The sequence below is a fragment of the Thalia democratica genome, chromosome 8, assembly GCF_965202585.1.
Source record: "Thalia democratica chromosome 8, ktThaDemo2.hap1.1, whole genome shotgun sequence".
In the NCBI taxonomy this organism is placed as follows: domain Eukaryota; kingdom Metazoa; phylum Chordata; class Thaliacea; order Salpida; family Salpidae; genus Thalia; species Thalia democratica.
Genome location: NC_139172.1, coordinates 38,495,019 through 38,567,107, shown reverse-complemented (window position 1 = coordinate 38,567,107; position 72,089 = coordinate 38,495,019). Strand labels below are relative to the sequence as shown.

At 25.4% G+C, this 72,089-nt stretch overlaps 1 protein-coding gene across 1 annotated transcript; it reads right to left on the bottom strand.

The window, feature by feature from the left end:
• Positions 1–30,315: 30,315 nt before the first annotated feature.
• Positions 30,316–39,612, bottom strand: LOC145843218 (protein FAM200A-like). Its single transcript, XM_082950678.1, has 2 exons — positions 39,017–39,612; positions 30,316–30,397 (listed from the first exon to the last, which is right to left on the bottom strand). Exons 1-2 carry the CDS (start codon positions 39,610–39,612, stop codon positions 30,316–30,318), a joined length of 678 nt encoding a protein of 225 aa, XP_082806804.1.
• Between the last annotated feature and the right edge of the window lie 32,477 nt (positions 39,613–72,089).

The following is a 72,089-nucleotide window of genomic DNA, read 5'->3' as shown; positions in this document are numbered from 1 at the left end:
AACATAAAATAAACATAAATAAGAAGAGTTGATGTTTTCTAATAAGAATGGCATAACCAGAAAAATTTATATAAAAGAAATATATATATTAAAGAAAAAATAAATGTATAAATTTATTAATTTTAATTAACTAAGTTTAAATAAATTAACCTGTAAGTAAACAATGAAAACAGAAAAGATTAATTTTTAAAATCCCTAAAAAGTTTTCAATTATTTTCATTTATTAAAAACGTTTAATATTGAAGAATAATGTACCTTACGTACATTTTTTGCATATTAAATCAATTTAAATCTAATTCAATTAACTTCAAAAATTTCTAAACATGATAAACAGTTTAATCAGTGAATACACAATTATTTCTAGTAAACTTTTAAGTTTGATAAAATGTATTTTGTGTTTGTATCAAAGTTGTTTTTTTATACTTTTTGTTTAACTTTTTAAATGAAGTATTTGTACAAAAGGATCAATTTTTAATGTTTTATACTTAAATAAATTTTATAGCTTTTTTCTTTTAATGATATTTTTTGTTAAGTATTAAATGTGTGTGTTCTTGTTCAACTTAATCTATTTTAAAAACATTTTTGAATTAACAGGAATTCATATCAACTAAAGCGTTGATTTCAGTTAAGCCAGCCGCAAAAAGTTAGTTAAGATTTCAGGATAATGTTCCAATTTGATAGTGCCTGTCAAAGTTGCAAAACAAATAGGATTTTATTGTCCCAGGAGCACTCATCTCTTCTAGTTAGTTTTTGTTTTAATATTTCAGTTATTCTAAGTTGTTCAGCAATTTTTGTAAGTTATCTATTTAATTATTTTTAGACCATCTTTCCTAAATGAATAGATACTTTGGATTTTAAGTAAGTTAAAAAAAAAATACTAATTTATACCAGATGAAGGCATTGGAAATAAAACTAAATATTTTTGTAAATTTCTAGGAAAATTTTGGAACTTTTTTTCTGACTTGAAAGGACATTTAGTTTATTTTTTACCATTTGAAGGCTTTGGAAAACTAGGAGTTTTGTAAATTTAAACTGACAAAATCTGACTTTTTTTTAATTATATCAAATTTCCTGACTTTTCCTGACTTTTTTTCAAAACCCCCCATTTTTTCTTGACTTTTGCTGACTTTTGTTTTTTTGAAATTTTTTCTGACTTTTCCTGATTTCCTGACCGAGTGGCAACCCTGAATCAGGCTTGCCTCTTACTTTTATAAATTTCTTCAAGGTTTTCTAAATTTTATTCAGGTCTTATAAAATTAAAGATTCTAAGATAAATAACTGTGTTAAGTAGTATATAAAAATTTAGACGATTATGTAAAGCTACTTTAAATGTGTTTTTTCTTTAAAAAAATTTAATGATGCAAAAAAGTTTTCGTTATGTTTTTTTTTAATTATTATATTATAATTTTTATGTCAAACTAAGGTTTAACTACTTTAAATGTAAAAATATTTTAAAGTTCCAGGTTTTATAGTGATTTTTGTTCAAAATACAAAGTTTTGACAGTTTTAAAAAAATATTTAAATTCAAAGTTTTTTATCCATAATTTTTAAATTTCAGTTTTTTTTAGTTTGATATTATCAAATAATACAAATATTATCTTTAATTGAATAAATCTACAAGTAACCCTGAGTTTTAACAAAAGTTAAAATAGTTTAAGTAAACTATAAAAGTGTAATGTAATCTAATACTCACACTTTAGTTGCAACTATTTTTCTTTCAAGATTTAAAATTTTTAGTCAAACAATTTACCTGAAAGAAAAAAATCAAACTAACAATTTTGGTGTAATTTTTTTATCCTTACCTTTGACAAGTTTTATTTATTTTGAAAATGGCGAAAATTAACAAATGTTATTTACAAGCAAATAAGCTGCAGTAAAATAAAAGATACTAATTAGTTGTTTAGTGAAATTCAATATACTTAACAATTCTTATAGTTAAAAATTCTACTATTATTCTATAATATACTTTTAATAACAACTTTAGTATTGATGATATTATGAACTTTAACTTTAACTTCTTTATTATACTTAATTATACTCTAATTAATAAAATATATACTAAACTAACTACCTAAAAAAAATTGTCTTATGATTAAACTAGTATGACTAACCCTTTTTTACAATAATTTTTGCTGTATACTTTCATATAAGAGGCAACGTTATGATTTGATTAACTTCTTTACCTTCTATGTCCTTAACAATTTTAGCTACATAATATTATGATTAGGGTTAGCACCAGGGTTGATAAAAAGCAGGGGTGGCATGACGTTTAGCCAACAGATCCTTCGCTCTACTGAGCACAAAAGATAGTTTTTTTTCAAGAGACTGTTCTACGTTTAAAAAAGCTTACTGTTATCTAATATGAAGGCTCATTATCGTAAATAGTTTAATTTGGAATTTGTTAAGCGGTTAGCGATGCGCCCTTCCCATGAAATAAGTTGGTAGAGGTCGTTATCTAGACATGACATTAACCAATGCAAATGGGTTTTTTGTAAGCGGTTAGTCAGATTGTGATTGTACGTAACGTTTAAATATCTTTAGGGTACAGGTTCGGGTGGGTCAGACAAGGGACACTCTGATATTAATGTATTATATTTTTTATTTTTTTAATTTTCCCAGTCCCTATAAAGTTGGCAGCTATTAGGCCTAAAATAAAGTATATCCATGATAATAGTAGAATGTGTTTAAAGTCTTAATAAAGTTTTAAAATAGTTTTGGGTCACCACTACGAAACGTAGAAAATAAAAAGAAGAAGTTACGGACTTAATAAGGTGCGTGTTAAACAACTAGGGTCACCATTTAACTAATCCGATTTACTTTTATTGTTACTTGTTTACGCGCGATTTCGGTTATTATCTGACTCCATCCGTTGTAACTATATCGGTAATGTTATTTAATTGTTTAGATATGACTTAGCTAAGTTATTTAGCTAAGTCGACTTAATGAATCTGCGAACTATACTTAGACTATAATTGAAGCTTAGCCTAATTAAATAGTTAGATTGTTAGAATGCTTTAACTAAATATATATAAAGAAATCGAGTTCTAGAAATAAAAAGCTGTATTTTAATGAATAGAAAATGCGATTACAAATAATAAGAAAATATTCAAATAAACTACTTCAATTCACAAGTTCATAAAAAAACAGTCGCCTTCGTACAAGAAGTACGGGGCGAACACATCCTTTTTAACACGATATGTTATCATTACGAGCTAAAATTTAGACTGGTCAACTAGCGCTTTACTAAATTTAAGCATTTTTAACTTTGAGAAAAGAACAGTGCTAACTGTACACCCTTACATAAATTATATATTTTGAAACAATTCACTAATTCACTAAGTTTCAGTATTAAAAAAACAAAACTAGAATAAAATAATTTAACTATATCTATATTATAATATACTTCAACAACTTTTTTTTCTTTTTAAACTTTTAAAACATTTGTAAACGATAACTTTAAAGTAATGCCTGAGTTTTGGTATAAATAACAAAAAATCAAAAACTAAAACTATAAGCACAAATATCTTAATTAAATATCAAAACAAAGTAGTGTCCGATTTTTTTTTAAGAATCAAAAAAATAAAACAAAAGGAGAATTATTTTGCAATGATTTATTAGAACAAACATTTGAATGTGCAAAAATAAAATTGTGAACGATTTAAAACTGTAGGAAATAACACTTTTGTACAAATATTATCTCTAGGTTTTTTTAGGGGTTTCACTAAGTTAATAAGTCAATAATCCTTTTTTTTTTTGGATGTCAAGGTTGTAATAAATATCAATGAGGTAAAAATCTAAAAATGCATTAAAATGTTAATAAAGAGTAAAAAGTAATAAGAGTAAAAAGTAATAAGAGTAAGTAATCAAGAGCAAAAAAGTATAACAATGCTAAAACACGACAAAAAATATTGAACCCCAAATTTCTAAAAACTAAAATCCTATTGTGTCTAATTAAAAACCAAATTTAAAATGCTTGTTTTCAGTTTGTAAAAGATAATTTTTCCGTTTTAAAGTCTTTTAAAGAAATTTTTACTCCCTCGAAAATGATCCATTTGATTTTTTGAATGTCGAGGCATTTTTAAAATTTTGGGCAACTACAAAAAATAAGAATGTTATTTCATAAGGTACCTTACAAAATTATATTTAAAAAGTCAACAAAACACACATTAATCATTACACGTCATACTGGTAATTTGAAATTAATGACCTTTATTTGTCTCTACATGTTTACTAGATTCAGTTTGTTTTAGACTCCATCATTTTTTGATACTGTTCAATTGAGATTGTAGGTTTTTTAGCTTGAGGTTTAACATCAGCTGAACTGTACAAGTTAAAAAAAAAGTTAAGTTTGCGTCATTTTATTTGATTATAATAAAAAAATAAAACTTACCATAACCATTTTATGTGTTTTTTTATAACGGATGGAGTTGATGACATTTTATTTTTCTTAGCTTCTGGTTTGTTATTGGTAGAGCTGCACAAAATAAAGCTGTAAAATATTTGAAAATGTAATCAACTACTATAAAAAGTTAAACCAACCATAAAATTCTTTTTTGTGCTTTTGTTAGCGGTTTTAAATCTGGTAGTTTTATATCCGATGGTTTTGACTCCTGTGAAATATATTATTTTTAATCAGTACAGTTTAAACTGTAAGAAAAAAGGTTATACTGTTATAATATCGTTTAATAATATGTAGTTGAATAATATTTAGAACTTTAATTACTCATAAAAAACATATATTAGCTTAAAAATAATTAAGATATTTAATTTTAGTTTATTTTTACATCAATATAGAAGAGTTAAGTTTGATTAACATAAACAAAATTTACTAAGAATTATCATATAAAGAACTAATATTTAAAACAAAACCATTGGTTAACTAAAAGTAATTTTAACGTTATTAAAGATATATATAAAACAATAACACTACGAAGATATTAATTTACTTCTATATCTTTGTAGTTTAAGATGTAATCCTTGACTTCTGGGTGCTCGGCTAAAACTTGTTCAAAATCTTTTCTAATTTCAAATAAACTATCATCAATAATTTCTCCCCAGTCATTACTCATGTATTTCCAAAAGTACTTATTGTCAGTTGAAGTAGGAATCTAAAAAGTTACAAGCTTCTTTACTTTACAACAGAACTACAGCATACCAGTGTATTGTCATTTAAGACAATAAGCATATTAGCTTATATTTAGCCATCGTTACACCAAAAAATTGTAGCAAAGTTAGCTTGATACTACTAATGTATCAGTATTTAGCTTATCACTAAAAAATAAAGAATAATTTTTGAAAAAAAAAACAAAACTAACAAATTCATACACAATAAAAACAAACCCCCAGATTTCTCCAGTCGAACGCAATACACATACAAGCAGCTGCAATTAGAACAGGACTGTACTGCAGACAGAAGGTAGTCAGGTGCAAGCTGTTTAAATTATTTATTTCATATTATTCAGGGCATTTTGCGTACACTTGGCAAAGTACGTATTTAACATATGATATACTACTTTGTGAGGTGTCAACTTAATAGTTAACTTTAAATAAAGAACTATGAACTATTTATTTTTTGATCAAGTTGAACGTTAAACTTAAGGACTAGTCTAGAAAAAGAAATACTGAATGTTTATATTCAAAAAAACATACATATATTAAAAACTTTGACCTAAAAAAATAATCAAAACTAATTACATTTTAATTAAAAGTCTATAAGGAATGTTTATAAAGTTTTTAACTGATGTTAAAAAAGTTAATTAAATTGTTTTTTATTTTTATTCTTCAAAGATTTCACAAAATTAACAATCTTACCAACAAAAAACCAATATTGCGACACAAATTGTTAGAGTAAAAAAAAAACCATAATTTACAGTAGACTCAAGTATTAGTTATGATATAACACAAAAAAACTTTCTGCTTATACTGCTACAAATATGAATATCAATTTTTTAAAATTACAGTTTACAAAAATTTACTACAAACCTCGCAGATGCCAAAAGGTCAGCTGTTTCGAAAATTTCCTCTTTACCTGTTTTAAAATTACATTTAAGTGTATATTTAAACAAGACAAAGTTTATGTTTTAATTTATAAATCATTTTGATAGAGATATTTTGAAGGGTATTATTAGTATTTTTGGAATAGAAACTTAGAGCTAGAAGAATATTTAAGTACTTTCTAAGCATAGATTATAAGTTTTAAGAACATATATATTTTTTTTAATTTTTACCTTCAAACATTCCAAACACCTCTTTCACTTCTTCCTCTTTACCTTGATAAATTTCTCCTTCTATTATTTTCTTAAGTTTTTCGCGTTCTAATAAGTATATAAAAAAGTAATATAAGTTTATTCTTGTTTGAATCATTTAAAAAAAGACCAACCTCCAATGTCACGTTTTCTCATTGCTCTATCTTTGTAATCCTTAATATTATTTACCGAAAAAGTATATCCACTTCAATTTTTTTCTCTAATATCTGTTATGAAAATCCGATTTAAAATTAGTGTTTAAAAAACGAAATCAATTTATATTTACAAGATACTTCTGTAGTTATTATTTTTACTTAAAAAGCTTATCTGCGTACTTTTTAGAGTATTCCAAAATCTTTTGCATATAAAGCTGAGGATGGACCACCCAAGTATGGAATTCTGCAGTTCAAACATGTGGTTTAGTCAGATTTTACGATCGAATTAATTTAATTTGAAGATTATTATAATTAAAAAAAGTAGTTACAAATTAATACAAATGTTAAGTTGCAATGACAGTGCAAAATTCCTTGCTTTGTCATTGTTGAGAGAGTTGTTTAAATATTTATGCTAGGTTTATATTTTAATAGTTTATTAAACTTTTTACATTTTATTGTTTACTAAAAATTTTATTTAATATTTAGATTATTGTTTTAATTCTTCGGATAAAGATTTGAATAGCTTCCAGTTTTTAAAGTATAATAGTAATTTATAATTTTTTATATGCTTGTATTTCTTGCTTTGTTTTATATAAAAGATTCATCACTCAAAAATGTCTGTCTGATTTATATAAAGTAGCCAGAGTACCATTAAGTAGTTTAAAGTTATTATGTTCAAATTTAATAATATAAATGAGAAGTATGAACAAAAACGTCAGGTTGACTATTTGCCCACAGTAAGTCAACCTGACCCAACTGAGGCTTTAAATGTTGGCCCACCAACATCCGAAGCCCGCAATGGCATCATTTTTAGTAGTGAGAACTACCAATCTTTTAACCAACAGTAAAACAGATCAAAATTTGATAAAAATATTAAACATTCTTATATGGGTAATTACAGTCAGCACACTATCAGGGTGGCCACTCATTATTTCAAATTTTTTTCCAGGTTTTCCAAATTTCTTCCAGGTTTTTAAAAGTACACATTTTCGGGTCTATATTTAGTTTATTTCTATTAAAAAACTGTGTTAAATAGAATAAAAGTATTAAAAAGATACTGTAAAATTACCTTAACTGTGTTTTTTAATAAAAAAAATTTGATGATGACAAAAATCTTAATTATATGATAGACTATTTGTGTCAAATCAAAATTTTACAACTGAAAAAGTTAAAGTTGATAAAAATTCCAGGTTTTTACAGGTTTTTTGATCAAATTTCCTGGTTTTACCAGTTTTTTTTTTCAAAATTTCATAAATTCCAGCTTTTATCAAGTTTTTCCAAAGTTCCAGGTAAAGTGGCACCCTGAAACTATACATAAAAATGTGCAGGCCAACAAACAGAAGCAGTCTTTAGATTATGCTAGTTCACTAGAGTTGAAAAACTTGGATATAGAGCCCAAGCTAGTAGCTTAAGCTAGAATTTTAGAAAAGAAGGTCATTTTAAAAAGGAATTGAATTCAATTTATAATTGTTTATATAAAGGTCAAAATAAATCCCAAAGTAAGATAAGTTACAGTGGCAGTAATCTTGTATATAATTCTTCCCACACTGTAGGGGCTACATATAACAGCAGTTTGAAACAAAGGACTCTAGATAATTGCAAACTTTTTTTCCACATTGAGGCCATAGGGACCCTGTAATTTTAATTAGATATTTTAAGGATAGGTGTAGTACTTATGGCATTACTGATGATACTCAAAAGTTTGAAATACTTCAAAGAATCTGGCCACGTCCTGATATAATAGATTTTTTTGAAGCTTATGATGAAAATAGGTCATATATTAATATTTTTAAATTTTTAGAAGGCAAAGGCAGTAAATTGCCAAAAATCTTAGGAGCCCATCCAACATGAAAGGGGTCACTAAAATTCCAAAATTTGTATTTGTCAGCAAAAAAGTGGGCAAAATCAAATGAGCAAGACAGAATTAAATACTTTATGTATGTGCACGCCCCTGATAAATTAAAAAAGAAAATTAAGAAACATTTTGGGTTAAGATATGGGGAAATTTTAAGGCACACAGAGTCAATATGTGAGATAGAAGAACAGAGAGTTATAGCAATCTAAAAATATTTAATATGAACCTCAAAACCGTACTATGGTAGGTACAGAAGTAAGAGACACAATAATGTAGGTTGTCAGCAAAATCAAAATTTGTTTTATAATAACCACAGTGGTAACCAGCCTAATCAAGAGTACTATAGGCTGGGAGACAGCCAATATACAAAATAAGGCAGAGACCACTATAACAACAAACAAATTGAAGGCTGTCAAAACCAAAAATTTTCCTAAATACATGGAAAAATTGATAGAACAGTAAATCACTGTAATTTTGCAACCACAAAAACTCCAGTTCAATTAACCAAAAAATTACAAAATTTTAAACCTAGAGCTCCACGAAAAATTATAACATATGGATTAACAGGCCGAGTTGTGTGGTAAATGTTAAAAAGGGATATGGATTCATTCATTGTGCTAATAAGGACAGAGATGTTTTTGTTCATCACACTGAAATTGCTAAAAACAACCTTAACAAGTTTATAAGGTCTCTTGCACAAGGTGAGGCTGTTCAATTTAATGTTGTAATGAGTGAAAGAAATTTACCACAGGCTGTGAACGTAACAGGTCCTAAAAATAAACCAGTTAAAGGTTGTAAATATGCCCAAGACAGGTGACCAAGCTATAACCAGAGGTTTAACAGGCAACAGAGGCCTCAACAAAAATGTTATTTTGTCAGTGATTGTAAGTAAGAGTCAAACAGCAGAGAGAAAAACAAAACAGTTATAACATAAAACACAACCATTAATTAACCCATCAGGTTGAAGCAGTTTAGTTTATTGTTTAAAGTCTTTGGATAGAGATTTAATTAGCTTTCAGTTTTTAAAGTGATATAATAGTAATTTATAATTTTTTATATGCCTGTATTTCTTGTTGTGTTTTATAATATAAATGAGAAGTATGAACAAAAGGTCAGGTTGACTTTCTGCCCACAGTAAGTCAACCTGACCCAACTGAGGCTTTAGATGTTGGCCCACCAACGTCCCAAGCCCACAAAGTTTCAATTAGTTAAAATTAAATGATAAATTATTGAAGTAGTGGAAATTTTACTAACCTAGGACGTCAAAAAGCAATTTGTTTTCATTAGCAGCTAGCTCCCTTCTGTAAGTAGTCCAAATTCTTTCGAGATTGACGTTTTCGTTATGAATACACTTACGGGCAACCTTGATTTTTTTTGTTAGATTAAACTTATTTGATATATTATATAGATTGTAAATAAAATTAATAAGAAGCTTTAGCACGTGATTTGATAGTTTGTTTTTATACAATTAAATTAATATAACAATAATGTTGTTTGAAAAAAACATTTATACCTGCAACAATTTAAGTACATCAGGCCTTCCGGAGCTAATTTTGAGTTTATTGTTGTTTTCAGTTGATTCATTGACGTCAGTAAGTTCTTCCGATGCCACAAACAAACAAGCAATTACTATTTTCTCCTGCAAAAAAATAAGTCGCTTTTGTGTAAAGTAGAATTAGTTCTGCTAGTGAAAATTTAAAATACATAGCAAAAAAAATTAGCTGAACATTTATATGCTATAAAAAAATTGTTTTTTTTATACTGTTTTCTCCTGCAGAGTTTTCATCATTATTCGTAGAGCTAGTATTAAAAATTCTTGCTCGGAATTACGCAGATTGTTAAAACTAAAACTAAGTTCAACAAAAAGTTTGTGTATTTAAGTAACTAAATATGTTAGTGTTTTAACAAATTAATTATTATTTTATGCTGCAGAAACGAGTGTTTTTTATTAGTGCCTGCGTGAAGTTAGTGTAAAAATTGTCATTTTGTAGTAATAATCAGTTTTTCTCACGAAAAAAACGTCTTCAGTTTTTTATTAATTTTAAACTTAAATATAAAAAAATGCAATTCGAGCTTACCAATTTTTCATCATCAAAAAAGTACATCAAGTAAAATTTGAGCATGAAAGTGATGGCACTGTTGATGCACTTCTGTCCCCTGAAATATAATTTTAATATTATTTAATGATATCTTCGAAACATAACATAACTTATAAGTTTGATATTTAAAACTTTGTTTCATGTACAAGGAAATAATCACAATAAAAAACTCTATAAAAATTAAAAGTATACTTGTAATTCAGCCATTAGATACTCAAATAATAGTAAGTAACTAATGTTAATTTTGTTATTAAGTTATATAAAAGTTAATATCACTTTTCATAAAAAACGTTGTTATATTATATGGCTAAGATTAGTCTCTAGTTGGTATTATTTGAATTAACTTAAAAACCTACAAAAGAAACAAAACATATTTTAAACACAACTCACATACTTAATCCGTTTCCGATCTGTAGGCAGTACTTGGCAGCTGTTTGGCGGAACATTTCCACTTTCTTCAAACTTCTTCTTGCGTGGGTGGGCGAATTGTTCACATCAGACTCGCTTTTCAGCTTCTTACTCATCAACTTCACCTCATTTGAAACTTCGTCATCCTGGCTCAGGTTCAGAGTTTTGCACTGGTCGAGCTCAAAAGGCTTCATTCCTTCGATGTTGACTGATGAATTGTGAGACATTTTGATGTTGTTACGTAGGATGTTTAGTATTATATCTGTGTATTGAAAATAGATTAATATACATACATAAATTACACTAAATGTTGTTTTACTTCAGTTGAATTTTATGTTTAAATGTATTTTTACGTAGATTTAATTGAGCTTTCGCAAAGTTTAAGTTATTCTTAAATGCTCACGTGCAAAAAGCAGTGAAATTTAGCTGTGTTAAAACTAATTATGAAAAAATTAACTGCTGGGTAGATCTTAAGGTGCAAATAATTATACAATGAACTAACAAAATATTTATAGATAGATTTCCAATTGTTAGTAATTAGGTATGATAAACAGTTTCAAATATTTTTAAGCATAAGGAAAAATGCAATTGAGTTAATTAATTACAAAAAACTCAATCAAAAACAAAATTTAAAAAGAGAATAATTAGTAACTAGATGGAAAAACAAATGGATGACTACAAAAAAGAGGTAAAATCTTAGGATTTCGTAACATACCAAACTGCATTTGATAATTATTTGATTTACTTATAAATTTTGTTAAAACTATTGTTCATCTAAGCGTTTAATAGAGAGCTCGCAAACTTCTCTAAGGCAAAAAAAACAAAACAATTTTTTTTTCATATAACTTAAAAAAAAACTGTACTTTGTATGCTAATCAGTACCTATAAACTTTTTTCTATCTTCACAAGACTGTACAATAATTCTCTCCAGCTGAACAACATAAACAGTCAAATAATTCATCTATTCTTGCAAAAAACAAAAAAAGCTGCCTATTTTTTACTAGTTCCTTCACTTACCTTAGTCTGATCTGAAACATTATGATCTATTGTAGATTTTTTTTTTGGTTTATATAAAATTAGGGATGCTCTAAAATGGCTTAAGACATTTTGTCGTATTACCAGGGCTTAAACTGTTTAACAATTTATTAATTTTGTTCTGAACAAAACAGTTAATTTAAAGGAGAGTTATAAGAAACAAAGAACTTTGGATACTGAAACATAACCTTGCTTCTATTCCAATTAAAACTGTCATGCTCAAGTGAGTTCGTCTAACAAAATGCAGCTTATGCATTATTACTACAATAATAATGAATTAATACTTAAGCTGTCAAAAATAAATTTTTAGAGTAAACTTATTTTTATTTATGTAAATTCTTATAAAACTTTTATAAGTAAAAAAAAAATTAATTTAAGTAAATTTTTAATTAAAACAACATTAGCTAAATATGACTCAAGTATTTGTGATAAACTGTTCTGAAACTATTAATACAAATTCTAAGCCAAATAAAAATTATTTTGAATTTTACTACCATCCTGCTCCTACCTTTATCATAAATAAATGTCATTTAATGATCAAATACTTTTAATTTCCTAAATATAATAGTAAATTGTTTTGTAATACTTTTTAGTTTTTAATAAAGACTCATGAACTAAAAATCTTAAAGAAGATTAAAACAAAACTTTATTTTTAAAAGTACTATATTCTAAAGATAAAAACATAAAGTTTGCTAAAACTGAAAAATCAGCTATTTCCGTAATTAAACCAAAGAATCATAATCTACTGTTTTTAGAAATTCAAAAGTCTTTTCTGGTGAAATTATCTGATAAAAGATAAATAATTTAAATAGTAATTTTGTGCATTTAAGGCCATAATGTTTAATTTACGATTTACAAGATGATCATTTGGTAAAATTAAACTTAGCTGTCAGAAACTTCTAACCGCTTAAAAAATTCATAATAGAATTAAAGATAAAAGCTATAAAAATGAGTAAACTGAAAAAATTCTATAAAAAATAACAATTTTCAGAGTAAAAAAGAATACTTTATTTAAAAGATAGAGTTATAGTTTGCTAAATCTACAATAAGTTACACAAGACAAGACCATAGAAGCCAAATGTAGCTGACACGCGGAAAATTTTCTTAAAAATGAGCTATTTTCCACAATAGCTGTTAGCTTAGCATAAACCTCTTTAAATTTAAATTTTGACTTTTGTAGCAGAACGGCCTTAAGGGGCGTCACGTAAACGTTAAGGGGAATCCCGTTGTACAAAAATTTTGGAAATTAATTTATCAAAGTTTATACACTGTAGTAACAATACTTGTAACTACAAGTTGTAAGGTTTAAAATAATGAATTTAAACTGTGACAAGTTAAAACATTATAAAAAGTTTTAAAGGAACACTGCTCTTCAAATAAATTAAATTTGGAAATATTTAAAAAATGCTCATAACTTTTATAAAAAAAATCATCAGTATTAAAAAGCCAATTTTTAGTATGTTTTAAAATTTCAATTAGTTATATATATTTTTCATTTTTTTCAGGTAGAAAATTAAATAATGTATTTAAATGTTAATTTAAACTTATTCAAACCTTTTTATATTGTTTAACGAAAATAAGACTAAATACTTTTAGCAAAATATTAAGCTTAGTAAGTTGATTATGAAACATTGCCAAATCCTTAATTACACTGAAAATACAAATTTTTTAATTTACAAAGTGTTCAATTTAATGTTAAGAAGCAAAATAGAGGGTAAAGTAAATCTGATGGTTGTCTACCATAAAAAATTAAAATATCCTAGAAATAAAATAATAAATTGTGATTAAAGTCTTAAAATAATTAAGTATTTTTATCAAAAAGTTTTATTTTTAGTTAAATTTTTGTATTCTATTTTATATATCTGAATATTATAATTAATTTTTAAATGACTTGATTAAATTTCAAATTACTATTTATTAAAACATAAGTTTATCATTTTTTCAAAAACAAAAATAAGGTTTAAACTTTTTTTTAATTTTTAGAAATGTCTCTTTGACTTAATTTTTGCACACTTTTGCTGGTCACTATTTACTCAAAAAAAAAAAAAACAGATTGAGTCTTAATGAAATGGGTAAATAAGATTTCTTGAAGCAACCTATCTGCAAAATTTAATTTAATATTGCCACGCATTTTTAAAGTCTAGGACTGTTTTTATAGTAGCCATATACTAAGTAGCCTACAAATGTGCATAACTGTGTTAACCATTAAAATAATAAAATTAGTTAACCTGTGTTATTAAGTTAGTCCAGTTTTATAAGCTAACTCTTATTAAAAATATCTTTTAAGACTCTCCTTTTGTAACAACTCAATATTTTAGCTGTATACTTATTAATTATTCAAGAATTAGCTAAATGACTTTAGACTAGTAAAAAAAAATTTACGTAAAATTTTAGAACTTAACAGTTATATAATGTTTTCTTTTTAATATTTAACACTTTATTTACTCTATTTAGCTCTTCTTTGATTTCTTAAATAAGTTATTCTGTTATTTGATAAATATTTTTGTTTCATTTTTGGTTTTGATAAATAATGTTTTTCAAGAATTCTAGAAGTTATGATTTTATAGCTTAAGTTTAGAAGTGTACAAATTTTTCTAAAAACAGCTGTTTTTAATTCAAAATCTAAACAATGTCTTTTATTCACTAAAAAAAATTAAAAAGTACTACGTATGTAACGCCTCTGGCTATAAATTAAATTCAGCAAAAGAGTTTTCTCTAATTAGGGTTTTTTTGTATTAATTTGTTAACTTTCTAAATTGCCGCCTTAGATTTGAATTATTAGATTTGTGGCAGCTCAAGCTGAACTTCCTTTGTGCTAAATTGTGAGTATTGTTATTAATCTCTTATTTTTTAGTTCTGTCTCTTAAATTGAAATTTCTAATAAAGCTAAATTGAAGTTAATTTTACTGTGGTTTGCATAAATTTGAATAAATAAACTCTGCTGTTGATAAAATTAAATTGAAGTTAATTGTACTTTTGGTTTGCATAAATTTGAATAAATAAACTCTGCTGTTGATAAAATTAAATTGAAGTTAATTGTACTTTTGGTTTTGCATAAATTTAAATAAATAAACTTTGGTGTTAATAGTTAATTATATTGAAATTATCTGTAATTTGATTTTACATAAATTTAAATAAATAAACTTTGGTGTTAATAGTTAATTATATTGAAATTATCTGTAATTTGGTTACATAAAATTGAATAAATAAGCTTTGTTGTGGATAATTAATTAAGAAGCAGGCTGCTTTTGGTGCTCTTAATAATCTCTGAAATTTACAATTCAACTTTAATCAATTTAAAATAAACTAGTGGGCCACACCTAACTCTTGGTATAGCATAATGAGTAATAGATCCAAGCCCCCCAAAAAGGATAGTATGTTCTCTAAAGAGAACATACATCATACTTTAGACAAGGTCAACAACCCCGAAACTCGCTGTAGCCAACGTAACATTGACAGAGGGATCAACAAAAGGGGTGTTGACCCACACTCTTCGCGCCGTAGCCAACCTGGTCCATCAGACCAACCACAAGCAACGTGCGAAAGATATGTAAAATAATCCTAAAATATTTAAAAATAAGGTTTGTGTAATAAGTATATTAAAATGGAAGTTAAATAATTGATCTTAATCATCTAATTGTTACAGAAAGGAATCATTAAGAACAGTTTTAATAAAATATTCATTAAAAAAATTTGATGGACTTGCTTCATTAAAAAAGTTTTCAGCTCACATTTCCCATATCCTACAATATATGAGCAAAAAATAAAATTATGTCTTTTAAAGCATTCAAATAGTCAATGAAAATGTACATAAATATTTGTGGTGGACTTTAGTTAAATGATCGTGCTAAAAATTAATGTTTCAGTTTTAAAATTTGTTTGTATCATGTAGAAATTTCACATCAGTAGATTAGTTTTTTTATAGTATCATCCATAAAGTCTATAGTAAGATTTTTTATACAACCAAAAACAGTTTCAATTAACTTTCAAGATATATTCAGTTTAAAAAAGTTTCAGATACATACTGTGTGTGGCACTCTTAGGCTAGTATGAACTTTTTTTGAAATCTCATGTTAGTGTTGATATCCTTTAAGTATCTCATACCAGTTTTTATGCCTTAATTATTTCTTATTTCTTACAAATATTGATTTTTAAAGTTGTTCTATAATTATTTAGGTATCTTTTAGTATTTAAACTTAATTAGTATAATTTTTATTCAAAAATTTGCTCACAAAAACGTTTTGTTTCTATTTTATTATAAACTCTAACTAGTTTGAGGTAACACAGGCTGACTATTTTGCCTCAAAGAGTGGCAATTCTGATTATTATTAACTCGGCTAAATTATAATTACTTCAACTTAGTAGTTAAAATAGTTAAAAGCAAAGTATACATTTGTAAGTTGTTTTAAAAGTAGGAAAAACATCTATCTAACTAACTAATGAATTTTTATCAAGTATTAATTAAAAAAAAATATTTAATATTTTTTTTAATACCTTATTACTAACAAAACAATGTTTTACTCCTATATTTGCATATAGGAGATCCTCAATTGTTGTTAACAAATCTGAAAAAAAATTTGAACAAATAAATGGAAGTAAAATATAATTAAAAACAAAATATTGAAATAGTCATTTAATTCAAGAACTTTAAATTGATTAATTTAAAAAAGTAACAATATTAGTAAAAAATATCATATTATGATTCCCAAGATTTACTTAATCAACAATACTAAAAAAAAATTATTTGTTATTTTATGATAGCTAACTTTATAACAGCCTATTTAAAATAAAGCACTAAAACATTTACTGTCACTGCTAGTTAAAAATGATAACTGTCGAAATAGAAGCACCTACTAGGAAGAATAAACAAAAATACACTTCTAGATGGAAATTTGTTCCTGAGTTTAAAGGTAAAGCAGTTGATTATTGCTTTACATAAATAAGACTTATCTATTAAATACAGAATATGATTTTACTAATAGACTGGATTATGCCTGATGTTTCCAGTTCATACCACGTAAGATGTAGATATTGTAAGAAGAGATTACAAGCGAATTGCTCAAGTCTTAAATACCATACTAATACTAGCCAATATTTAAAAAAAGTTAGTTTTAACTAATCATCCTACCGAAAATTTTGAATAACAATGAAAAACATGTTAAGGGCATAGGGATGTAGATCACCATTTTTACAATTTAGTCTTATAATATTGAATTTTAAGTAAGCTACAAGTTGCTTTTTATAAATTTAAAAAAAATAAATTATTTTTTGAGATATAGCAGGTCAAATTGGACGACAACAATAGGTTCCTTTTAAGAGGGGCAAACTAAAACAGCAAAAAAAGACTACTTCACTAAAAATCTATCTTCTTCTACATTTTTCTGATAAATGCCACAAACTTTCAGAATATGCTCCTTGCAATTTTTTAAAAACTATGTCGGATGAGAATTTAAACAAATAAAAATAAATAATTTGTGACAAAAAAAACAAAAAAAAAACTGTTTGTTTATTGTTTATTTCTTTTTAATTTTATTTTTTTAATTTTAAAAACATCCTTTCTGACAAATTTTAAAAGTACTTTAAACAACATACCCTGAAAGTTTGAGGTATTTATCTCAAAAAACGTAAGAGAATATAGATTTTTAGTGAAGTAGTATTTTTTTGCTGTTTTAGTTTGTCCCTCCCAAAAGGAACCTATTGTTGCCTCCCACTTTGGCCTGATATATCTCTAAATTGTTTTTTATTATTAAAATCAGTAAAAATCATCTTGTAGCTTAAAAACTTAATAAAATAAGATCAAAATGTGAAAAAACTGTTTAACCCCCCTATGCCTTTGATACTTTTATTAAAATTTGTTCGCATTTCTTGGTTTTAAAGAAAACTAAGTTAATTTTCATACTGCTCTACTATTTGCATGTAGTTTTTATAGATATTCATGATCAAAACTTCAGTAACAGGTTAATTCATTAATTTTTTCATAAATGGGCCTAATTAAGCATGCTTGTTTTCTAAAATATTATCATTTTGTATAAACTTTACCTGAACACAGTCGTCCATTAAGTATGATAAAATAATCTCGCTGAAAGAAATTTGTACAAAGTTGTTTTTTTTTATATTTTTTTTAACTTTTTAATTGAAGTATATGTACAAAATGATCAATTTTTAATGTTTGTTCTAGTTATGTGTTTGTTCTAGTTCAACTTAATCTATTTAAAAAACCTTTTTGAATTAACAGAAATTCATATCACTTAAAGCGCTGATTTCAGTTAAGCCAGCCGCAAAAAGTTAGTTAAGATTTCAAGATAATGTTCCAATTAGATAGTGCCTGTCAAAGTTGCAAAACAAATAGGATTTTATTGTCCCAGGAGCACTCATCTCTTCTAGTTAGTTTTTGTTTTAATATTTCAGTTATTCTAAGTAATTCAGCAATTTTTGTAAGTTATCTATTTAATTATTTTTAGACCATCTTTCCTAAATGAATAGATACTTTGGATTTTAAGTAAGTTAAAAAAAAATTTTATCTTTCAAAACTTTTATTTTATTTCACAACTTGATGAAAAGTACGATTCCAATTTTTCCACCTCATAATATTTATATTCTTTTTCTAACTCTTCGTTTTAAAATGTTTAATAATATTATATTTAACCTAAATGGATTTTCAAATATTATAAAAATTATTTTTGAGTGTAAACAAATTTTTGAAATTCAATTTTTTCTGTAAAAGTTTCAAATACAAACATATGTAAAACAAAGCTTTTGTAGTAATATTTTGAAAGTTTTAACTTATTTACACAACTTTTCTTATGTTTTTAAGCAAAGAACCATGAATTAAAAAAAAAATGCGAAAAAAACATAATGTATATCAATTAAATTTAGATATATTTTTACTAAAATGCAAAAGAAAATCAACAAATTTTAAAATTTTATATAAAGATTTTTATTTTTATTAGAATGCTAATCCAAGTTTAAGTAAACATTAGAGATTGAAAATATTCAAAAGGCTTTATTTTCTGTTATAATTTGCTCTTGCTTTGTGGCATGTAATACAACTATCTGATCAAAAGAACTATAATTTTTATATTCAGTTAATTTTAGTATTACTTCATGAATACTGTATCAGTTGAATTGAAGTTTAATAGATGCTAAAGAATATTGAAAAAATGTATACTTGATTTTACTTTGTAGATATTAAACTAAATTATATGTTGTCCATTTAAATTATTTAACAAATTTTGAAATATATCTGTTTAAAACCAGGAAAAACCTGGAATTTTTATTAATTTTAACATCTTCATTGGTAAAATTTTGATTTGGCACAAAAAATCTATCATATAAATAAGATTATTTTGTCATCATTAAATTTTTTTATTAAAAAACACATTTAAAGAACTTTACAGTATTTTTTCAATGTTTTAATACCATTTAACACAGTTTCTTATATAGAAAAAAACTTTAAACTCAAAATAGACTTAAAAATTTGTACTTTTAAAAACCTGGATGAAATTTTTAAAACCTTGAAAAAATTTTGAAAAAACGAGTGGTAACCCTGTAAATATTAAGTATTTCATTTCCTAATTGTTTGCAATTTTAATTATAATAGATTAAAAATAACATACTTCACTGCTAGGGTAACTTAAAGTAATTTGTTCTAAATTTTTTTCAGATAAACTTTAAAAAAGTATTTTTTTTTTACCTTCTTAATTTTTAATTAGTTCAGTACATGTTTATTATTTTATTACTAACAGTTTTATGTAACAAATTTTGCACTTAAGTAAATTTAGTTGTGTTCAAAATGTTGACAAAATGTTGTTCTTGTGTTTTTTGAAGTAATAGAACTAATAGTTTTATCACTAACTGTTTTGTAGTTTTGTGTAAATAAAACAACTTAAGTAATTATATAAACTACTTCTTTTTAAATTATAGTGTGTTCAAAAAAATCTTTTTTTGTTTTATTAGATCTTCTAAATTTATTTAGTTTAGAATAAAAAAATAAATTACCTGTTTATTATTTATAGTCATGTTTATTAAAAGGTCAAACATTTAAAAAATTATATACTGTAGCAGTTAACTTTTTAAAATGATGTATGTTAAAAGATTAATGGTTTCAATAAAAAATTCCTCCTTGTATGGTTTTTTTTTGGTGTTATTTTTTAGACAGAAAAATTAATCAAGTGGCTTAAACAGTAACTAAACAGTTAACAGTTACTAAAACAGATACTGTTTTAAAAACAGTTACTGTTTAAAGCAATTAGTTTTAATTGCTTTTGAGTTTCTTTATGTTTTAAGCCAACTTTACAATCTACAATGTTATTACAGATGTTTTTTCTACTTATTTTTATTAGATAAGAGTTTATTTAGTTTTAGTCTATTTAAACTATTTTTTAAAATTAAATGTAAAATTTTACTAACTTAGTATACAAACTTTTTTTAAAATTTTAGAAATAGTAAACAGTTTTTTATACAGTGTTTCAACTTATGAATTTTTGGTTTTGTTAAAAGTTATTTATCTTGTTGATTACTGATTTACTACTTTTTAGAAATGCTTAAACAAATCAGTTGTATAAACCAAGCTTATGTAACATTTTAAAATATTTTTAAACTCATATTGTATTTTTATTAAACCTCTATTTTCGTTTAGATGTTTAAAAAATAATTGAATGCTTAAAACTAAGTTAAATTTTTATCTCGTTCCTTAGAAGTTTTATTTTTTTAGAACATTTTGATATTTAGTATTTTTGATCTTAAAATGCACTTTAAGCTGTATCTTTCTATCAATTTTCTTCATACTAAATTTAAATTTATTCATAATTTTTATCATAAAAGCTTTCATAAAAATGAATTTTTGAAACTACAAATGTAAGCTCTACTTTTTTTAGTGAAAACTACCTTTTGGATAAAAAAAGAGTTTTTTTTAAATCTATTTGATTAGTCTATTTAATTTCACAGTAGATTATTTGATGTTTTTTGACGTTTTTCTTATTAGTTTTTCAAACTAATACCTAAAATAATGACATAAGACATTTAGTTATGAAGCTCAAATAGTATTACCTATTATTTTTATGGTTTAGTTTAAAGAAGCAATTTAATTCTAATAGCTTTAATCCATTTGTTTTTCATTATTATGATGAACAAAAAAGATTAAAAGACAAGCTTAAAATTTAAAATAAATTCTTCTAGGTGTTTTATATTGTAAAATAAGTTTTACTGTTTATAAGATGTGTTTTTTAGTTATGTAAATAGTTTTGTAGGATGTTAGACAGTGAACTATTACAATTTCTGCAATTACTTTGATTTGTCTTTATTATTTGTATTTTTTCTATGTTGACTATGATAAAGCTTTAGTCTTAATATATTCTTTTTAGCTAGTTTATCGCAAATTTTTTCAACGAGTTACTTAATATATTTTAAGCATTGGAAAAAATACTTAAAATAGCTACAAAAATTAAATTTCAAGCTATCGAATTTTTTATATTTAAAAGTTTTCTGTATGCTAAAAATAAATGTACTAAATTTGTATACGTCCAATTATTAGAAAAAATATCTTTTTTTTTTAAGTTTATCCAAAAATTCTGTTCACTGTAGGAATATGTACAAACTAAATAAACTAAAGAGTTTTTTGTTCATAAAATTTATTATAAAACTGATAAATAACCTTTTCATTAAATACAGCTACTAAACTTCACTTTGTATTCAAAATAAAAGTCTAAAACTATATAAATATTACAGTTCAATACAAAATTAATGTATTTTTAAAATTACTCTATTAATAGGAAAAAAAAGCTTTTATCCAATATTATCGTTAAAATTTAAACCAGCATTTATTACAAAGAGGTTACGTACTTAGAAGTTACTGTAAATTATAAAAAAAAATCATAGTCTAAACATTAAGTACAATTTCATTTACAGACTTTTAAAAGAATCGTCTTTTAATAAAAATAGAAAAACAATCTTATAATTTACTTTTATTCAAAAAAATGTTTATTACTGCTTTTTTGAGACTGAATTTACAGAAATATAAAATTAAAGTTCTCAATTAAGAAATGATTTCTTTGATTAGAACATTTAGTACATTTTAAGTTTTACGTTTCGTTTTTCTTTAATTTTCTAATGTTTTTATATATTTATTTAAATAAATTATTAAAAATTACTCTTTTAATAATAATATTTTGAAGCAAATATTAAACTTAAATTCACTTAACTTAAAATTGAAAAAAGTTACATACTAAGCGAATTTTTTTAATTTTAAATCCAAACTTAAACAGCAGTGCGAACTCAATATTTGCAAATTTAACCGACTGTGCGAACTCAAAAAACGCGAATCTAACTGATAGACTTCTGCATTTGAAAATTTTAAGTAAGAACAAAAAACTGCAAGCAACTTTTATATAAGCTATAAAATGATACCGGAATTTGTACTTTTAGTTTGCAAGAATTATTCTATTAGTATTTTAGTATAAAGAAATTAATTTCAGTAAATTGAAAGTTAATAAGAATAGCACTATAGTATAGTGTTTTATTTATAGACTAATTCATTTACTAAAATTCAAAGAAAGCCAAACTTAGCTCTTAGGCCATACTTAACGGTTAATAATTTATAAATGTCAATTTTCCTATAAAAGTTGAATGAGGGCAAAAATAGCCGAAAAATTCTGGCAACTATGCTTTTAATTAACCTATTTCAGAAATGTTGCTTGATTTTATTGAAATGAGATTAAACTTTTATATTTTGTGGTTATTTCAATAAGCACTTTTCAAAAAATCATAATAAAATGTCAAATTAAATTTTGTCTAAATTGTGAAATTACAGGTTTTTTAAGGTTTCCAGGTAAAGTAGCAACCCTGTTAAAATAGGTGTAAATTTTAGTTAAGCAATTTATTAATTTTATCTATTCTCAGTTTTTTAATAGCAGACTCTGAAATTAGTCTAGGTAAATAATATTTAAGCTTAGCTTTAGGTAAACTTAAACATCATTTAGAACAAATTTGTTAAAAATTAAACTATACCTGACTATTTAAAAGAGTTTTTTGCCATTAATAAATTTACATTAACATGATTTCTGTTTCTCAGGTTCAAAAAAATCCTCATAAACCAAATTTGTTTTGAAATATCTTTAGTGTTTGGACAATTTGAGAGTGACTTTACTCAAATCTGCCCTGAGTGACATTTAACAACTTTTATTAATACTTCGTCATCCTGATTTTTTTCAATCCTTTAAATATTTTTAAATATTATATATTTAAATATAAAATTTTTTGAATAACAAAAAACAAGTGTTTGAACAAACTTAGCTATAAAATATCTTATTATTGAATGTTAAACAACATTATCTCATTCATGGTTCAATTAATTGAAAAAAGACTAAGGTTTTTAAAATTATATAAAACTATCCTAATTTGAATCATCTTGAAAACAAAAAAAATTGCCTGAGTTACACTAAGATTAAAGAAATTTCAATTATCCTTAGTTTTTAACTTTTAATCAAACCTAATTCAATGTTATTTCTCCTAGATCTACCTGCTACAAATGATTGTATACGAGTGTTAAGTTAGCTTGGTAACATTTTTCAAGAACTTTTTTAAAATGTTTAAAATTGAGATCCAATTATTTTCCTTATCTTAATAGCTAAATAAAAACTTTTATTTTAATTCTAAAGAAAGGTCCTTTTGTTTGATTTAAAATAAATCCATTGGATTGGGGCTTGACTTTTAGTGTGTAGCCCCTTAGAAAAAATGTGTTTTTTTTTTCATCAACTTTTACTTTGCTCTATATTAAAAAAAATAAATTCTTTTTAATTATTCATATATATCAGTAAATAAATTCTGTACAAAACTTTTTTTTCAACTGTTAATATTTTGTACTATTTAGCCTTATTCTAAAATTTTTAATTCTGGAACAAGGCCAAATAGTACAAAATATGAGGTTTGTTATCGATTTTTACTTAGCTCAAATTAAAAAAATAAGAAAAAATTAACTTAATTTTTATTTTTATTTTTATATTTATATGTAAATAATATTAAACAAAATGTTTTTTTTTCAACTGTTAATATTTTGTTTCATTTATTATCGGAATTAGGAAATCTAGAATAAGGATAAATAGTACAAAATGTTAACAGTTGGAAAAAAAAGTGTTGTACAGACTTTATTTACTAATAAAAAATGTATCAAAAAAAATTAATTTTCTCTTTAATTTTTTTTTAATTCAAGCTAAGTAAAAATTGATAAAAAAACTCATTTTTTTCTAAGATGCCCCACACTAAAAGTAAAGCCCCAATTTAATGGATATTTTTATTTAATTAAACACAAAGGACCGTTTTCTAAAACTAAAAAAAAAATTTTTAGCTATCAAGATAAGGAAAATAATTGAATCTAAAATTTGGACATTTTTTAAAATTCTTGATAAACGTTACCAAGCTAACTTCACATTCGTTGATTGTACATCAATTAGATTAAAATTTTATATCCTGTTGTTCCAATATTCACTATTCAATATCCTGTTGTTACTTCAATATTCACTGTTCGAAAAATCATTAAAATACCACAATTCATAGCAATTAGGTTAACGTAGGTGTAGTGTTTATTTTACAAAATATTTAGTAAGTCTTATTTATTTTTTTTAGTGGTAGAGTCAAGGAAAGACTTCAGGAAATCAATATTAAAAATTACAAACTAAGTTCTGGCAAACTTTAAAAAGTACTAAAGTTTAAATTTAATTATTATAATTAAATTTAAATTTAATTATTATATTTAATTAAATTTAATTTTAAATTTAATTATTATATAAATTTGTTTATTTTAGATCATTTTATAAGGTTTTATAGTTCCCAAAATACTGACCATGTACCTAACATTGTGGCAATTCAGATTTTGTTTATAACTATATTATATTGAAAAATAATATTATCTAATATTTTTCTTACTAAAGTTTATGCCAAAAATTTTTATTTTTATTAAGATATTCAAATTAAAAAAAGCTACAATGTTATAAATATTTTACTTAACACAAATACATTAGGAACTTACAAAGATTTTTTAAATGGAAAGGACTAAAAATTCTTATTTAATAGAAATTTTTATATTATACACTATCGCAGTGGTTTTTAAGGTGTACTAGCTTTTCTGCTAATTGACCATTTTAGTGTTCTCATGGCTTTAACTAATTTAGTTAAACAATTTCGGACAAGCTGTAATGAAAATCAAACAACAGTGAATTCTTCTAAAAATGTTCAAACATTGGTGAGATGAGGACTTTCCATTTAATCAGCTACAAACAAAAGGGGAACCATCAAACATATAGGATAACTAAAATGTTAGATTTCTTAACTAATTATTCTTGTTAAATTTTTTATAAATTTTAAATATCTTAGTCAATTAACTCTACAACTAAATGTAAATGCATTAAGATACGTATGCCTTTAAAGTAAAAAATATTTAGTGTCTAGTAACTAGTGATGTACCGGACCCACAATTTCGGGTCCGGCCGGACCCGGATCCGGACTTTTTTTTTAAATTAGAATCCGGCCGGAACCGGATTCGGACTTTTTTTTCAAATTAGAATTCGGCCGGATCCGGATATCAGACAAAAATGGCAATATCCGGCCGGACTCGGATAGTGAGTCCGGTACATCAAAAGTATAAACTAGCCTCAGTCAGAATGAGGTTTTTAAAAACTGGAAAAATAACTTTAATCTAATAATAAGTAGAACAGCTAGCCACAAGGTTTACAAATTTTAGTGTTATTTACAATTAAAAATCTGAAATCAAGTTCTTGACAAAATACACTAGAAAATTACAAAATATTGAAAACTGGATCAGCTCAAACTCATTCAAAATCTAAAAGAAAACTAGCCTGAGTTTTTATAAAAAACTAAACTAGCCTGAGGCTGTCCAATATTTTCTAAAATTCCCAAAATTTTTCAAACTAGCAGGGTTTCCACTGTTTAAGTCAATAAAACTAGCTAGAGTGATTATAAACAAGCCTGAGTCAGAATGAGGTTTTTAAAAACTGAAAAAGTTACTTTAATCTATTAATTAGTAGAACAGCTAGCAAAGATTCACAATTTGGTAGTAAAGTTGTGGACTGATTGTGGTACACTTGTTTTATTAATACTACCCATCATAATTAAATCTTACCTTATTTAATTAATATCTAACAAATACTAAATTCTAACTGAGACTACTTTCTATAATCAGACACGACAGTTTTGAGTGATGAATCTTTTATATAAAACACAACAAGAAATACTAGTATATACAAAATTATTAATTACTTTGGTAACACTTTAAAAACTGGAAGCTATTTAAATCTATATCAAAAGACTTAAAATAATAAACAGAAATTTAAATAAAATTTTTAGTAAACAAGAAACTGTAAAATTTTTAATAAACTATTAAACTATAAACCTGGCTTAAATGTTTAAACAATAAAACACCAGTTGAAGTATTCACTTTAAAAACAAAACACTACTTACATTAAGCATTCACAAAAAAGTTCAAGATATTTTTTTGCTTCAAGCTGCACACCAAACTAACTAACTGCTTACATATAAACTGCCCGTCATTTTCTGATGTTTTGTTGCATCAGTATTTAGTTTGAAACATTTCGTCATATGATTCTCATTGGCTCGTACATTCAATTGTATTAACTCTAAATATTCTCTGAGCTTAACTTTAAACAGTAAATAATGCAAGTATTCATTCCAAAGTTTTCAATTTTACAACATATCTAAAGAGTTGCATTTCTGAAATGTTTATTTTATAGTTTAAATGCAAACAAATGTAAATTAGTCACGTGTACAAAATGAGCCAATCACGGTAGGTGTTTAATTTTAACTGACGAAAATGAATCTTATTAATTTACACAGGGTTTGTTTTTGAAAAAATACATTTCAGTATGCTCTTTTTTACTAACTAGATCCGGGTCCGGCCGGATCTCTGTTAGGATCCGGCCGGACCCGGATCCGGACTTTTTTTTCAAACTAGAATCCGGCCGGAACCGGATCCGGACTTTTTCTTCAAATAAGAATCTGGCCGGATCCGGATATCAGACAAAAATGGCAATATCCGGCCGGACCCGGGTAGTGAGTCCGGTACATCACTACTCGTAACACAGAGTTGCAACGCACTCATGATACTGAATTTACTTGGGAAAACTATGTAAAGCATAAAACTTTTCAAATTCTCAGGATAACTCAACCTGGTTTAAAATTTGTACTAACACAGGCCAGCTTGGTTATTTTACTAAAAATTGAGGTTATTTTAAAGGTTCGAAGGTTAAAATATCGAGCTAGTTTTTTTCAACTTGAATGAGATTTAGTTGTTCTAGTTTAACTGTTTTGATATCTTATAACCATTTTTGTTCAAAAACTTGATTTATGTTGTTTTGAAAAATTAGTTGAAATTTTAAATCTATTGATTATATAATATTTTAAAGACTGTAAATTAAGTTTTAATTATTTTAGACATTTAAGTTCATTTGAAACAGTTTTTAGTCACTTAAAACTTTTTTTTTCTATTAAAAAGTGGCAACCCTGTAACAATTGTTGAAAAACAATTTAATTCTATTAAGGTTTAGATAAGTATCTGAAAAAAAACAATACTCAACATATATAAAACATCTTTTTGGTATCAAAGCTAAAAACAAATAATATATTGACATTATATCACAGTTATAATTTACAATAAAAATCACTTTCCTTATAAAATAAATTTGTGGTTTTTAGTGAACTTTAAATTTAGTTAGACTATAGTAACACTACTTTGTAAATATGTACTGAGAAATATTCTTAAGGTTTACATAATTTCACACTTTGTGTATTATTCTAATGTTTTAATTTAACTCATCTTTTCAAGAAAAATGTTATTATTAAATTAAAAGTTATTTTGTTTATATTAGTTAGTTTATTCTTTGTTTAACTAGTGATGAAAAACTTGGAAAATCAGCTCGTTAAAGTTACACATAATTGCCACAACTATAAGCTACTCTGAAGTTTTGAGTTTTTTTATGAGTAATTCAGATTGGCTAATTTAGTTTTTGATTTCATGCAAACCTAAGCTATTTTTGAATTTTTTTCTAATTTCAAGCTATTTTTTGGCTTCCAAATGTGGTTTTCTTAAATTTAATTTATATTATCTAGTTTTTAAGTCTTTTTAATTAAACAAATCACAGAAACTTTTCAAAAACTTAATTGTTTTTACTTTTAAAATAAAATAAGCTTACTTGTTAGTTTTAGAATTGCCAAAAACCTTGAGTCCATTCAGGCTTAAAAACATGGAATTTGAAAATTTTTGATGAAATCTTAAGTTTTGAAGAAAATCACTAAAACAACCTGGAATTTTTAAGAATTTTTTCATGTAAAGTCAGATTATTCAAAATTGACACAAAAATTCTATATATATATATGTATATATATAAATCTTTTGTTACCTTTTTTTTTATTTAAAGACACATTTTAAGTAACCTTACAGTATTCTTTTAATGCTGTTATACTGTTGAAGATTTTTTACATTAAACTTTATTTCAATAAATACTTGTAATTTGAAAATAATTATTAAATGCTTTTAAATCTCAGTGACTTAGGACAATTCAATGTGACTTATAATAGTTTTTCTGATTTGAAACTAAAACCTGATTTAAAAAAATTCAGACAAGTTAAATAAAATTCAGATTTTTTTTTTGTCTTAACTAGACAATTTGACATATATGTTTTAATTTTTTAGGTTTTTTCACTTAAATATATTTTTTAATACTAAAACTATATATTTTTTCAAATAAGTTTAAAATTTTTAAAAGGTTCAGTTTATTACCAAAAAGGATTCCTACACACATAGAATAAATAAGACTAGACTAGTTAATAAAATTATAAAATCAAAGGCTTATTTTTATGTAAAACACCAGATAGTTTTGATAATTATTCTTAATATCCTTAACGTTTTTACTGACTATATTTTGAATTGTTATGTATTAAGTCCTGTTATATTGTATTAGAAAGCAAAATGATAAGAAAAGTCGTAGCTCATTTATTTATTCAAATATCTAAAATTTTGTAAAGTTATTGATTTTAAAAAATATTATTTCCTTACAAGTACTTAAGATAAAATTAATACATAGTGCATAAACTACAACACATAACATTTAGGAAATGGAATGAGAAGTATCATACCAGCGCATCATCGGATAAAAAACCAGGTTAGTGGGCACATAAGACAAGTGAAAAGATGACCAGAAAACACAGCTTTCAATGAAGTCAAATTTAAATTGCTTTTTCTAGTTTCTTTTTTTCGCTTTTTTGTTTATATGAAATAAAGATCAACAAAAAAGAAGTGAATGAAAATTAATTATGTAGTAGTTAGTTAATTATGCATACTAAGATGACCAAGTACCAATTGAATTGTTGAAATGTTTTTACTAGATAAATAGTTAAGTTCGGGTTGTACAACGTTTTCATTCAGCGGACCAGATGTGAAAAAAAATATATTAATAGTGTCCAGAACATTAAAGTTTTGTTTGATACACGAAAATAGGTAAATTAATTTGCCAAAATGCTAATTATTTATGACCCTTTTAAATTATGAAGTTTTATTTCCCTTATATTAAATTTGAGATTTTTTGTATACATTTTAGTTTCTAGAATATCTAATGTAAGTTTTACCTCTCGCTTCCCAGATTCGAGTTAGATTCAGTAAGTATTTTCACGGTGTTTATTTCTCTTTGTTTTCTTGAGTAAAAATTAAGCTATACAAACAAAAATGTTGTTGTAAAAATAAGATTTATGAAATTTCTTATAATATTGGAAATATAGAGAAGTGTATAAATTTGTGGTAGTTTCCTATGAATAGATATTCGCAAATATTGTTGCAGTGTCCTTATAAAAGATTAAAGTCATTTACATGTTCTTACCACTAGTGGCATAATTTAGGGTACACAGAGTTAATATTACGCATTTTAGTGTGAACAATTAATCAGCTTGAAGACCACTGCACTATCGTATGTCATCTGTATATTATCTTATGTCAAACGGTAGAGTTAAACTAGCTGAAAAGCCACTACGCTATTTTAATGGAAAATGTTGGTCTAAATGGTTAACTAAATAACGATAGAATGGCACAAGCTTTATTTAAGCAAAGAAATACACCTAATCCGGAATGCAAACTGTCCCCTGCACACATCCTTTTGGGCGGATATTTGAAGAAATCATTACCTTAAGTCAAAAAGAGTGTTGTGATGTGACTCACAATAACCCGTAGATCTCAAAAATATGGCGTGACGCACGTAGTAAAAAGGAAGAACCTATCAGTGTTCGTTATGTTAAGTTTCTCGAAAATTAAAATGAGCACACAAAATCGTTGCCACCACTGAATTGCGGTGATCATGTAGTTGTACAACATCAAACAGTTAATTTTCCTAGAAAGTGGGAAAAAAGTTGAGTGGTAATTGAACTGAAGGACTGCCATCAATAAAATGTCAAAGTTAATGGATCAGGTCGCTTAACAGTTCAAAATCATAAGTTTCTGAGAACATTTAGTACTCCTGGTTGCAAATATCTGGGCATTGTCCATTTTCTGAGAAAGGCAAAAAGTTCCACTGTAGAAGTTTGTCTTTCCTGATAATAAAAATAAATTTAAGAAAAGATTTTGATGTTATGCACTCTTTGAGTGAATGGCTTGTAACAAGGCTGGAGATAACTGTAGAAATAATTGCAACATAAAACCAGCTGCCTTTTTTTCACTTCAGGACTCAAATTTCAAAGGTGAAAGCCAATTCTCTTTAAAACAGTGAAATGGTGTATCGTCTCGTTTGGATCCTTTATCTGAAAGAGATTTTTTTTGACAATGAAGTGTCGCCAAAGATAGAACTGCGTCGTTTTGGCCGTGTAAGAACCGTGAATGTGATCTACAATACTGAAAGTGGTACCTATAAACATGTTTAAACTAAAGTTTATATTAACGTTTTTATTTAATTGTAAACAAGTTTTATCGGAAAATTTCAGTAGTTTTTGTTCTTTTTGAGTTTAATTTCGTTGATTTTTAGACCTGTAAAATGTGTTTAACTTTACAGCTTACTTTAGAATAATTTTATTTTGTTAGGTAAATGTATCGGTTCATCTCCTTTATGTACAAGTACTTACTTAGTTTTCATTATGTTTTGTTTTACAGACCATAGCATTCTTGTAAATATTTTAAAAATAAACTTAACCAAGAAATATATTTATCTACATTAAGCTGAAATCGTGGTTCAAGCGGCCAGTAAAATAGGTATGTTTAAATAAATACTTAACGGTTAAATACATTAAGTTGATTTGTAATAAACATTATACAGTTTTCAAATAACTTTTATTTTATTCATGTAACTTTAATTAAAAATAACATTTAGTTATTTAAGGTACTAATTAGTATAGCCATTAAACAAAAAAGCTATTTTTAAAAGAGCTCAATAAGCAGAAAGCAAGTTAAAGTAATATTGCTTTATTATTTAAAATGCGTAGACAAGTTTGATATTTGTTATTTGATTTATTTTACTCAATTATTTTTATCTAATTGAACTAGATCAATTTTCAAAACTTCTAGTAAATTATTTAATACTTACACTAAATTTAATTTTCTTAAAGACAGTGGCGTCGCGTGGTCTTTTAGTTAGGGGGTGCTGCAGATTGACATAGTCAAATTAAAAAGTTACTTTAGTTTGAAACCTTTTGATTAAAATCATAAAGGTAATATGACAAAATAGCAAACTTTCCATTAAAAAAATGTTGAAAATATTTATTTAAATAAATAATAAACAAAATATAAAAATAAATAATTAATCATATAACACATATCTCATACCTTTGTATATCATTACCCTTTTTTAAACAACTATGACTACTTTTATTTTTGTCCATGTAAGTTTTTGCATTCGCACAATTATAAATTTACTAACTTAATTTTATCATCTGTCTAACTAGTATTAAAAATAGAGAAAAAACAAGCAAGTAACTTAATAAACGAGGTTGCCCCTGCTCGAAGTTTCCCTGCTCAAATTTCCTCTGCTTAAGTGTTCCCTCCTCGAGTATCTTCTGCTCGATTTCAACTTGTCATATTGTTCTCGCGTTGTAGTAAATTTTCAATAACGATTTATTTCTATAAGACTAGTTTAATATATAAAAAATTGAAAATTGTTTTCATTAAACTTACAACTTAAGCATAGAATTTTAGTGATAAAAGTTGCTGATAAAGTAACATTTGTTTTGTATAATAAATTTCAGATAAAGTTTTAAGAACTTACTTTGTTAATGACACGCTCAGTATTTAGTGAACTATAATCGTTTAAACTTAAATAATAATCATATTTTTTTATTAGTCTATAGTTTTTGGACTTAGTAAGTTAAATTAAGAACCACTGACCGAATATGCTAAAAAGCATTGCTTAGTTTACTCGAGCGTGAAAATACTAACTTGAAACAAATCAAAATTAATACGCTTTAACACTGAACTACCATAATATCTCTTAGCTTTTTAAAAAAACTGCTACTTATTATACAACTAGAGAATTGTTTTATTTGAAATTATGCTTTTTATTATCTCTTAATTCTTTTGGTTAGTCAATCTTTATTTTACTGCTGATCTCTTAGTTTTAGAAGTATATTCAAAGTTTTTAGCTAGATTTTATCGTTGGTGTTAAAGGACATTTCTAAAAAAGTAATTGAAACTTAAGTTACCTCAAATAATACATACCACATTTATAAATTTATTTGATTTGTTTATAAAGTTGGAAACTGTGTATAATGTTTCGTATATTAAAAACTACTTATATTAAGTTGTTGTCGAGAACATTTATTTTTATCACTATATAGCGCTGAAATACATAGCTAGATAGTTATGAAATATTTTTCAGATAGCTTGTACAAAATTTATTATATTAGTTTTTTACTTTAAATTAGTTTTAAAACCAACTAATCGTTTTTTTTTTATTCAATTAATTATAAAATTAGTTTCCTAAACGAACTTAATTATTAACTCTATTTTATATTTTTTAAATTTTATAAACTAAACTTCGTCATAAAACCTCAAAGTTTATAATAAAACATGAATATTCTAAAAATTTTCAGATTTTATCATTCGACAAAAACGAAGCTCCTGCTACATAGGTTCTTGAAACCAATTTCAGAAACGACCAAAATTAACTTCTTTGTATGGCGATGTATTGACTCCATATGTTCTACCTTCTCAAATGCAGTTAACTTTTAGAGTGAGTTTGATAAAACTAATTTTTTTTAAAGAAGTTTGTTATAAACATAATGATTTTTTTAACTATTTTTTTTTGCTTGCTTTATACTAGTTCTTTTCAAACCTGTTTCTATAAATTTTATTCACTTTATCAATATGGTCTAACAAGTTTTGTTTTCAATTTTTTGTATTAAGCTTTAACTTTTCATCAAAGCTTTTTTATTTTGTAAGCTCAAATTAACAATTATAGCAGTAAAAACTTATAGAACAGAGTGTAACAAAATTTTTCGCAAATGGCCCCTTTTTAAGAAATAAAAAAGCCATGCCCCCTTAAACAAGATTACTCATAAACTACAATAAAAAGCACCAAAAACCTCATTTTTGTTTTTCATTTACAACTCCTGAATATCTAGTGTAAGTTTCAAATTATGACCTCTTGGCCCCCTATTACCCCTTTGCTGCTCATGACCCTTAGAGTATCTGTCATGGCCAACTTTTGGAAACCCTGCTTTAGAACTTATATTTTCATGGGCCACTTTTTAATAAAATATGTAATTAAAATTTTTTTAACAAAAATGGATTTTTTTGTTCTATACAGGGTTGCTTTTTTACCTGTAATCCTGAAAAATCTGTAAATTGAAAACTTAGGCAAAAAACCTGGAATTTAGGAAATTTCGAAAAAAACTTGTAAAAACCTGGAAATTTATCAATTTTCACGTGTTCTGTAGTAAAACTATATTTTACCCAAAAAATCTATCATATAAATTAAAATTTTAGTCATCATCAATTTCTTTTATTTAACAAACATATTTTAAGTAGCTTAACAGTATGTTTTTAATGTTTTATATTACATATTTAACACAGTATCTAACCTTAAACTTTATTTTTAACTAAAAATAGACCCAAAAATGTGTAAATTTAAAAAGTTCAAAGAAATTTGGAAAACCTGGAAAATAATTTGAAGAAATGAGTGGCAACCCTGTAACTTTCTGACCAAATAGTAACCAAGTTAAGTAAATCTGCTGTAGGAAAAGCCTTAATAACTACACACTATCATTAAAACAAGTAAAAAATATTGGTAAAGTGTAATAATCGAAAAATAAAAATAATTTTTTGATTATATATAATTTTAAACTTGACAACAAAATTACAATCCTTCAATTAATAATGTAAGCAGTAATTTACTTATTTTCTGCTAATTAGTTCCTCAAAATCAACAGTTTACTTAAATTTTCCTCATACCACAACATTTTAACTATTTTTTGAATCATCTTACTCACAATGGTTAGTAAATTTACTGTTGACAATAACTTTTTAGTTAGCAGGCTAATAACAAATAAACTTTTACAAGTACTTTAAATCATGTCTGAACTGTTAAAAACTAATACTTATATAAAAGAATTTTGTTTATTTTTTGCCAATAATTACCCCACACAAACCACCACAATTCACCTCGTGGACCTTTTTTAATTTTTGATAAATGTTTTGTCATGTTCTATTCTAGCTCAAATTTTAAAAGATCAATAAAAAAGTAAATACTATCTAGCCAAAAACTAATTCAGTTTATAATTTAAACTTCAGAACTCGAAAGTCATACACTACTATAAAAAGTTAAAATAAGTTTTTTTCAGTTTAAAGTAAAAGTAAGTTTCGAATTGTGACCTCATAGCCCCCCTGTACCCCTTTACTGCTCATGGCCCCTAAGATTAAATGTTTGTTTCCTTGGTTATCTTGATTCTATTTTAAATTTCTATAAAAAAATATTTATTTACTGTTTAAAACTAAAAGTTTTAAATATGTTGATTTAGATCATTGTGAGGTTTCACTTGACTAATCTTTGTATAAAAATAATGTTGTTTTTATTATTTGAGCTTTTTTAATAAAATATATTTAAATACCTGATATCTTTAAAATATATTAAATTTGTTAATTTGGGCTAAAACCTAGAGAAAAAAAAAACGTGATTTGAACTAAAATCACTAACCAACTTGGAATTTTATAAAAACCACTAAAAAACCTAGAAAAACTTAGAATGTGTAACAATTTTTACATGTTAAGTAGTAAATTTTGAATTTGACATAAAAAGTCTACCATACACATAAAATATTTACGTCATCATCAAATTTTTTTTACTAAAAATCACATTTAAAGTAGCTTTACAGCATCTTTTCTTTGTTTTTATTTTGCTTAGCATAGTATTTAACTTATAAAAATTTTCATAACCTTGAAATAAGCCTTAAACTAAAATTAGAATTACAAAAGTGTATTTTTAAAAACCTGGAAGAAATGCAGAAAATCTGGAAGAAATTTTCAAAAAAAAAAAATTGACAACCTTGATGTAATGTAAAAATATATTTTGACATATTTCAAAAAGCCCATGATAAGTTTATACAAAACATTTAAAATCAACATAAAACTATCAAGTCTACAAGGTTATCAAAAAACTACTCCAAAGTAAAAATAAAAAAAATTGTTTAAAAATAATCAAGTATAACAGTGATTTTTAATTGAAATTATACTGCCACTCTTTTCAGTTGCTTAAACTAATCAAGCTAACTAGAGCTAGTATAATATCTCATAAAATCTTAATGTAATTCAAGAAAACTCTAAGTAATTTGGAACTGAAATAAATAAAAATATATAAAAAATATTTTTAAAACATTTAAAACTTAAAACAATATAATATTATAAGTTTTAGTTATTTAAGCACTGACGAGGTTTTGACCGAAACTTAGTTTGTAAAATAAATTTTCAGAAAAATAAATTCACTTTTTAGATAACTTTAATTCTCAGGCTTGCTCATGCGTGTTTGCAGTATTTTTTACATTTTATGACTATATATATTTAACACTCAGGCTAGCTTTTTTTTACGTTTTAATTGAGGTATAAAGATATAAAATAACTCATTATTTTATTAATGTTTTTGATTTTTTTAAGCTATAGACTATCTCTATATTTTCAAAGAAACCGAAGTAGTGCAAACAAAGTGTCTTTATTTAGTTACACTATCTGTTTTGCTCCCTTAGTAATATTTTAGATTAATTAATTATTACCTTACACTGATTATTCATGGCGCTAATTACGTTGTTAGTGTTAGGAAAATACTATTCATAATTTCATGCTCTTTTTTACTGTAAGTTATTGATGAAAACTAGAGGAAACGTATAAAACTGTCACAAAAAAATTAAAAAAAGTGTTTTATAATTGTTATTTCATTTAATTAAAAGCTAAAAATAGTTGAAAATTTTAAGTACTTTTAGTATATTTGTATTTCACTACAACACATTATAAAAAAAGTATTTTCAACACTTTATTACGAACTAATAAAGTAGACTTATTTTAAGTTTTATTAATATTAATTCTTTTTACTTATTTTAAGACCTACCAAATTCCTAAAAGTGCACTTTATAAAATGCATTTATTTGTTTAATAACTATGATCATGCTCAATTTTCATCAGTTATTTTTAATAAGAAATCTACAGTTTAAGCAATTTCCTTCTTTTGAGCCTTTTAAATACACTATCATTTAAACTTAATGATAATCTTTGAGTTTTAAACAAATACTAGCTACTTAACATTTAGTAAAACGGTTGTTACTGAAATAGTAATTTTAGCTTTGGTGACTAAACTACCAATTTAACTTATTAATTCTTATAGGACTTTTTTTAATTTAAATATTTTCAAGCTGAAAAATGTCTTACAACGGCGAGAGCATTGAAGGTAATGAACCTGTTTTAAAATTATATTAGTTAAGACATTTTAATAACTATAAGAAACGTTAGACCTATACAGACTAACTTTCTATTTTTCTCGTTTATTACTTACTCAGACTCTGCTTAAATTGAAAAAAAATATTTACATATCTGTACTTCTTTTCTTTGAGGCAAGTTGTAAGGATTTGAAAGTTAAACATTTTAAAATATATATATTTTTATATATGAACGTTAAATTCCTCGTACCACTTTTAAGAATTTTTATTTGTTATGAACTACTTATTAGTCTTTTTCATTAAGTGTTAAAGCTTCATTATAAAAAATCACGGTTTATAGATTTTAATATTTTTTTATACTATTTTTTTAAACGTAAACTTATGCAGACTAGTTTGATGCTGTAGTTTTTATTTTGAAGATTGGCAACCCTTGGTATACGTAAACTTGGATTAGATGTTTTCAAAAATTGCTATTAAAAGTTTTTAGATACATTCTATGAATTTTCTTCAGATTAGAAATTTTTTCTTCAATATTGTTTCAGATTCCGATGAGATCAGGTTATTCAAGGCTAATTTGCAGATCAGAATCCTAACAAACAAACTTGAAATGAAAGAAAAAATCTTTAAGTTGGAAAAAGAGGGGTAAGTAACTTTTTTGACAAATTTTGTGTTTTAAATATATATTAAGCTGATTTCCAAATTTTAGTTATATTTACTTGTTTGTATAAGTCTGTTGATGGTAAGAGAGGCTCTCCATTTTACTTAGCAGTTAATTATAAATGTATTAAAACTGAACAAACTTTAGTCTTAGGAAGCTATCCAAGGCTATAGTTTTTTATTGTTATGCTCTCTCTTTTTAAACATACGGAGTTGTAAATTATAAGTCAGTTCTCTCAAAAGTTAACTTAAGGGCTTTAAAGTACAATATATATCCATATATAAAATAGATAGAAATTAAAGGAATATGTTATAACTAAAAGCAATAAATTTAGATTAGAACTGAAAATTATCAAGCTTTTGGAGGTATATAAAGTGATAGAAGAAGATAGAAATTCGATAAAGAAGAAATTTAAGAGGTAAGTTTCAAATTAGTTTAAAGTTTCGTAAAATATTTTAAAAACTATAGATCCTAGAAAGTCATGAAGTTTAAAAATGTAGAAAAAAGTTCTGACTTGATGCTCTTTATTTACTAGAAGCATTTTTCAGTGTTTATAAGTTTTTATCTGATTAGATTTGCATGTTATTAATTTTTTTATAACGGTTACTTTTATGACTAAGTAAATTTATTTTTATCTTTTGTTTGATGCGATGCATTGACTAACAAAAATAGCGTGAAATATATTTGGTTTACAGCAGTGCTTCTGAACCTTTTTCTAGTGGCGGAACCCTTTTCCAAAGTTTAACTTTTCCGCGGAACCCCTAACTTGATTTTACATAAAATGTTTAATATAATATTTCCTGCAAAAACAAAAAAATTTCAGTGAAAAACGAATTTTTTAGCAAAACTATATCATTGTTAGAAATCATACCAATTGTAATAGTATTAAGCCGAGTCAAACTAAAAGTGCGCCAGAGGCAATAGGTATTTTATGATTCTATAATAAATAAACGAAAATAAAAATGATTAATCGCAACGTCATAAAAATCTTTCCTTGCATAATAAAACCAAAATGAGAGCTACAAAAAATAACGAAATGAACATGAACCTAATCAAGTTCACAGATTACCGTAATAAACGGGTAAGATGCCTAACGAAAAATAAATAAAAAACATTTAGTGCGAAACTTGAACTTGTCTCTTTGCAACAAGCATGTCAATGCGCGGCTGGATTTTGGACAGACTGAGACGGAGACTGGCAGATAAGGTTGGAGTCAGCATACAGTTCCTTTGCTTCGTTTTAATGTTTCTTACATGCGAAAAGCCGGACTCGCAAAGATAAGTGGTTATGAACGATAAAAGAAATTTTACTGCACGCTTTGCTAAGACGGGGTACTCTGAAATTGCACATATCTAAAAATCTAAAAGCTCCTTCCCTTTGAAACTCAATTTTAAATTTCTATCTTCAGATAGTTGTAGCAATTCGTTTTCTGTATCTGTAGGACGATTCACTTCTTCTGAAGCAATATCACACATAAAAGGATTCAAAATCCATAAATTTCCGATGCGAACATCTTCAGAAAAATAATGTTGAAACTTTATAAACAAAAGATTAAGGTGGTTGTATATTTCGTCAGAGAAATTGAATTCTATGCTTTTTTCATGGGCCTCATCAAACCGGTTAAACATCGCAAAATTACCATTGCTAACCTTTTTCTTCCAAAAATTAATTCTATTTTTAACGCCTCAATCTTGTCTGTCATGACAAAAATGGAATTTTGCTTCCCTTGCATGCTTAAGTTCAAAGCGTTCAATTCTTCGAAAATATCGATGATATAAGCTAGCCTGGCCAAAAAAACATCATCTTCAAAGAACTTCACTAATTCTGAGCCTTCATCTTTAAGAAAGGTGAACACCTGCTTCTTTAATTCAACGAGACGAACCAGTGTCCGCCCTTTCGACAGCCAGCGAACTTCGTTGTGATAAAGAAGTCGCACATGGTCAGCATCTAAACTTTCACATAGGTCTTTGAGACATCTAGCCTTTGTGTCACTTTTCTTTATAAAATTAACAGTTTTAATCGACGCTGAGAGAACTTCTTGTAAACAAGAAGGAAGATGTTTTGTTGCCAAATTTTCTCTATGTAAAAAACAATGTATCCATTTAGCTTCAACTGCTTTATCCTTCATTTTCCTCACTACACCATTTTTAGACCCAGTCATAGACGCTGCACCGTCAGTACAAATGCCGACACATTTATTCCACTCTAAACCCTTGCTGATGAAATAATTTTCGATACATTTCATTACTTCAACAGAAGATTTTTATAAATAAATATCAAAAAAAATATCATTGAGTTATAATAATTAAACAGAAAAAGCAATTACTTAAATAACAAACTTTAAAACTTTGCTAACATAGACATTTAAAAATTTTTATCATGTAAATTTAAAAAATTGTTTCAAACTCAATTTCTGTTAAAATTTTAAAGATCTGGCCACAACTTTTAAAAATTAGAGTATCATTTTTTAACATGTAAGTTTAAAAAAACTATTTAAAATTCAATTTCTGTTAAAGTTTTATAGGCCTGGCCAGATTTTTAAAAAGTTATAGTAGCATTTTTTAAGTAAAAAATAAGCTGTTGTACATATTAAACTTTAAATCAAGCTAATAAGCATATTTTCAAACATTTTTACAGCATTTGAAACAATATAATACACCAGAAATAAGTTTCTGATAAAGATTTTTTATATAGTTTTATTGTGTAAACCTTAGAATTTGTTTTGATTGCTACTACATTGTTTGCTTTAGTGATAATACAAGTATTTTCATGACTTCACTAAAAATAGAAATTCAAAAAATTTAGGCAACCAGGACACCTAATAATAATGAATACCCATTAAAAGTCCTACCGCTAGATACACACTAAGCAGATCAATGAATGCTATAATTATATATGTTTTCCATTTTTTTTGAAGTTTTACGATTTATGTTTTTTTTTCTTTCAAATTTCTTTTTTGAATTTCGAAAGGCTTCGCGGAACCCCTGAGAGGCGTCGCGGAACCTTAGGGTTCCGCGGAACCCCATTTCAGAAGCACTGGTTTACAGCATAGAGTTTCTCTTTTGTATATACTGCTTTAAAATTAGTACATAGGAGCTTTTACTTCTCTTAGCTACGTCTGTTTTAACTTTTTGGTTTTAAGCATTAAACAGTCTTTATAAACAACTAGAGCAAATTTTAGATTCTCAAAACATATTTTAATACACAACTTAGAATTCGATTTTACATGGCAAGTTAAAAGCTTAAAGTTAAAAACTGATTTATTTTAGTAAATTTTATGTTTTATGTTTTTGCTTAGAACAACTGTTTCAGTTTTTCTCCTTAATAGTTGCCCTTTCTACAAGCTATGTGATGTGTTACAAAAAACTTGTTTATAACAAACTCCGTTTGAAACAAGTAAACTTAAAATCAATATTTAAAAAAAAGCAGTACTATCCAGCAATAACTGCTAACCAAATGAAGATGATAATGTAAACAGTAGCTTTAGTCAGTACTTCTCTAAACTTGTGCAGAGTAGAAAAGTAAAGAAAAACACTATTTAAAATTCAAACTTTTTACAAATTTCAACATAAAAAAAGGAAATAAGTTTTAACATTGAGCTGCATTAAAAATGCGAAATGCTAGCAATACGGCTATTATCTAAGGTTGACAAATTAAATAGTATATTCTTAAAATATAGTTTTAATCAAAACTTGTTTTTTAGTATTTACTTTAAATTATAGATGTGTTTTCTAAAACATTTTATAAGCACTAACAAAACTTCCTTAATCTTTTTAGCTTAAATTTTGCTAAAATATAGAAACGTGTTTACGGTATCACAAATATCAAACTAAATAAAAAAAAATTCAAGTCTGAACAGAAAGAAGTTCGAAAAAAAAGCATTGTCTGACTCAAACATGAGGTTGCGTGAAGAAGTCGAGTTGCTGAAAAATAAGCTAAAGTTGACAAATTCATTGTAAGATTGTGTATTTTAGTCATACAATTACTTTTTTGTTTGAAAGGTATATTTTAAAATGTTTTCTTAAAAAAAAAAAACTTTGTTTCGAATCAACGAAATGTTTGCTTTGCAGTAATGGTAAAAAAATTAATCTTTTTGAAAAAATTAACTTACTCTCTTAGATTGGAAAAAATGGAAGCTTCTTCAAATGATAATTTAAGCAAAAAAGACTCAAGTGTAACAGACGTCGGAAACATCGATGGTGGAAAAATTTTAAACATAATCATCATTATTTTAATATTTTATAATATATATAAGTTTAATAAAAAGATAATAATTTATCATTTAAAATAATTAATAAGTAATATATTATTAATATACAACGCTTTGTCTGTAACTGCTTAGTTAATCTTATTTGAGCACCATACTGATAACTAGCTTAAGGTAGTAGCGAGATGACTAGTGATACTAAATAATTGGGCTACACAATTATACAATATAGTTTTGTTTTGTTTTCTTGATAATACAAAGTATAGAAAGTCTAAACAACTTGTTGTAACAATAACAGATTTAATTAAAAATGTCTCCGATTTATTAGATCTGACTCAGTTAGACGAACATTATGACTTAAACAAGAATCAATCAAATGATTATGTAGCAAACAATGACGATCCTAAGTTGCAGAAACGTAACTCTAGCAATCAAACAAATGGTATGTGTAATGCTGTTACTGAAGTTATTTTAATTTTTCTATAGTTATTACTTTTTGATTTAGTTGAAGCTGCTATAGTCAGTTCGAACCACGAAAGTTTTGTTGATAATGTGTCTCAACAAAACATATTTGAATATGGATCTAATGACTCCGAATTGGAAAAAGTTACTGATACATCTAGTGGTATCAAGACTAGTAAGTTTCTTTTATTAATTAATATAAGAATTTATGATTCACTTGAAGTTTCTATGACGACAAATATACGCTCGTTTTCAGCTCTTTAATTATCAAAGCATATTTAACGATTTATCAATACTGGATAATAATACAAATTAAAATGTTTAAAAGGCTGATTCAATATTATAGGTATTTATATAGTATAATTAAAGTAATTTCTAATAGAAGGTTTGAATCTGTTCTGTTCTGTCTTTTGTTGTGTTCATCATTTGTGTAAACTGCTTAGTGAATTAAACACGTAATACTCAAATAAACTCTAGTGTTTCAGATCTAGAACTCTAGTGTTAAAAATTAATAAAAATAATGACTTTGTATTTAGTTCATTTTCCATACCAAAAAAGGGATAATATTCTTTTAAATAAAATTGTATAATGAAACAAATTATTTAAAACACAATTAAATTTAAATAAAGTTTCAAAAGCTTCAAATTATATCTAGTATTAAATAGTTTTAGAATACTTTATGAGATTATAAATAAAGTTAAATTTTTAATATTTTGCCATTCCCTAATTAAGTTTTTTTGCTTGAGTTTTCGTATAAGTATTTGATTGCCCCAATTGAATAAATGTGTTAACTGTAAAATATATTCTATTTTGTTTACTGTTTTTTTAATTTATTTATCAATTAAACTTAACAAACAAGAAGTATGTTTATTTATAATAATTTAATTAACATTTTATATAATAATTAATAATTTATAATTAATTTAATTTAATCTTTTATCAAGTTTACTCAATACAAAATTTTATTTATCTGTCTTTCGTCTAAAAACTCAAACTGTGCGGATGCAGACAAAACCTCCGCAAAGCAGAAAAAATCCATGTTGTCATGCTTGGATTCATATAACAAACCTGGGTTCTCTGAAAAATATTTCGAAGGATTGCAACCGGAAAAAGAGCAGCGTTACTCTTACAGAATGAGAACCAAGAGAACGCTTTTTGATGGTAAAAAAGGTATAAACTTTTTTTATTTGATTATATTTACCACAAAAATATCTCGTGTTCAACGTAAAGTTACCTCTAAAAACATTACCTACTTCTTTTACGCTTATTATTATCAATTTAACTATTCAAAATTTAAAGTTAATCATTTGCTGAGAGAGATCTTAGCGAAACAAGCTCATTGGAATATAAAACACTAAAAAATTTAAATAGTACTTTTTCTTTATTAAACTAACACGTGTACCTGTGTGTTGATAAGTTACAAACCTTAACGGAGATCTGTAAAAAATAAGGTTAGAAAAGAATATAGGCTTATTTAGGTGTATGTATGTCTTTTTTTTAAAAAGTTAAAGTAATTTAACTTAGAAGACTATATGGTTGTTAAGTATGCAAAAAAGGTTGTTAATATCTGAGTCACAAAGAATAACATAAGGATACGATATTTTAATGTAGTTATTACTTATTTTTCAAATACTTAATGGTCATTTAGTCTTATGAGTTAGTATTTGTTTGACTTTCATGTATTTTATATTTTAATTTGTTATCAACTTGTAAATTTGTTATTAAATTGTTGTTAACTTTACTATATCAAAATATATTTTATTCTTTTCTAACAGCATTTATTCTGTTACAAACCTCCGTTGAAGTGTATTAGCATGTAAGCACACATAAACATGTTTTAGTTTGATAAAGAAAGAGTACTGTTTGTATTTGTTGTTATATTTAAATTTAAATTTATTTATTAACAAAACACATTTTATATCCTTTCAAAAGAAACATAATGGCTGATGTTAAGATTAACGTTTTTTTAGACAATAAGGCTGCGCCGAAAAAGAAAAAAGTTGAGTTTCCGAAGAAGAGGTTGGCTACACAGAAAATTCCACGTTCTCACAAGAACAACAACAGTAAACCTTATCAGTGCAAAGATTGCCCTAAGTGTTACGGAACCAAATCAAAACTTACTAGGCATATAAGAACGCACACGGGAGAAAAACCCTTTGTGTGTTCTATCTGTGGTAAACCATTTGCTCGAAACGATCACAAAAATAACCATGAAGCAACTCACAAAATTGAAAATAAATTTAAGCGCTAAACATGCCCTGAAAGAAGTGAAAATTCGTGCAAAAGATGAAATGAATTGTTTTGTGCTCCATCTTTGCTTAAAAAAGATAAAAAAGAAACATGTGTCAGCATTTTTTCTCATTGATTTAGCTATAAGTATCTTAGAACTTTAGTTAGAAAAAGATGCATTACTTATGCTTTGGATATTTAGATTAAGTATTAATTTCTTGTGTTTGTCTTTAATTTCATAAAAATGTTTGTTTAGACGTAAAATAAAGAACAGTTTATAAGTAGTTATTTTGTTGGGTATCTTTGAATTTTTCAATTATAATATAAAAACAATATAATAATTAAAACAAATCTTAAAAGGTTAATAATAATTGGTTTAATACAGTTTTGGATGTCGCAGATACATAAATGATTTTGGTAAACTTTTATTTAAGTTTTTACGGAACAAAAAGTATAGTTGCAATTTTTTTTCTTCATATAGTTTTTTAGTCTACTTTCGTTTGTAATAAAAAAAACAGTTAGCAAACAATTACATTTAATCTAGTTTAAATGTTACAACTGATAAAAAAAGGTTTATATATAAAAACTTTCTTCAGAAGGAATAACCAACAGAAACAACTAAGTAAAAAAACACAGATAAATAAAACATCAAACAGAATTTAATAAAAATTCAATTTTAAAATATAATATTAATGTAAACATAATTAACAATGATCAAGTTATTGCAAAGCATGTTCAAAAAAATATTGAGATTATCTTTATTTGTCTTTAATTAAAATTATCTTTTTAACTTATACTATCTCCAATAATTGTTTTTTTAAATGATCAGCCTAATCAGACACTTAATTAATAAAAAAGTTTTGTTTCAAATTTTTGGTCAGTTTAACTTACCAAATAAATACATGAATATTTCTAGCTTAACTTATAATGACTGTCACATAAGCTTTATCAAATTTTGTTCAGATACTCTTTTTACACAACTTATTGAATCTACTACCCATAAATACGGTACGATTTTTAGTCTACTGCTTTGTAATCATATGGGTTTGGATAAAATTAAGTTTCATTCTGTGGATTAGCCTTTAACGGATGCTAATGACAACAGCGTTATTTCATTTGGCAGTACTGTTGATAGAGGAACAAAGCCAACTTCTCGATCGCTCTACCCAAGTTTAATAAGGTAAATTTTGATAACGTTAACAATTTTCTGTCAGAAATAAATTCGAGAATTATATACCACAATTCAAAAAAATAACAGAAGTTTTATGACAAAATTATAAACACAATAAACTTTTCAAATAAACATTTTGTGCCTTGAACTAAACCTCACAGTAAGTTAAAATTTTAACTTTTAAATATAAAAAACCATTGAGAGAAAAACTAAACTCTATAAACAATGTAAATGATAGAGATACAAAAAAAGTTCAAATCAATATCAAAAAGCAGTTAAATGTTTAATGAAGAACATTAAAATATTTCTTTTTTCTAGACGAAATGAAAAAAAAACACGGCTTTATAAAATTTAAGCTAAAGATAGCACTTGCTTTTAATACAAAAACAAATATTCAAAAGTATCTGATTTTGATAAAGTCTCTTTTCCTAATAAAGCACATTTGAAATAAAAGACCTTTAAATAATTAATCTAAAAACAAGTTGACATCATTTATTTAACAAAACATAAACGTTTAATATTTCTAAGACTAGCTTATTAAATTAGTTGTAGCCGAAATAAAATATTTTATAACATTTTATTCTACAAAAATCAAAAAAAAAATTCATTTCACATTGAAAAGCTATTGAAATAAAATCTCATTCTATACAAAAAATAATGTTTAGAATAAATAAAAACTTACCAAATAAATACATGAATATTTCAAGCTTAACTTACAATGACTGTGACATAAGCTTTATCAAATTTTGTTCAGATACTCGTATTACACAACTTATTGAATCTACTACACATAAATACGGTACGATTTTTAGTCTACTACTGCTTTGTAATCATATGGGTTTGGATAAAATTAAGTTTCATTCTGTGGATTAGCCTTTAACGGATGCTAATGACAACAGCGTTATTTCATTTGGCAATACTGTTGATAGAGGAACAAAGCCAACTTCTCGATCGCTCTACCCAAGTTTAATTAAGCAAATTTTGATAACGTTAACAATTTTCTGTCAGAAATAAATTCGAGAATTATATATCACAATTCAAAAAAATAACAGAAGTTTTATGACAAAATTATAAACACAATAAACTTTTCAAATAAACATTTTGTGCCTTGAACTAAACCTCACAGTAAGTTAAAATTTTAACTTTTAAATATAAAAAACCATTGAGAGAAAAACTAAACTCTATAAACAATGCAAATGATAGAGATACAAAAAAAATTCAAATCAATATCAAAAAGCAGTTAAATGTTTAATGTAGAACATTAAGATATTTCTTTTTTCTAGACAAAATGAAAAAAAAAAACACGGCTTTATAAAATTTAAGCTAAAGATAGCACTTGCTTTTAATACAAAAACAATTATTCAATAGTATCTAATTTTGATAAAGTCTCTTTTCCTAATAAAGCACATTTGAAATAAAAAACCTTTAAATAATTAATCTAAAAACAAGTTGACATCATCTATTTAACAAAACATAAATATTTAATATTTCTAAGACTAGCTTATTAAATTAGTTCTAGCCTAAATAAAATATTTTATAACATTTTATTCTAAAAACATCAAAAAAAAATAATTTCACATTGAAAAGCTATTGAAATAAAATCTCATTCTATACAAAAAATAATGTTTAAGAATAAATAAATTTTTACCAAATAAATACATGAATATTTCAAGCTTAACTTACAATGACTGTCACATAAGCTTTATCAAATTTTGTTTAGATACTCTTTTTACACAACTTATTGAATCTACTACACATAAATACGGTACGATTTTTAGTCTACTGCTTTGTAATCATATGGGTTTGGATAAAATTAAGTTTCATTCTGTGGATTAGCCTTTAACGCATGCTAATGACAACAGCGTTATTTCATTTGGCAATACTGTTGATAGAGGAACAAAGCCAACTTCTCGATCGCTCTACCCAAGTTTAATAAAGCAAATTTTGATAACGTTAACAACTTTCTGTCAGAAATAAATTCGAGAATTATATACCACAATTCAAAAAAATAACAGGAGTTTTATGACAAAATTATAAACACAATAAACTTTTCAAATAAACAATTTGTGCCTTGAACTAAACACCACAGTAAGTTAAAATTATATCTTTTAAATATAAAAATCCATTGAGAGAAAAACTAAACTCTATAAACAATGCAAATGATAGAGATACAAAAAAAATTCAAATCAATATCAAAAAGCAGTTAAATGTTTAATGTAGAACATTAAAATATTTCTTTTTTCTAGACGAAATGAAAAAAAAAAACACGGCTTTATAAAATTTAAGCTAAAGATAGCACTTGCTTTTAATACAAAAACAAATATTCAAAAGTATCTGATTTTGATAAAGTCTCTTTTCCTAATAACCACATTTGAAATAAAAAACCTTTAAATAATTTATCTAAAAACAAGTTGACATCATTTATTTAACAAAACATAAATATTTAATATTTCTAAGACTAGCTTAATAAATTAGTTCTAGCCTAAATAAAGTATTGTATAATATTTTATTCTAAAAACATCAAAAAAAATTCATTTCACATTGAAAAGCTATTGAAATAAAATCTCATTCTATACAAAAAATAATGTTTAAGAATATAATTTGGTTTTAAAAAAATACAATTTTAAATAAACCTGCATAAACCTAATATTAAAAAAGATTTTTAGTTACGTCGAACTTTTACTTGAATAATTTATTACTTATCGTATACTGACAATGATAAATAAAAAAACAGTAACTTCAGATTTCAAAAAAAATACAAAGTTTAACAAAAACTTTTAAAAAGTGTTTAAAAGGACAGGAGTCTAGTACGCACGAATGCACACTTTTAAACGAAAGGTCAATTTTGCACAGATTATTTTTTCATTTTTTTTATTTAAATATTACCCCTAACCTTTACGCTCTATCAGTAACTTTTTTTTTTTTAATTTGTCTTTTTTTATAATCAATATATAAATATTTTTTTTGTTTTCTCGTTTTTTCAATTGTTAACTTTTATCTTTTTTTCTATAACTGTTCCCCTTAAACCTTACTTTAGGTCGGTAACTTATTTTTATATTGCTATTTTAATAACTATTAAAACTTTATATAAATTATATAATAATAATAATTATTCTTCATATTATTTTCTTAGTGTTACTTTTTTTTCGTTATTTTTTGTTATTATTTTTTATTATCACTGCTACCTCTAAACCTTACTCTCGGTTAGTGACTTATTTTTTAATTTAATAGTTTTCAATTTTAATTATTTTAGAAGTTAACGTGATAAATTTAAATTGAAGTTGTAAGATAATTACTTACATCGGTAATCGTTCAGAAAAACTTAATCAATAATTTTTTTTAATGATTTCGTTTCGTGCAAACAAACAAATAAAAAAGTATACTTTAAAAAATATTAATACCATAAACTATCGAACTAAATATTACGATTGAAATTAGTAGGGAAACGTAAAGTCGATACCGTGGATCAACAGCTGTTGTTTAACAACAAGCTGTTATCATGAAGGTTGAAGTGCGAGCTGTTATTTGCAACCTTCTTTCGAAAGCTTCTTCTATATTTTCTGCCTGATTGCAAAACCACTTTGACTTTGTGGACTGTTTGCTTTGAAATTAAAAAAAATCAGTACTTCTGCATGCGGAAATACACTTGAAGTCAATGCGTTGTTTCTGCATTACTATGTAAAATATTTCAAGCCCTTCCTAATACGGCAAATAAGCAGCCATTAATAAGCTGTAACATTGTAATTAGAATCAAATTCGCTGTTATTTACTTATTACTAGACACTTATTTTTAAATTTTCCAGGCTTTTCTACGCCAAATTTTTAGTTAAAATTCAGTTTGAAAGTTGTGTACTTAAAAAATATGTTTTTTTTTGTTTTTTTTTTAAATCAGTAGTAAAAAATTTTACAAAAATTTACAGTTTGTGATTTCAAAAAAAAATTCTTAATAATTTACGTTTATATTAAACAATTTTAATTGTTTTTTTATAAATTTATAAGTTGCTATAGAATAATAAGATTAATGTAAAAAAGGTTTCTAAGCTAAAAATGAAAAACTAAGTATAAATCTAAAAGTTAAATTTTTTAAATAAACTAGATATATATTCGGGTAAACCTAAGATAGGATCCGCCAAATTATTAGATCGAACATTTAAGATAAATAAAGTATTAAAACTATTGCTACACCTAAAAAAGATTTGGTTTGTGACAGTAAGTTATAAAACTCTGACTTAGGCTATTAGTAGCCTTTTTAAACACGAAACACGTTCTGCTATAAAAACTTGCATATTTTAGTCTACTATTTTATTTTAAACAAATATTTCTTATTTCAGTAAACCTAAAAAAATAACACCATTTTTATCAACAGTTCGTAGACGCATTTAAGTGAAAAAAATTTAACATAAATCAGCAAGCTGCCACCATTATATTAATTTGTTTAGTGTCAAATTTAAAGATTTTAACGTTTGTTTAAAACTTATTTGTTCTTGAAATTTTGGCACCTTTGCTACACAGCTGCCCTACCACTTACTAATAACAAAACAAAATAAGTGTAATTGGTTAAAATTTTACTAAAACCTATCATATTTTAAAAGTTACAGATTTTTTTACAAACAGACATAAATGATTAACAATTTATTTTAACTGAATTGTTTACTAAGAGAAGCAAAAGTTTTTTTTTTTATTTTCAAGAATCGTTAGTATACATTTCTCTTATAAAACATGCACTTTTACATAAAGTATAAGTAGAATTTTAGGCACAATCAAAGTAATAAACCGATAAAAAAAATTAAATGTTGTAAAGATTAGTCAACTTCGTAACTAAAACCTACACGATATTCTTTTAAAGTTAAAAATATGTTCAAGTTTTAAATTTAATAACGAGTCATTACTTGAAGTGTTTAAGCTATCGAGAAGAGTTTTAGACTATACAACAGAATATTAAACTATTTAAAGAACAATAAGTTTATATTAGCTGTGTTTAAGACTTTTAGTGTCAATGTAAAAAAATGTTACGGTTTTAATATTAATTTCTTATCTTGATGTTTAAACTAATTCCAATTTAAAAAAACTTATAAGTGTTTTGATAATTTAAAATTTTAATAATAAAAAATAAAATAATCTATAACAGTTTGTTAAGAACATGGGGTCCAACATTTATCTTTACTAAAAATAACATCGGCTCTTACATGAAAGCTTAAAACCCAAACTACAAACTAGTTTTTTTTAAACTAGAAAATATTGTTTAAATTTTGAGATACTGAAATTTTTGTAAAAAGTGTTTCCAACATAACCGTATAGTCTACAAGCTTTTCTTGGTAAATTTTCTCAAAATTATGGAGAATTACAAAAATATATCTCCTCCTTCATTTTTCGAGCTAGAGACCTCAAACTTTCGGATATGTTTTTTATAGTTTAAAAGACTTGGTGTATTGCAGTTTGAAAGAATAAAAGTTGCATTTGATATTTTTGAAATTTAATAATGAAATAACAGAAAATATTTGAAGAAAATTAGATGAAAAATAAAGGAGAGATTAAATCTATCTGAAAAAGTCTTTTATTAAATCTTTAGTTTGGATTATCTATTATGAACCTATTAAGGTCACGACTCTGATTGTTTGTATCTGAAAAATTACTTTGATTTTTTAAACGGTCAAAAATGTCTGATAGCTAAAAAATAATAGGGGTAAAAAACTCTGTAAAATAATAGGGGTAGGAAGTACAGTACATGTTTTTGTCATATTGTGAAATTCATACAAGTGCATATGATTCGGATGAGTTTTTGCTTAGCTATGAAGAATCTAAACAAAAATTGCAAAAAAAGTATGCCGCCCAAAAAACTAATTCAAACCCCAAAATTCACATTTTTTTTTAATTTTTTGACTTGAACAGTAATCAATTCTCACTTATACATATTCTAGACTTATAATTTATATCTTGATGAAATTTTATAACAAAGGCATACATTTAAAAACATTCCAACTGCTTTTGAGTATAAAGATATCATTTTTAAACAAATATGCAAACTTTGTCTGTAAAATAGTACTATATTTTCTAATATATAAGGTAAATTCTTTTGTAGATTTTACGTTTAGTTTTTTTTATTTTAAATGTTAAATGTGTGGAGTCAGCTAGCCAGAAAGATATTTTTGATGTAATGTCATTTCAATTGCATTGTAATGAACTGCTGCAATGATATTCATTGCTGCGCTTAAGAGAATACTTAGAGCTTGCTGCAGTTATGAGAAGTAAGGCTTAAAATCAATGAATCAACAACTCATCAAAAACATAACAAAATACATTTTTATGTACCCAGTTACTGCTTTGTAGTAGCTGATAGAAGGAGCTCTTGAACCAGCAAGTGGAAATCTTCAAATTACTGCTTGACTCAGAACTTCTTGTGACTGAAATTATAGCACTTTCTTACTTTACTCACAAGGTGACACTATCTTTTTTACACCTTGTTGAGATTAGTTCTCAAAAAGACCTTCTCAGAGTATTTCCTAAGCTGTATGAAGATCTTAGCAATAGAATGATGAACACTTTAGATGCCTATGTGATACATTATCAACATAACAAGGTGTTAAAGCCAATTTCTGAGTTGTGTAATAAAATTTTTGACAAGATGTGTCTCGATCCCGCCAAAGTATTTGAATGCCAAACAGGTAGAGAATATGGATTTGGAAACTTTCGCTTGTCAAACCACCACGTGCTACTGAGCTCCACTAATTAACTAATGAAGAACTAGCATGACTTTCAAACAATAGCCTGAAAGGCACTTTGCTGGATTTGGAAAGGGTGCAGCAGTGACAAAGTTAAGGAACAAACGCTTCACAGCTAAAGGGATAAGAAATAACTGTACATTACTTATATCTGATTCTTTTCAAACTGATCATAAAAAATTTTTGATTAAGTTATAAAATTTCTAAATGAGATAAAGCAAACGTGGCTAGAAGAACAAAAAGTATTAAAGCTTAAACGGATGAATGAAAAAATTGAAAACAAGAAGAAAACGGATCAACACATGCAGAAGCGTCTCTAACTGTATAAAAGCTGGGGTGGACCTGTAGTGAGCGTGAAAGAGCTTCGTACTATTTTGAAATCCCATCCTAATCAAAATTAAAGTTATTGTTCTTAATGAGTTAATTTATCTTTAGAGAGTCACACAAATCTAAATCGCATTTTAGAATTTTTTAAGTAACTGATAAAACACACAACGAACGACTCCTAAAATTATTTTCTCTTGTTGCAGAAGACGATGAGTGCTCTCAGTCTCTGTGTTCACTACCAACAAACGCTGATGCAGCAATAATTGTAGGGGCTTCTTCTCCAAATATACAGAAAAGAAAAAATGAAAATGTTTTGATTGGGCAATGTTATGCCACATTAATTATTGAAGGATCATCAGACATATGGTATATGGCTACTTGTGAAGGTAGAAATGATAATGGGACTTACAAGATGGACCGTCTCATGAGAGTTCAACTCATGGAAATAGTTTTAAATGCAAACACTCACCTAAACGTTATTTGCTGAACTTACATAAATATTCTATCCTTGATTGTAAAATTGAAAGGGAATGGAATGTTTCCAATGAAAGATCTATTACTTAGTCAGTAAAAACCATATGCAAATAGTATTTTAGTAGAACAGATGTCTTTTAAAGAAAGTTAAATGATAGTTGTTTAAAAATCTTTAAGAGCATTATGTTTACCAAATTATTTCAAACAGATCTTCTATTAAATTTTTTCAATCATTTGCAAGTTTGAAGAAGTTTGCTAGTCAAAACATTCTAAATAAGCCATGCAAATACTCATCAGTGTAAAGTTTGCTTATAGTGTTTAGGAAGCAAATCTCTTCTAACTGTTCACATGAGACAAACGCGGGTGAAAAACTCTACGTGTGTTCTACTTGTGATAAAAATTAACTAAAAAATATACTTTACAAAACTGTTAGACCATTCACAGTGATGAGAGAAAATTTAAGTGCCAAATATGCTCATATAATAGATATTTCAATTATAAAGACGTATTATTAAATCACCTGCATTTTCACAATGAAACAAAACAATCTTGCGTCTAATGTAACAAGAAGCTTCATACTTCATCAAACTTGAACAACCACACAAAGTTTCATTTTTAAACAACTTATTCTTGTGCAAATTGCAGTAGTAAATATACATCATCGGATTTGGAGACGCACCAAAAGATTTGTTAATTAATTTGCTTAACTTTATTGCAGGAACTTCTACTATCTTAATGAGGCAGTTATTTAAAAGAAATTAAGGTTTATATCTAGGCACAATAAGTCTTTTATGCCTTTTCATTGTGTAAATCTTTTATAATCATTTAAAACTTTATAAAGTCGCAAAAACAACTTTCATTGTTTTAAGGTCTTTTTATGATTATTAAGTTCGTTTTTCAAATGTTATTTTTTATATTTTTTACTTAAGCCTGCACAGTTTCATAGAAATTATTCTAAAACATTTTTCTTGATTCACCACTTGAAACAAAAATTTAGTCACTTGAGTTAATACATGTAGCAATTGTAATAAAACTAGCGAACTTTATTTTTTAGTATTCCTTTAGTAAATTTAACTTTAAGGCATTTTAAATAGTTTGTAGGTGTATAATACCAAACTTATTGTCTCTTTAAAAAAATTAAATTCATCACAGAAACTTTGTTCGCATTTTCTTTCATTTAGAACTTACGTTAAAAGAAATAAAAATAATTGAACTAAGTTTTAAACAAGTCACTTATCTTTTGTACATTTTTTTTTGTTATAAACAATTTTTGAACTTTTATAAAAAAATATTAAGTAACACCTCTATTATTTTATGTTTTAGGTTGCACAGATTTTCTAGTTATCCAAACTAAAAGTTAAATTATTTTTTAACATAAAGCAAAATTTAATTATTTTTAGGACTTTTACAAGTCAAGTATCTTCTAAAGTTAAATAAAGTCTCAACTTTAAAAAAAGACTTTGTATTGCATTTAAAATTTTTTAGACAAGAGAAAGTATTTCACTTAGAAAAATGAACTATTTTTGCCTAATAATGACAAAACTTAGTTTAAAAGATTGTATTAACTATTTTTGATAATCGTACAACACAGACTAGTTTACTTTTTAATGTAATTAACTTAAAGAATTTATTAAAATATATCTACGTAGTTTAATTATTTTAATTAACTAAAAAAAGAGACATTATTAAGGTAATCTACTGCTGTTTAAATGTTTAATAGCAATTGAAAGTAACTAAAGTATAACTTACAAAATTTTAAGTTAATCGTGTGTTAATTAGTATGCTTGGTGCACGACTATTTAAATTCGGTTAGTTCAAATTCCGACTATTCGAATTCTTAAAAAAATGAAACAGTCACAACTAAAAAAAGTAAAGTATATTTGTTAAGTATAAAAAGTACATATGTAGGTCATATTAGTATGTATAAGACATTTTTCCTTTGAATAAAGTGGCAAAACATTAAACATATTTTGAGATAGGCTTAAATAAAGTAAAAAACATAGTAATTATTGGTAATTTAAGAATGTCTTGAAAACATTTAAAAATTTTCAAATAACAAAAAAATTGCTTGAAGTTACTAATAAGATCTACATTTGTGTTTTTTTTTTAATTTTTATTACTTATTGAGATATAGTGTTTAAAATATCGTTTTAAGAATTTGAATTTTCGGAGTTTAGGTTTTCCGAATTTAAATTGTCATGTAACCAGGATTCTAGGTAAACAATTTAACACACTTCCACGGAGCTATTTATTACTTAGACTTGTATAGCTCCGTTAAAACATGATGTTAGTTCAGTTAAGGAAGAGTACTGTATTTTTTTTAATAAATGAAATATAATAACTATTTGTTTTTTTTTTTGAGTATAATATACTAACCAAATAAGTTTCAAAACAAATTAAAACAAACTCTGTTTAATAGGTTATCGAATCGACAATTTACATACTTCTTTAAAACTGGTTTTAAAGCGTGTGAATTGTAGAAGTGAACCACTTTGTAGATAAAAATGTTATTTCAGAAAGCGACAAAAAAGTTCTGAATTTCAAACATGATTTAATTATTTATATAGATTACGTTTTGTTTGTCAACAGCTAAGTGTCGAAATAATAAAAATGAGAAGATTTAGCAACAGAAATTTATCCTTAGTGCTTTATCATAAATCTTCAGAATGTTGTGGTAGGTCAAGTGAAGCATATTAATCTAAAACGCGGTTGATATAAAAAAACCAAGAAGCTGTTATTTTTTTAAATTTTCCGTAAAAACTAAGTTAGCTTGTATTCGATGTCTTAAAATTGTATTTTCTTAATGTAATTGCTAAAAAACTTAGTCTTGTTATTTTCTATTACATTCAATTATATTTTTGAAGAGATCTAAGAACAACTAAGTTTCAACTGCAAAAATTTATTTTATACTTTTTTATTTACATAAACGTTTTTATTTGGTTAGTATTTTTAAAGTTTATAGTTCTTTACACTTTAAAAGCTGTTAAATATTTTATTAATTGCATTTCAAAATAATTTTTAGTATAATTAATTACTAACAATAAAAAGAATAATTCAAACAGAACAGTAATTCAAAGATAGGTGTTTTAGCTACACCACATAAATAAATTGTATTTATGATGTGCATGTATCTTAAAAAAAAATTAAATGAAGTTCTTTAGTTTTTGTGGCAATTTAAGTCATTGTTAATTTAATTTAGGCAATGTGTTTTAATAAAGGTGTTTTTAGTTCTTAGTTGGTTGCGAACAGTAACTTTATAAAATTGTTCAATTAGCAAGAAAGCTTATTTTACAACAAAACCTTACTTCTTTATCTTATAAGCTGATCAAACTTTACCCGAGAAATGTTTTTACAAATTTTAATTCAAATGAGCAGAAAATTAAAATACTATAAAAGTTTTGTACCATGAATTAAGATTGTTTTCTATGTAACAACTTGTACAACAAAATTTAAAATTTACTAAAATATGTGTGCTTTATGAAAAAACTTAAGTCTAAATCTTTTAAAAAGTTGTTTTTGTGTGTCATCTATGTTTTAGTTGTTATTTTTAATCTGTCAGGTTATAAAAGATTTTTAATATCAAGCTATAAACATACTTAAGCTTAAACTTTTAATTTTCTACTGTTTATAATTTTTTTATGTAAAAACTGTTATTTTCAAGTTGTTATGTTTGTAGTTAAATTTTTTATTAACAATTTGTACTTGTAGAATTCTAGATGTTTCAATTTTGTTCTTTAGATATAAAGTTTTTACTATTAGTTTTCAATCAGAAAGTTGCTACTTTTATATTAAAGCAGTGGTTCTCAATCTAACTTTTTTGATGCCAAAGAACACTAAAAAATTTTTATTTGTTATCTTTACCCTTACGGTACATAAATTGAGCCAATAAAGAAAGTTTGAAAGAGAATAATAAATATTAAAAAAATACTTGATAATGTATTAAATTAGCAAAAATTAAATGTATGGAAATTAAAAAAATACAACAAACTGTATTTGGGCAAGTTTACTTTTATTTTTCATAAGGTATACGACATTAGAACTCACTCTCCTATTTATAACGTCAAAGTTTCCTGGAGGTTAAGCAACTGAGTATTGAGCTCATTTAATGTTGTTCTATCTACCCTAGTTTTTAAATAATTTCAAAACCATAAATACTTTTTTATCAGACGAAAAAAAGTTTTATCTGTAAAAAATAAAAAAAAAACGTTTAACTAATAAAAGAAGAAATACAAAACTTATTTTATACCTTTTGAGATAAAAATCCAAATGACACATCAATTGGCAAACATTCTACACATGCAATATTTTATTGAAAATATTAAAAACTGTATTTAGAATTCCCTTCAAATTTAATTATTCTTTTATTTTAAAACAAAAACCTTTTACATATAAATATCGATTAGTTATCAAAAAAGTTGAAATCAAATATGCTAGCTTTACTCAAAGTTAATTTGAGTTAAAACCTATACACTTAATTTAGTCTAAAACTTGTAAAAAACTTTGGCAATTGGGAAACCTTAAACTAAGGAATTCAATTTTAACCGAAAAAAAAAGTAACAACTCTTAACAATTTATATATTTTTTAAATTAAATCTGCTTAATGCTAGCATTACTAAATTATTTACAAAGACAAAATAATTTTAGTTAAATTTTTTTTCAATCAATTAAAAAATATTCACTAAAGATGTTTTGAAAACAGGTAAAAACAGTAAACGATTATAAAAAATAACTTAAAAAAGTTGTTATGAGAACTAAAAAGATTTTGAAAACTGAGGAGGTATTTCAATCTTTTTCTTTTATTTAACATGCACTTTACTATTAAGTACAAATATATATTTGAGTACAATTAAGTTTATATACCGACTTATAAATAACTTGAATGTGTTAATGTTTTAGTTAACTTTGCAACTGCAGCCTACTAAATACTAATACTTTAAAGTTTAAACTAATAAATTAAAATTTTACTAAAAAAATTTAGTCATTAAAATAAATTCTATGTTTCGAAGTGCTTAGGCTAGTAAAAAAAAAGTTTAGATTCTAAAATGAAAAAATAAAGATTTTGAATGACAATAAAATCTCCTAAATAATAGCTATGCTTTTTAGTTTCAACAAAAAAAATTTTGTCCCTGACAACAAAGAAAAGAAATAATTGCTATCAATTTATGTAGTAGTTTTGGGTAATTCCCTACTTAGCAACATTTTTTTGTAAACATCAAAGTTTAACAAATTAAAATTAGTAAAAATAAAAAAAACATGAAAAACACAACTAGAGATATTGGGTTGGTGTGGAAAAAGACTTTATGGTCATGAGCTGCACACTGTTTGCTTGTAAATACTGAACTAGTTTTACATTGAAAAAAATTAAAGTTTTAACATATAGATAATTAAAAAAATCAAGTAATTAAACTTAAGTTTAAAAAATAATAAACATGTTTTTAAAGCTAATTAATACCAATATATACAGTAGAATGCATAGTCTACTATAAGATATATACATGTAAGAACTAAACTGTATTTTAAAGGTTGTCTCGGAGAAAAACAAAAATATGTTTGTGCTTCAAAGTAATTAAAGTAACAGTACCTAGTATGTTTTAAAATAAAGCTTTGTATTTAAATTATAGTCACACAAACACCTTGTTATTTTATATTCAAGTAGTTTTATTTATTTTGAACTATTTTATTTTTATATTTTATACTAAAACAATAATATGTTTATTTAGATTAGTCAATAACTGGGTATAATGTACATTAAAAAAAAACTTGTGTATTAAGTTGTATGTTTGATTTTATTATTAATAAAAATTTAATATCTCATGGGTTTTATTAAATTATTTTTTTTTAATTATTTTCTATCACTGTTACCCCTAACCCAGGGTTGCCACTTTACCTGGAAACCTGGAATTTGACAATTTAAGCAAAGAAAAAACATGAAATTAGAGAATTTAAAAAAAAAACCTGGAAAAACCTGGAACTTTAACAATATTCACATGTTCAGTAGTAAAACTTATTTTTCTTCAAAAATCTATTAATAATTGAAAAAAATTATCATCATCAAGTTTTTTTTTAATCAAAAAAAATTTAAACTAGATTTACCATATCTTTTCAATATCTTCTTACTATTTAACACAGTTTTTTGCCTTAAACTTAAGTTAAAACTAACAACAGACCCAAAAACGTGTACTTGAAAAAACCTGGAAAAAGTTTTGAAAAAAGAGTAGCAACACTGCCTAACCCTTAACCTGGTAATTTTTTTCTTCTTTTTGTTTTTTAGTTACATTAACGTTATGATGTATTTTTTATTGTGTTTACTAGTTCTTTATTAGTTAGTATGTATTTGTTTTTTTTTCAACTATTAATTTTACCCTTTACCCTTACCATTGGTCAATGATTTTTTACTTTTGTTTTGTTTTTTATTTGTTAATATTGTGCAAAAATGACACTTTGTGCAAAAATGTCTTCGTACACATTTGACCAGTTACTGTTCCATTTATCCACCGTAATGCTCATTTAAAGTTCTTTATAAAAATTCAATTTTTTACAAGTTTCTTAGTTTGTTATATTTTTTTTGCAATTTATTGAACATTTTAGGAAAATTGCACAGCTTGGCATGTTAGTAGCTTCTATTTATTTCATGAAACTTATTAACAGCTTAGTTTTATTCTAGTTGATAATAATTTGCTCTTTGTTGTTTTAATATTTTTGTAAATTTATATTACTCTTCATGTTAAAATATAATGCTAAATTTTAATAAATCAGGTTTGTATACTTATCCAGCCCAAACTTATACAGAAAATAAAGTTATTAGTTTGTTTTTGTTTAAAATGGATACGCTTGGAAACAGCACTGCAAGAAATGAAGGTTAGTTTTGTTGTTTAAAACAGTGTTTTATAAGGCCCCCTTTTTTAAATAAAAAAACTGTGGCCCCCTTCAACAAGGTTTCTAAAAAAACTTCCATCAAAAACACATACAAACTTATTTTTTTATCTCTAACATCAACTCCAGAATATCTAGTGAAAGTTTTAAATTATGGCCTAGTGTTCCCTATTTTACAGCTTATAATTCCTTAAATTTCTGAAATTTTCTCGCAACATCTAGTATAAATTTGAAAAATACACTTCGAAACACTTTAGGATACAGGGTTTCTTTTTTTTGAATAAAAAAAAGGATAGCATCAAAAGCTGGAATCCTGAAGAAAATGAAATTTGTCAATCATTGAATTATGTCAACTAAAAGTATATGGAAAAATCTGGAATTTGAGAAAGTTAAAAAAAAAACTTGAATTTTAAACAAAAATCAGGAAAAAACCTTAAACTTCAAACAATTTTTACATGAAAAATATGAAACTTATAAGATAAGATAAATCCATAAATCCGAGTATTCATTTGTATCATTTAGAATTTATCTACTATAAAACTTTTAAAAGTGGCATTACAGTAATTCCTAATAATTTTTATTTTGATATTTTGTATATCAACATTAAGGCTTTTGAATGATCATATGAAAAGAACTTTAAAGTAATTGATTCAAAATGTTAGTGTAGGTTGTAAAAATCAAACCAAGATTAAATAGTAATACAGTATCTTTTAATTACTAATCTAAATTATCATAACATTTTTTTACTTAGGATTAGTTCATTACTAAAAATAAATACAAACGATCTGATTTCAAAAATCATAAAGAAATTATGAAAATCTGGAGAAATTAGAAAATATTTTAGCAACCATTTAGATATTTGTATTATCAATAACTCGATTATTGTTTCTGTTCATTCAAAATATAGTCAATCATGGGTCATAAATTGTGTAAATAGTAAGGAAAAGTTAGTTTGATAATTGACAAACATTTAAAACAAGATTTTTGTTTTTCTTCTCAAAAAAAAAACTACTAATAGTTAATTTATAGTAATTAAGATAAAGACTGAAACATTTAAATCACAAATGACTGGGTGGCCACGAAACCTAGAATTCTGGAAAAATATTAAACTAACAATTTATGCAAAAAAAAAAACAAAAAAACAGAAAAAATCTTAAATTTTACTTTAACTGTACAAAAAATAAGTTTTGACTTTTTGAAAATAAATAAGATCTTGACTTCTAGAAGAAAAATAGTATACTTTATACTTTCAAAGCTTTATTATGCAAACTAAGTTTTGGCCAAAGAATAAAATACAAAAATCTATCATAGAAATATTTTATTGCCATTATCAATTTTTTTTTTTAATTAAAAAGTAAATTTAAATTAGCTTTACGGTAATTTTTCAATTTTAACATACTATTTAACACACTTTTTTACATCAAACTTAGTTTTAAACTAAACTAAACCAAAACACATGTACTATCAAAAACCTGAATGCTTTTCAAAAACCTGTGCCCACTGTAAACTGACACACCAGAAGGATGATTTGAGAAACTTAAATATTGTTACTGTTGATAACATGTTTTGTAATATGTGAACAGTATTGTTTTTCAAACAATCATAGTTTGATAAATACAAACAAAATTTCCTCTATTATTCAGTACCAAAATAAAACTAAATGTTTTAATTACAGGTATGGCAAAAAGCAGAAGTGAAAATAGAATTGAATGCTCCGTATGCGAGAGAAAATTTAAGTCTAAAAAAAGTTTATCTCTTCATATGAACATCCACAATAAGTCTCATCAGTGTGAAGTTTGCCTGAAGTGTTGTGGAAGTAAGTCTAAGCTTACAAGTCACATGAGAACTCACACTGGAGAAAAGCCCTATGTGTGTACTATTTGTGATAAAAGATTTGCCATAAAGAGTACTTTACAAAACCATCAGGCAACTCACAGTGATGAGAGAAACTTCAAGTGCAATATATGCCCAGATGACAGATATTTCAAAACTGACAACGCGTTGAGAAATCATTTGCAGTTTCATTCTGAACCGAAACACTGTTGCGTGAAATGTAACAAGAAGTTTCATACTTCCAGAGAATTGACGCGGCATATGAAGTACCATTTTGAACCTACTTATTCTTGTGCAAAGTGTGGTAAAAAATATCATGTAATGGAAAGTTTGAGAATGCATGAAAAAAGAAACTGTTGTTAGTTTTTTTGTTTATATTTTCAATATTGATAAGTGGGACTAATTTAAATTCATCAGTTTTTTTTTTCATGTCGTTCTTTACTATTACTTTTTATTTTTTTAACTTATAATCATAATTAAGTAATAAATGTGCTTTTAAAAACAACTTGAAATATTTTTTGATTACATAGGTTTTCCAAAGAAGTATTTTACTTAACTTGTTATTTTTCTCATTTTAAAATTTTGTACTGATACTGTTTAGAAATTAAAATTAGTAACATCTGAAAATATTTCTTATTATCACTTTTAAAAACCAAAAAATGTAACAAATGTACTTATTGTAACTAAGCTATACTTACAGTGATGCTTATTTTACTTAAGAGGTATATATTTTAAAATATATAAAGAAATTGAGAGTTAGAATTTAAGTTCTGTAAATGTTTTTAAGAGTTTGTTGTTTTACTGATTTCCAAAATAAAAGTAAAATCCTTTTAGTAACATCAATTTTTTTTCTTAATCAATTTTATTTTGCAAAAAGAGGTAAAAATTTGATACTAAAATTTAAACCCTAAAGACTTGAGTTTTGTTATTTGCTTTCATTTTTCAATTTAAATAGTTGTTCTTTCTTGTTAAAGAAGTGCAAAATAACTAAATATTTTTCTATTTTAACCTTTTGTTAAGTTATTATAGTTGTTGAAATTTATAGTAGAGTTTTTTATTGTATTTAACTTTTTTTACAAAAAAATTTGTTACACTTTTTCTAATAATTTTTACTTATACAGTTTTTAATTTAATATGTTTTTGTTTTATTTTAGTTTCTTGTAGCAAAAACCGTATTTACTTATTGTCTTTTAATGAATTAATGAAACAAAATTGGTGTGTTATTAGACATTTTTAAAACTTAAAAACTTACTTAATATTTTTATATAGATTTATACTTCTTAAATGTTGTGACTAAATTAAATCAATATTTATAGTAAATTTAAAAATGCTTTTATTTTTCTTAAGCATTCAACTTATTACTTTTGTATTAAAACTAGTGGTTTACTGGGTTCTAGTATTCAGATAAGGACTTTGTCAGGTCCTAATTTCAAAATGAGATTCAGATCAAATTAAGACTGGGTCCTAATTTCAGAATAGCCGGACACTTTTTTTTGGTCCTGTAGATCACTAGGATCCAGCTAAACCCTTTTTAAAAAGTTTTAACTTGATCTTCTTAATCCTACTGTTATGGATATAGTACGTCACTGTATATACTTTATTAGTTTTAGATTTTTCTATGCAAACTAGGTAAACACACATTTTAGGTTTTTAAAAGTTATACTAGATATTCTGGAGTTTATGATAGTAAAAATAAAAAAGTCACCCAAAACTAATGGTCTTTATTTGAAAGATCTATAAATGAAAAATATAAGTAGCTAAGTTCTTTTCCTTGAAGTTTTTAAAATCCTGTAGTTTTAAACAAAAATCACTAAAAACCTGGAAAGACCTTTTTTAGATATTCGAAATGTTTTAATAATTACACAAAAAATTCTACTAAAAGCACCTTTTTTTTTTAATTTTGCTCTCCCTTTGCGAACTTGGGATATTGATTCAGAGTTTATAATTTGTTTATGTATAAAAGTTTATTAAATAATTAATTCATTATGTTATTCAATATTAATCAGTTTATGATATTTTAACAGAAAATTTTATGATAAATATAATAAGATGAAAATGGACAAACTTGGAAAAAGCAAGGTGTCGAAAGAAAGTTAGTTTTAGAAAGTATTGAAATGTAGTAAAATTTGTCAAAGTATATATAAAATCTGTTTTATCATAATTTTCAAATGTACTGTACTAAAGGAATTTACTTTTTTATATGCTAATACTTAATTTAATATTATAACTTATAGCAAAGTCAAGTCATTGTGTCTCTGTTAAGGAATTTGAAATAAAACTATAAATAATTTCATTAAAAATTATTTTTAAAGTGATTTTTTATTATAATACTTTGTAGATCGTTAAAAATCATTAATTATCTTAAAAAGTTGTTTGTTATTATTGTAATTCTTAAAAATAGGTATTTTGTTTGAACTTGCTTTATTTACATTAAGGCCATAGGGGGATTAACACAGTTTTTTTTTACAAAAATTAAATTTTGCTTTCATTTGAAAGCTTTAAGTACAAACTACAAGCCAGTTTTTATGGAATTCAAAAATATCCTTAACTTATGAGATATTTTATTTTTTGTAAAAAGTTTCCCTTACAAACGTATACACCGCAAATTTTTTGGGGTCAATTCTCTTGGAAATTTTTAAAAATCACTAAAAATCTATCTCCTTCTTCTTTTTAAGCAATATTTTTCAAATTTTTAAGAAATATTCCTTATATAACAAGATAAAGATGTTACTTATGAACTTTAGTAATTAAAAAATAATAATAATGTAAAAAATAAAAATAAACAAGTCTTTTTTTTTCTAAAAAAAAATACAGAAAATTCTCCAAGTCCAAATTAACGTATTTTTGTTATTTTATAAAGATTAGACTGTAAAAGTTTGAAGATGATTGCTTGAAAGTGTAGGAGGAGATTAATTTTAGATAAAATAGTCTTATGTTAAATTAGCTTTTTAGTTTTCCATTCCCTAAGGAACCTATAATGCGGCCGGACTTTGACTGGTCATATCTATAAAAAATAATTCAATTTTTTTAAAACTTAAAAAAGTATTTTGAAGCCTAGAAACAACTCTGTAAAAAAAGATTTACTTGTAGAAGACATGGCTTACTCCCCCTCCCCTAACGTTAATATTAAGGCCATAGAGGGGGGTCTAACATTTTTTTTTACTAAAATTAACTTTAGCTTTTATATAAAAGCTTAAAGTACAAACTATAAGCCAGTTTTTATAGAATTCAAAAATGTTGTTTAACTTATGAGATATTAAATTTTTTGTAAAAGTTTTCCAATATAAAAGTATAGACTGCAAATTTTTTTGGGTCAATTTTCTCAGAAATTTTTAAATTCCCTAAAAATATATCTCCTCCTTCATTTTTCAAGCAATTTTCTTCAAACTTTCAGGAAACGTTCCTTATAATAAAAGGAAAAAAAGTTATTACAGAATTTTAATAATTTAAAAAAATAAAAATTTTATTATAAAAATTAAAATAAAAAGTGTTTTTTTTTTTCAAAAAAACATTATAACCACTGACCGATGGCTCGGTCGTAGTTAGGTTAGGTAATTGCTTATTCTGGCTTTTCGCCTTAGTTTGTGACCGCGTCATGCGTTTGTCGTCCATCGATAAGCGTTTGAACGACATGAAATCTAAGTTGAATTATATATATAAATAATATTATAAAAACGTTCTAATGGAACGATCGATAACTTTAATGTATTGAGCTTACTAATAATCTAGTGTCTAGAAAACAACTTTAAGTGAATGGTGATTTTATATACATTTAAAAACAAAACACGACAATGTAATAAAGTAACGTGATGAAGTTCTACCACAACTGACTCGAGGTTTTCTTAAGCTTAGTGACTGTACGCTGGTTACGATTTACAAAACTTGAACAATTCTACTATCCTTTGCAGTACTTTTATTCCCTTTGCCCGATCCGTCAATAACAACCCGACAACCGGCACAACAACTCAAACATCCTTTTAACACACTAAGAAAAACTTATTTATTTTTTTTCTCTCTTCTCTACTTACTACGTCACGCACAAGAGTCTTTCTGTAATTTTCCACTTAACTTATCGACTCCTTTGATGTAATTTCAACTTAACTTATCTTTGACTCCTTCATTGTACTTCTAGAAACAAGTAGTAAACTACTACTTGTTATACTACCCTTCCTACCTTACTTAATTGATTTGTTTTTATCTTCTGAGTGCTAAAATATTTGAAGTTTTTTCTCGTTCTAGCTTTTGAAACAAGTAGAAGCTACTACTTGTTATAACATAATTTACAAAAAAATTTTTAAATTCTAAAGTAACATTTTTTATTATTGTATAAAGATTAGACTGTGAAAGTTTGAAGAAGATTGCTTGAAAAATGTAGGAGGAGAGAGATTTTAAATGAAGTAGTCTTTTTTCGCTGTTTTAGTTTTCCCTTTCTATAGGGAACCTATTATGCGGCCCGACTTTGACTGGTCACATCTCAAAAAATAATTTGATTTTTTTTAAACTATGAAAAGCATCTTGAAGCTTAGAAAAAACTCTATAAAATAAGATCAACTTGTAAAATACACAGTCTACCCCCCCCCCCCCCTTTGGCCTTAACATCTTTATTTTCTTTATACTAATATAAGAAAATATTTTATCTCACTTGACATTTATTTTAATAATAAACGTTATTATTCAATTGATATAAGTGTTTTTAGTACAGACTATAAATCGTTAAAACAATAAGGAAGACCTATTTAAGTTTAAAAGCTATTTAAAAACTAAGTCATTTTGTAATGTTTAAACAAGGATTATGATTTTTAATGACCATGTTTTGGTAAAGAAAAAAAAATGTATTTCAAAATTCTTTTAAAAATAAAGTTTTTTAAATTATTTGCAGTTGGCATGTACAGTGGAAGCAAAAACAAATTTGAATGCTCTTTATGTGAGAAGAATTTTTCAACTAAAAAAAGTCTACAAACTCATGTGAATAACCGATGTGAAGTTTGTCTGAAATGTTTTGGAAACAAATACAATCTCACTCTTCACATGAGAACGCACACTAAAGAAAAACCCTACGCGTGTTCTACATGTGGTAAGAATTTTCTTATAAAGTTTCTTGGCAAATCCATCAGGCAACTCACAGTAGCGAGAGAAAATTTAAGTGCGAAGTATGCCAAGACGACAGATATTTCAAAACCAAGCGTAGTCTCACCAACCACATGATGCTTCATTACGAACCATCTCATTAGTGTAAAGTTTGCCTGAAGATTCTATATCAGATCTTGACAGACACACGAGAACTCACACCGGAGAGAAACCCTACGTGTGTTCTACTTGAGATAAAAGATTTGCTCGTAAAAGTAGTTTAGGAAACCACCAGGCAATTCATAGTGATGAGAGAAAATTCAAGTGCAACATATGCCCGGATGAAAGGTATTTTAAGACTAAAAATGGATTGAGTAAGCATATGAAGTACCATTATGAACCAAAACATTCATGTGTGCATTGTAACAAGAAGTTTTACACTTCAGCACACTTAAAATCACACGAACAGCGGAAGCATGCTATTGAAATCTAATATTATTATGTAAAACGTATGCTTGCTTTTAAAATTAAAAGAAAAAATAAATATTTTTTTCATGTAAATAATCGTTAAACTTTTTCCGATTATTTGTACTTTTTCGATGTTGAAAACGTCATTAATGTTATTTTAACTTCTTTTATAAATAACATTTGATTTTAGAATGCTATTTACTTAAAAATTTGCTACAAAAACTAGCTCACATGCGTAGTGTATTAAGAAAATTTCTAAATAAACTGTCTGAAGTAATAATTAACTTTCATGTTTCAAAAATTTTTCAAATTTAAGATTTTCAACGTTTTCTAGTTAGTTTTAAAAGTTTTAAATGTTTCTTTTAATACTAAAACTTTGACTATATTCTAATAAAAGTATGGATTTTAATCCTTTGTAAATGTTGTTTTCTAATAATAAAGTAAATCTAAGCAAGTGTTTTTTAGTATGATAATAGGTAATGATTTATTGTTAGGTAGAAATGTTTTAATAATAGAAATGAGTATGTACAGTTTTAATATTTTCGTTATAAAGATTTTATATGCTATTATTAATATACAGAAGTAATTATAGTATTTATTTTTACGTTTAGCGTTTAAATTACTTCGTCAGTGTTTAAATATTTTTGTTTATCTGATAACTTCAAGTAATTTATTAATTAAAAATACAAATTCAAGTCTGTAGCAATCAAAAAATATTTTTTTTTTTGATTTTGTCATCAAAAGACAACAATATTTCACTCGAAAAAATTTCAAAATTTTTATTTAAATTTTTAATTGTGTTGTACAAAAAATAAAAATTAAGCAAGTATACTTCTTTAAGACAAATAAAAATTTGTAAAAATAATTTAATTGACTTAATTTTATTTGTATAATGCTGTTAAAGGAGTTATTATAAAAAGTTTTAAACAAGTTTAAATAACTTTTTTAATTGAATGCGTTTTACATACAACCAAAAATGAGTAATAATGTATGCGTAATAATGTATGTGCGTTTCACATACATTATTACTTTCAAAACTCATAAAAACATTAAGTTAACTTACAGAAATTTGTTTTTTCTAAGTTTTTTTGTTGTAAAATGTTCAATTTTTAACCATAAATTTTATGGTAGACTGTTTTATTTTTTTATTATTTAGTTCTTGTTTGTTTTGATTTTAATAAAATTTTCGTTATTATTTAAAAAGACTTTTTTTTTAATGTTAAAATTTCATGTTTTCTTTAACTTGATGTTAATAAAATAACAAAACGTATAAACTTTTTTGTCCTTGATTATTTAGATTGTTTTTGTTTAGTACCAAAAAACATTGATTATTCGAATTTTTAATATCTGTAGAGCGCAATTGATAGTAAATTTTCTCTTCTATTGTAATCTAGTGATCTTTACACCGTAATAAAACATTGTTAATGTTTCTCTAAACAATAATCTATTGCATTTATTTTATATAAACGAAGAAAAAAACAGTTACTTTAATGATAAAACTAATATTTTACTTTTTAAAGTTTTAGTTTTAAAAAAGTTTAATAGTTGTAATATACATAAAACAAAATTTAATAAAAAACATACTATACTTTAAATTACTCTTAATTGTAAAGTGAAATCGCGAAAAATATTTAGTTTAAATGTTTAGTTTTAGCACTAAAAATTAAATTAAAATTTATTTTGTAATAAAAAACTATAGTTAATTTACCTAAATGTGTATAATAATTTTAGCTATCCAGAAGTTTAAAAAAAAAAAAACTTAATAGTGTTAATAAAACACATACAATACTAGATAAATAATCACCGTACTATTATTATTATTGTCATTATTATTCTTATTAGTGTTGTTGTTATATTCAATAAAATTTAGATCATATATAATATGAGCGCACCAGATGTGGACAATGTATTGAACGTTGCACGGCAAAAGACAATGCTGACGTCACTGACCATTACCAGCAAATGGTTGCTTCATACTTGCATGTATAAAGCTTTTGTAGATTAACGATTGTATGTTCATTGGTTGAGGCTGACTGATGAGTCCTAATCAGGACGAAACCGGTCTCAGTCTACCAAGGGCTTGTGGTCTGTTGATCGAATTCGTATGATAAACCCTTTTATTATTATTTCTAGTATTAGAACATGAATCATTAGGTACAATTGAGTAAATACTTATAATTAGGCTTTTGCTGATACTTCTAGTTAATAGATAATAAACAAATCACTATTAGTAATAATGATAATGAAAAATATCCAGATAATACAAGTGTAATTAGTACTACTTTAGAGAGAAACGATAATAGTATTTTAAAAAGTTGTAAAAAAGGCAAGCCTAATATAAACACCAATAATAAAATTAGTCAAATTAATAAGAATATTAAAAGACCTATATCAAGAAGTATCAGCAAAAGCATAACTAAAAGTATATACTCAGTTTTACCTAATGACTTATGTTCTTATAATGATAATGAAAGTGGTAATAATGGTAACCATAGCGATAACAATAATAATAAAAACATAACCGATAATAGTAACGATAATAACTGTAGCAACCAGAATAATAACTGTAATAATAATAACATAAAGAATTAAACATGGTTTTAAATCCAAGAACAATGTAAGTAAAAATTTTAACTGCCGTAAGTCGAATTAACTAAACTGTCCGTTACATTGTAAGTGCTTAAATAAAAAATTCATGTATAAGGTGCGTGTTTAATGTATTCTTAGTGATGATAAAAATTAAAAAAATGTAATGATAATATTAAGAATAAATTATATATGGGTTCGACAGAAGGTCATTTTAAAGGTAGGTACACTGGGCATAAGTATACTTTTAGGCATGTAAATAAAAGTAATAGCACAAGGTTGTCAGATTTCGTTTGGCAATATTTTAACAGGTATGGTTCCAAACCAGAAATGAATTTTAGCATCTTTTATCACGTTAACAATAACATCAGTAACGCGAGCAAGATCTGCCAAATACGCAACCTTGAACGAATGGAAATTGTAAGAGAAGATAGTAAACAATTACCAAATGAAAGACGTGATATTTTAAATAATTGTGTACACAACCGACGGTTCTTCTTCTTCAAATAACACCTTGACGCTTTCTCACCTTTCATTTTTCATTTACCTTTTACTTTACACATTACTATTCACTTATCATTATTGAATACAGTTATATATCCTAAGTAAAAATATAGTTTTTTTCATTAGTTTACTTTTATACATTTATTTCACACATGTCACTTTCTATTTTCCCAATTTTATATATTCATTTTAATCTCCGACTATAATTCTTCATATTTTTCGTGTGTTAAGCTCCAAGTTTAATTGGAAACCTGTTATTAAATCACAGATAAACTGGTTTTTTACCTACTACACCCAATAGAACGACTAGAGGTTTTTTACTGCAGGTTTATACTTAGCATCTAAACACCTTGTTGTTTTATGTTTTGCATTTTAACTTTCACATTAAACACAAACCCGTAATTTATAACATACTTTAATTATTAGATATTTAAAATATATGTATAAGATCTTTAATTTAAATACCCGACGGCTCCTTTATAAAACAATAGTTAATTGTTTTACTTATTATATAATATAAGTGTAGTTTATGTATGTCACTGTAACTTAATTATTGGTCAGGGGTTTGTAGGCTTAATAACAAGTTAAATTTTTGTGTTTTCTTTTCTTGAAAATTTTTAAATTTAAATTCAATCTGCTTTCTAATTGTATCTAACTTTAATTTTGTTACAACTTCGATTTAATCATTATAAACATTCAACATATAAAATATTTATTATACAAAGTTCCTGTGTTTTTTCTTGCCTTTATTATTTCAATAATTAATGTTTGTTGTCTCACTTTTCGTTCACAATACATTATATATTACTTTTTAAACTAAGGAGCTTCTACTTTTTCCAAACATAAAGAATAAATTATCTAACTTTTTACTATAAATTAACTAGTTAGTTCTAATGTTGGGTCATTCTTTTTATAGGTACTATTTTATTAGCACTATTTTATAGGTATAATTGCTGCAATCAAATCTACCTAAAATTCGAAAGGACGTAATTTAGCTGTTGCTGCAATAAAATAAAATTTTTGTACTTTTAATCTGTTAACAAACAACAAAAAGTGTCTAGGCCACTAAAATGTTGAACTCAAGTTTATGTTTATGCAATGTAAACAACACTGGATTAAACAAAATAATGAAAGTATCACATTAGTTAATTTTAAGTGTTATAAATTTTTTATAGTTAAGTTTATAAATGCTTGCATTTTTAAAATAGCCAGACCACTTTCTTAAAAATTTAGTGTGTCACCTTTTTAAAATTCAATTTTGTCAAAAAAATTGATTATAATTTTTCTGTTTTTTTAATATTGCCAGCTTATAACTGTAAGTAAAAAATAAATACAAAATTTTTTTATACTCTGTTTAATAAAAGAAAGTATAATTTATTTTGTAAGTAATATCTTGTACATTTTTATACATTAAAAAAAATTAAAAGTTTCTGTAGCAAAATAAGAGACTAGATAACATCACTTGTCATAACTTTATTGTTGTAAAATATATAAAATAAACATATATAAAGTAAAACAGTTATTAAGTTAGTCATCTTAGGTTAAAATCATTGTTACAACGCTCATTAATTTTGGTAAGAGTTATTATACAGTTGATATGCGGTTTTTTGTTCTTGCAAGGTGAACTAAGAAGCTTAATGATTTGAGTTTCACGAATTTACCATACTTTTTTGGTTTTACCTTTTAACGGTTATATATCAAAAACTATTTTGAATTTTGTAAAACATTAAAAAACTTACACAGTAGTTCAAACCCTATAAAATATGAAACTGTTTTTGTTTTATATATTTTTTGTAACATTT

Bases quoted from the DNA above. Each gene is read 5' to 3' on its own strand.
- LOC145843218 (XM_082950678.1), bottom strand. From the start codon at position 39,612: ATGAAATGTATCGAAAATTATTTCATCAGCAAGGGTTTAGAGTGGAAT. The intron at 30,398-39,016 runs GTTAGCAATGGT...TTTTATTATCAG, and splicing joins TTAATTTTTGGAAGAAAAAG to GAAAGACAAACTTCTACAGT.